General features: G+C 44.6%; 2 protein-coding genes and 1 non-coding gene across 3 annotated transcripts in view; all 3 read right to left on the bottom strand.

Annotated features, from left to right (window-relative positions):
* Positions 1–20,708: 20,708 nt before the first annotated feature.
* PPP1R8 (protein phosphatase 1 regulatory subunit 8) lies at positions 20,709–48,100 on the bottom strand. Its single transcript, XM_068265460.1, has 7 exons — positions 47,964–48,100; positions 41,157–41,217; positions 34,538–34,691; positions 33,035–33,252; positions 30,690–30,834; positions 21,585–21,649; positions 20,709–21,497 (listed from the first exon to the last, which is right to left on the bottom strand). The coding sequence occupies exons 1-7, from the start codon at positions 48,011–48,013 to the stop codon at positions 21,156–21,158; spliced, it is 1,035 nt and encodes a 344-aa protein (XP_068121561.1). The 5' UTR covers positions 48,014–48,100; the 3' UTR covers positions 20,709–21,155.
* On the bottom strand, positions 36,296–36,448 carry LOC137555126 (small Cajal body-specific RNA 1). The gene has a single exon (XR_011027825.1). It is a non-coding gene; the product is annotated as a small Cajal body-specific RNA 1 (non-coding RNA).
* Positions 48,101–67,552: 19,452 nt separating the features above from the next.
* The window catches only part of STX12 (syntaxin 12), a 48,793-nt gene continuing 44,256 nt past the window's right edge, over positions 67,553–72,089 (bottom strand). The window contains exon 9 of the mRNA XM_068269181.1: positions 67,553–68,436. Coding sequence (XP_068125282.1) covers positions 68,341–68,436 — 96 coding nt within the window. The 3' untranslated portion in view covers positions 67,553–68,340. The remainder of the gene's footprint in view (positions 68,437–72,089) is intronic.

Here is a 72,089-nt window from a genome sequence, read left to right as displayed (position 1 = left end):
CTGGTGTGGCTGAGCCTGTTAGTTCACACAGGTTTAAAGCTACGCACGCGCGCGCCAGAAGTCAGGACCTTTATGCCAGCAGGAGATGTGTCAGCTGATCAGGATGATCAGCTGATTCCTGCTGGACTCCTGATTGGCTGAGTGGTTCGAGCGGGGCGGCAGAGTCCTGCAACTATATATACAACTTGCTTGTCAGTTGCTGGTTGTCTGCCATTGCGATCACTACGTGGAAGCCTTCTGTCTTTGTACTTTATCTGTCAGTGTGTTACCGACCAGGCGTGCCCGACCTTGAGAGCTATCTCTCCCCTTAAAGAGACTCCTTAACAAAAATTGCATCCTGTTTTTTATCATCCTACAAGTTCAAAAAGCAATTCTAATGTGTTCTGGCTAACTGCAGCACTTTATACTATCACTGTCTCTGTAATAAATCAACTTATCTCTCTCTTGTCAGACTTGTCAGCCTGTGTCTGGAAGGCTGCCAAGTTCTTCAGTGTTGTGGTTCTGTGATGCATCTCCCCCCTCCAGGCCCCTCTCTGCACACTGCCTGTGTGTTATTTAGGATTAGAGCAGCTTCTCTCTTCTCTCTTATCTTTTACAAGCTGGATAAATCGTCCTCTGAGCTGGCTGGGCTTTCACATACTGAAGAATTACAGACAAGGGCAAAGCTGTTTGCAGGAAGAAACAAGCAGCCTGAAACTTCAGTGCATGAGAACAGAGTGAAAGAAACACACAAATGATCTCTTGCGATTCAAAAGGAAGGCTGTATACAGCCTGCTTGTGTATGGATGTATTTTTTATGTGTGGACATATTGTACATCAACCCACTTCCTGTTTTGGTGGCCATTTTGTTTGTTTATAAACAAACTTTTTAAAACAGTTTTTAACCACTTTTAATGCGGCGAGGAGCGGCGAAATTGTGTCAGAGGGTAATAGGAGATGTCCCCTAACGCAGAGGTCCCCAACCTGGGGGCCGCGGCCCCCTGGGGGTCCGTGGGCAGATTTCTGGGGGGCCGCGGCGGATCTGGCCTTTCTCCCTCTCCCCCCAGCGGCCGCCGTTCCTGATACCTTATGAGCGGGCGGCCGCTTTCTTCCTTATATTCCCCATAGCCCCTCTCCTCTTTGAAGCATCTCATATTACAGCAGCGCTTGCTGTGCGCATGCTGTAAGGAGGGAAGGAGGCGGGCAGCGTTCCCATGGTAACGGCGATTGCCGTTACAGGAAGCCGCTGCCCTATTTCCTACCCTTCCTTACGGCAGCCGCGCGGGAAGCGCTGCTGTAATAAGAGGTGCTGCAAGAGGAGAGGAGCTATGGGGAACTCAAGGAAGCGACCGCCCGCTCGTAAGGTAACAGGAGCGGCGGCCACGGGGGGGGGGGGGGGGGGGGGGGGGGTCTGTGGGGGGGAGAGGAGAGGCTACACTGGGCTAACTGTACTGGCAACACTGGGGCAGCGATACTGGGCTAACTATACTTGCTATTCTGGGATAACTATACTTGCCATACTGGGCTAACTATACTTGCTATTCTGGGCTAACTATACTTGCTATTCGGGGCTAACTATACTTGCTATACTGGGCTAACTATACTTGCTATTCTGGGCTAACTATACTTGCTATACTGGGATAACTATACTTGCTATACTGGGCTAACTATACTGGCTATACTGGGCTAACTATACTTGCTATTCTGGGCTAACTATACTTGCTATACTGTGGTAACTGTACTAGCTTTACTGGGGTAAATATACTTGCTATACTAGGCTAACTGTACTTGCTATACTGTGGTAACTGTACTAGCTATACTGGGGTAACTATACTTGTTATACTAGGCTAACTGTACTTGCTATACTGTGGTAACTGTACTTGCTATACTGGGGTAGCTATACTTGCTATACTAGTCTAACTGTACTTGCTATACTGGGGTAACTACTGGCTATACTGGGGTAGCTATACTTGCTATACTAGGCTAACTGTACTTGCTATACTGGGGTAACTATACTTGCTATACTAGGCTAACTGTACTTGCTATACTGGGGTAACTACTGGCTATACTGGGGTAGCTATACTTGCTATACTAGGCTAACTGTACTTGCTATAGTGTGGTAACTGTACTTGCTATAGTGTGGTAACTGTACTTGCTATACTGTGGTAACTATACTTGCTATACTGTGGTAACTGTACTTGCTATACTGGGGTAACTATACTTGCTATACTAGGCTAACTGTACTGGCTATACTGTGGTAACTGTACTTGCTATACTGGGGTAACTATACTTGCTATACTAGGCTAACTGTACTTGCTATAGTGTGGTAACTGTACTTGCTATACTGGGCTAACTGTACTTGCTATACTGGGCTAACTGTACTTGCTATACTGTGGAAATACTGTGGAAACTGTACTTGCTATACTGTGAAATCTGGGGAAAAAGGGGGGGGGGGGGCTGCTGCTGCCGACACTAGCCACGCCCCCTCACCCCCCCCCTCCCCCGCCCCCAGGGGGGCCCCGGAGAAAATTTTGGTCGGGATAGTGGGTCCCGGGCTCAAAAAGGTTGGGGACCCCTGCCCTAGCGCACTGGTATGTTTACTTTTGTGCGATTTTAACAATACAGATTCTCTTTAAGAGATAGTCTCCAGACCAGATAGTGACATCCACCTTCGGGTGTCACTCACTCCCTGGTCCTTCCTACCTCCAGCCTGACTCCTCCCCTTGGAGAGCCTCAGGCTGCTAAAAGGTTCCTGTGCCTTCCCGAGCAGTATTCCAACACTGCTGGTGCATTGCTCAAAGTATTACTGTTACACCAAACACTCCCATACCTATAGGTGTCCAGAGGTTAGCAATATATCTGTATTATCGGTGATGCTGCAGATCATCAATAATCAGGTATATATCTGCATTTTTGGTGATACTGCAGATCACCAATAATCAGATTCTCTCTGCGTGCTGACACCAATCGTTACACTAAGGAGTTGGAGTCAGAGGTTCTAGCTTATGTTTTTATTGGTGCTAGTGTACATATGCAGTACTTTTAACTAATTTATTAGTAGCGCTGTATATGTTCACTGGTGTTTTATATTTTTTTTTGTTCAGTGCTGGTGAAGGAGATTTATATAGAGTATTTTTCTCTTATGTTGTGGCTCTAGTGTGTGTCCTACATCCTTTTTGCCCATCGGAGTTTGTGCAGTTTACTGTAATAAAAGTGAGAAAACATTGCATACTGGAGTTATCAAGAAAACATTCACACCAGGCAAGGACAAAGTGTGCGCAGTTGTAATTAAGGGTAGCAACATCAAAGTATGCAGCCCTGAAAAATCAGCCATGACACTATGCTTTTAGTTAAGTAGTCTGGATTATCGATCTCTAAGAAGGGGTAATGCAGGGGAAATTTGTCTAGAAAATTCCAGCATACCCTAACAAATCTGTTTATGGATGTAGCATGATAACGTCCCATGCTTTGGGATACTGACTAGATTCCAGAAGATACATCTAACACCATTGATAACATATCTATGAGAAAGGCATAAATGAAGAAGGGTTGTGAATGACTAATGTGTCAATGCACTTAAACAACATTTTGTTTCCCCAAGCAAAATAGCTGAATTTCACTTTAAATTTAAATTTGTGAAAATTGCCTGTCCATCAATAAAAATGGTCTAAATCAAAACAAATTGTAGGTGAATCTTTTAACTGACTGACTTTCAGAAGCAAGCTTTCAAGAACGCCCAGCTGTCCTTGTCAAGTGGGATGTTATACACATTACTGAAAAATCCCAACCTTGAGTGCACATAAGTATACTGTAGTCCATAGGTTCTCAACATGCGGTACGCGTACCCCAGGGGGTACTTCTGATGGGTCCAGGGGGTACTCGGGCTTGATATACTTAACCAAGAATAACAAATTTAGAGATTTAGAAAATTATAATTCTTATTTAAACAACACCAAATTAGTATTTTAGCTAATTAAAAGCAATAATAAATGCTTGCACATTGTTTAGAACCAATTATCATGTACTACGATTAAATATATATTTGTCAAGGGGTACTTGTGATCATGTTTACTATGCTAGGGGGTACTCGATGAGTACAGGGTTTTAAAAGGGGTACACACTAATAAAATGTTGAGAAACACTGCTGTAGTCTACTGAGGAGAAACGTTAGTCAAAGATTAGGCTGACTACTGGATGGAAAGGCAGCAAAGCTAACTGGAAAAATGGTGACATCTAGAGGTAACATTTTGCCAAACACCTCCTCATGTGGTAAGGCTGCCTTATGAAGTTTTAAAAAAAGATTTTAAATGGCAATTCTGATCTTGCAACAAATGAAGCACATTTCTTACAGTGTACAGACTAAATAAAAAAAAAAGGATTTGCTTATTGGCAAGCCAAGCAAGTGCTCTACAACAGTGATTCTCTGTGCGCTGGGAATGTATCTAGTGGTGCCCAGTCAAGAGCTGTGACATACATCTGTGGACAAATCTTGTTTTCTTTATTCTGTAAGTAGTTAAACAACACTACAGACTCTAAAAAGTGTAATTTTCTTTGCATATAAAATATTATTTTACAGGGTAAAAATTGGACATAGCTGGTTCTCAGCATCTGTGGCTTGGTTTAAACAGTTCACTACCTACAGATAATTGAGGATTGACTCCTAGTAAGGACCAGACATACACTGGTATTCTCACATCTCTGGGGTTTAACCACAAGGGCTACTTAGTCTGCAAACCTTAAAGTGTACCCGAGGCAATATGTGACTTGATGAGATAAACATATGTATGTACAGTACAAAACATATTAATAACCAGGCTGTTTTACATAGTTACATAGTTACTTTGGTTGAAAAAAGACATACGTCCATCGAGTTCAACCAGTACAAAGTACAACTCCAGCCTGCTCCCTCACATATCCCTGTTGATCCAGAGGAAGGCGAAAAAACCCTTACAAGGTAAAAATTCCTTCCCGACTCCAGATGGCAATCAGATAAAATCCCTGGATCAACATCATTGGCATTACCTAGTAATTGTAGCCATGGATGTCATTCAACGCAAGGAAAGCATCTAAGCCCCCTTTAAATGCAGGTATAGAGTTTGCCATAACGACTTCCTGTGGCAATGCATTCCACATCTTAATCACTCTTACTGTAAAGAACCCTTTCCTAAATAAATGGCTAAAACGTTTTTCCTCCATGCGCAGATCATGTCCTCTAGTCCTTTGAGAAGGCCTAGGGACAAAAAGCTCATCCGCTAAGCTATTATATTGCCCTCTGATGTATTTATACATGTTAATTAGATCTCCTCTAAGGCGTCTTTTCTCTAGACTAAATAAACCCAGTTTATCTAACCTTTCTTGGTAAGTGAGACCTTCCATCCCACGTATCAATTTTGTTGCTCGTCTCTGCACCTGCTCTAAAACTGCAATATCTTTTTTGTAATGTGGTGCCCAGAACTGAATTCCATATTCCAGATGTGGCCTTACTAGAGAGTTAAACAGGGGCAATATTATGCTAGCATCTCGAGTTTTTATTTCCCTTTTAATGCATCCCAAAATTTTGTTAGCTTTAGCTGCAGCGGCTTGGCATTGAGTACGATTATTTAACTTGTTGTCGATGAGTACTCCTAAGTCCTTCTCCAAGTTTGATGTTCCCAACTGTATCCCATTTATTTTGTATGGTGTTAGACCATTGGTACGACCAAAATGCATGACTTTACATTTGTCAACATTGAATTTCATCTGCCATGTATGTGCCCATATAGCCATCCTATCCAGATCCTGTTGCAATATAACACTATCTTCCTTAGAGTTGATGATTCTGCACAATTTTGTATCATCTGCAAAAATAGCAACATTGCTCACTACTGTATCCACTAGGTCATTAATAAATAAATTGAAGAGCACTGGACCCAGTACAGACCCCTGTGGGACCCCACTGCTAACAGTCTCCCATTTTGAGTATGATCCATTGACCACAACTCTTTGTTTTCTGTCCATTAGCCAGTTCCCTATCCAAGCACACAGACTCTTCCCCAGTCCTTGCATCCTCATCTTTTGCACCAGACTTTTGTGGGGAACAGTGTCGAAGGCCTTAGCAAAGTCTAAGTATATCACATCTACAGCATTCCCAATATCCATATTAGCATTCACTACCTCATAAAAGCTGAGCATGTTAGTCAAACAGGACCTGTCTTTAGTAAACCCATGTTGATGCTGAGAAATAAGATTATTTTCTACTATGAAGTCATGTATAGTATCTCTTAGTAACCCCTCAAATAGTTTGCATACAACTGATGTTAAGCTTACAGGTCTATAATTTCCTGGATCTGATTTTTTGCCCTTCTTAAATAATGGGAAAACGTGGGCTGTACGCCAATCCACTGGGACTCTGCCAGTTGCAAGAGAGTCACAAAAGATAAGATAAAGGGGTTTATCTATAACTGAACTTAATTCCCTTAGGACCCGAGGATGCATGCCATCCGGGCCAGGTGCCTTGTCTATTTTTAATTTATTTAGTCTTGCCTTTACTTCTTCCTGCGTTAAGTATTTAATATTACAGTTAGAAGATTGAGACTCTTCCGCCTCTGTAATTTGCAACAGTGCTGTTTCCTTTGTAAAGACAGAAACAGAAAATGTTTTATTTTTCTGCCTGAAGGAGTTAATTTCTAGGCATGGAAGTGACCGCTTCTGTCTTGTCAGTAGCTTGTCAGGAATACATTAAACATCACTGATAAGCAAATTACAGGCATAAACGTTTTACTGGCAGAATACAACTTCTGAGAGCAGGGGGAGATAAAATACATGAACTATTGACCTTTTTCTAACTCTGGGGCACTTAATAGGATGCTACTGATTAGAGACCTTAAAACATTCAGGCAGGGGTCACACTTGTCTTTCAGTTTCTACACTTTTCAGAAAACTGAAAGACAAATGTGACCTCTACCTTACAACAGCTAATGTAATTTATAGAGAAAACTGACAAATTGCGCAAGATGTCAGTTTTTTTTCTGCATGCGAAATCTGCATTAAAGTGTGACCTAGCTCATTGATTAACATGAGTTCTCAGTTGAAGTCAGTTTTTCTGTGCAGAAAACGCGTACGAAAGCCGGTAAGTGTGACCCCTGCCTCAACCTACTTTGTAAATGTTTAAATATAAAAAAACACCATGGGATACTTAAAGAAACTCTGTAAATACAAAAAGGTTCCCCTGGGGGGTACTCACCTCGGGTGGGGGAAGCCTCCGCATCCTATCGAGGCTTCCCCTGTCCTCATGTGTCCCATGGCGGTCTCGCTGTGCCCCTCCGAACAGCGGGGATGTAAATATATACCTTCCCGCCTCCAGCGCAGGATCAGCTCTCCACTCGGAGATAGGCGGAAATAGCCGATCGCTGTCAGCCCGCTCTACTGCGCAGGCGCAAGTCTCCTGTGCCTGCGTAGTAGAGCGGACCCGACAGAGATCGGTTATTCCCGCCTATTTCTGAGCGAAGAGCCACAAAAGCGCCCCCGCTGGAGCCAGAAAAGGTAAATATTGCACAGCCTGACAAATTTGTCGGCTGTTCGTTCCGTGGGCTGCAGCAAGACCGCTGTAGAACACAGGAGGATGGGGAAGCCTCATTAGGATTCAGAGGCTTCCCCCTACCGAGGTGAGTTTTTTGTTACAGAGTCTCTTTAAAAAAAGCCATTTTTAGGAGGAGGAGGATAAATATAATTGTTTATCTCATCATTTTATTTTCACCTCGGGTTCACTTTAAGCCTTGTAAAGTGCTTTTCTTCCATTGAACCCAAAGGCGTGCATAGGCTTGCCTCAGATCAGTACATAGTTGCTGTTTGTGATGTGTTACATGATCATAAATTCCAGACTAAACAGGTGACTTTTCAATTTTGATTTAAACGCCTTCAGGGTTAGAGCAATGCTGCAAGGTGTACTACAACAGTACTCCCTCGCTTCCACAGGACCAGTCACTCCCTGCATCCATATAATAGGAAAAGTCCAGACTCCCCCATACCTAATACAAGGGGTGGAATTAAAACACAGACCCAACACCACTACTTACAGATTTTCCAGAGACAAGTCATGTAAACCTATAAGTAGGGTAAGTGCACTGTGCATCTGTCTGTGTTCTACCTGTTCAGCCTCAAAGAAATTTGAGTAAAGAAATTGGAATTAGCAAGGAGCAATCTACATTTTCATACACTACAAGGCCAATCATATGTCTACATAACCCCCTAGACCCATATCTGCTTTGTACTGTTTCCCCGCATGCAGTAACTGTCCATGTTAAAGTGGACAGAAGAAAAACAGAGAAATGAACCCTGTATGTATTTAGAGAGTTTAGATTCTCTAATTCCACCTTATCTGTGTCTAATAACAAACTGTAATTTGATCTCTCCCCGTATCACGACTGCCACGGCAGGGATGGCAGATAAGCTCATTTGAAAGCACAGGCTATTAACAATATGTCTGCTTCCAAGTAGAAACAGTGCAGATTTATTTTAAAGAGGAACTGTAACGACAAAACGGCCCCTGGGGGGTACTCACCTCGGGTGGGGGAAGCCTCCGGATCCTAATGAGGCTTCCCACGCCGTCCTCCATCCATCAGGGGTCTCGCTGCAGCCCTCCGTGCAGCGGTGACGTAATATTTACCTTCCTGGCTCCTGCGCAGGCGCTCTGACGGCTGTCGGCGCCGAACTAGGCGGAAATACCCGATCGCCGTCGGGTCTGCTCTACTGCGCAGGCGCAAGTTTCCGGCGCCTGCGCAGTAGAGCGGACCCGACGAAGATCGGGTATTTCCGTCTATTTCCGTGCCGAAAGTCGCCACAGCGCCCCCGCTGGAGCCAGCAAAGGTAAATATTGAACTGACAGTCGGCACAGTCGCCGGCTGTTCGGAGGGCTGCAGCGAGACCCCCGTGGGACAGAGGACGGCGTGGGAAGCCTCATTAGGATCCGGAGGCTTCCCCCACCCGAGGTGAGTACCCCCCAGGGGATCTTTTTAATGTTACAGAGTCTCTTTAAGATTTGTATCAGGTGTAACAAAGAAATGTTTTTTGTTTAAAGGTTATTATGCTGTTGTGTATCTTTTAAAGCAGTGTTTCTCAACATTGTATTGGTATGTACCCCTTCTACAGCCATGTACTCACCATGTACCCCCTAGTATAGTAAACATTATCACAAGTACCCCTTGGCAAATATATATATTTGATCATAGTACATGATAATTGGTTCTAAACTATTTCCAATCACTTACTATTGCTTTTAATTAGCTAAAACACTAATTCGGTGTTTAACCACTTGAGGACCCACCCTTTACCCCCCCTTAAAGGGAACCTTAACTGAGAGTGATATGGATGTTTCCTGTTAAACAATACCAGTTGCCTGTCAGTCCAGCTGTTCTCTGTGACTACAATAGTGGCTGAATCACACCCTGAAACAAGCATGCAGCTAATCCAGTCTGACTTCAGTCAGAGCACCTGATCTGCATGCTTGTTCAGGGGCTGTGGCTAAACGTATTAGAGACACAGGATCAGCAGGCGATTCAGGCAACTGGTATTATTTTAAAAGAAAAAATCCATATACTTCTCAGTTTAGGTTCCCTTTAAGGACCAGCGCTGTTTTAGCTGATCTGTGCTGGGTGGGCTGTGCAGCCCCCAGCACAGATCAGGGTGCAGGCAGAGCGACCAGATCGCCCCCCTTTTTCCCCATTAGGGGGATGATGTGCTGGGGGGGTCTGATCGCTCCTGCCTGCTGGGTGTTGCGGGGGGGGGGCACCTCAAAGCCCCCCTCCGCGGCGAGATTCCTCCCCTCCCTCTCCTACCTGTCCACCCCCGGTGATCCGCGCTGCACAGGACCCTATCCGTCCTGTGCAGCCAGTGACAGGCTGTCCCCTGTCACATGGCGGCGATCCCCGGCCGCTGATTGGCCGGGGATCGCCGATCTGCCTTACGGCGCTGCTGCGCAGCAGCGCCGTACAATGTAGCAGCGCGATCGGCGGCCCGCAGGCTATTCACGGAGCCCCCCGCCGTGAATTGACAGGAAGCAGCCGCTCGCGCGAGCGGCTGCTTCCTGAGTAATTAGCCTGCAGCCGGCGACGCAGAACTGCGTCGCTGGTCCTGCAGCTGCCACTTTGCCGACGCACGGTACAAGCGTGCGATCGGCAAGTGGTTAAATAAGATTTATCATTTTCTAAAACTCTAAATTAGTTAGTCTTGGGTAAATATATCAAGCCCGAGTACCCGCTAAAACCATCAGAAGTACCCCCTGGGGTACACGTGCCACACATTGAGAACCTAGGCTTTAGAGCATAGAGAACGTTCTGAGTTCAGGTACGCTTTTAATCAATGGGCTTGTTCATATCAAATGCAGTTCCCCATGCAAGGGGGAAAATAATGTTCTGCCTGAAAGCATGTTTGCCTCTCTAGATAACTATCCCAGCATCAAAGCCAAATGGCCATCTAAACTTGCTGTCTTCCCTGCTAATGCTCGATTGATGCAAAGCTAGTGCTAGACTGGTACAGCACATACACATCCATCCCAGTATTCCTGGGGGTTCTTGTGAAAATTGAGGAAGGGGAGCAGCTGGATAAAGGTGACATAACCTATGATGGGCTAGCAGCCATTGGTCAAATGACTGGAAAACAGCTATGAATGTTTCAATGTAGACAAAATAGAGATTCATAATTCAGGTTAATACATTGGGAAAGGAAACCTGCTAAAGTCAGCATTACAATTCAGCCCAAAGTTGTTCAATGGAGTTCAGGTCTGGGCTTTGTGCAAACCTCAAGCAACCAGATTGAATAAATCATCATCAATTATAAGTGTCCACCATCACTGCTATTCTACAGTCAAAAAGGGCATTCCTCAAACTATTGCCACAAAACAGGTACAAGTCTCCAAAAAGTCCTATTTTGCAGCATTTTGCTGCATTAAGATTTTGCTTCACTAGACTTATTTAAAGCACACCTGAACCGAGAGGCTGGAGGCTGACCTTTTATACAATACCAGTTGCCTGGCAGACCTGATGATCTCTTTGGCTGCAGTAGTGACTGAATCACACACCTGAAACAAACATGCAGGTAATTCAGTCTGAGCACCTGATCTGCATGCTTGTTCAGGGGCTGTGGCTGAAAGTATTAGAGACACAAGATAATCAGGAGAGTCAGGCAACTGGTATTATTTTAAAAGTAAAAAAAATCTAGTTCCTTCTCAGTGTAGGTTCCCTTTAAATAATGCAGATTGCCTAGCTGGCTTCTGTGCCTCTACCTCTAATACTTTTAGAAATAAACTCTGAACAAGCATGCAGATCTAGCTGGTTTCTAGTGTGATGATTCAGACACTACTGCGGCCAAAGAGATCAGCAGGGTGGCCAGGCAAATGGTATTATTTAAAAGGAAATCAATATGGCAGACTTCCTCTCTCAGTTCAAGTGTACTTCAAGGGAAATAGCTCAAACTATTATTCCTGCACCACTAAACTTTACAGCTAGCACTATGCATTCAAGGCTGTGGAGTCAGAGCCAACCTTCTTGCTCTTTCTACCCACTCTGTGTTACCTCTGCTTGTGCCCATGCATTATAACCTAGCCCAGTTATACTAAAAAAAAAAAGGGCCCTTCCTTCTACCAAAACTGCCATAGCTCCTTCACCCACTGCAAGTGTCCATAGCAATTTTGCGGCATTCAGGGTTTTGTGTCCGATTGTAAAAAAAAAACCCAAAGAATTAGGCAACCCTGATTAGCCATATACTGTACTTCTGGCAATGTAGTGTAGCTGAATCATTGGTTTAATTATCCTCAAGTCTTCCAAATTGCATCTGCACATTTAACGGCATTGGCACAAGTTCAGCTACCTATCCCATGTTAACATAGCAATCAGAGTAATTATAACAGAACCAGATAAACACTTTCAATTAAGTGGGATATATTTAGGTGCATTGGTAGGGCTTACTGCTCCTCTCTCCTACCAGAATGTACAAGCTTGCTGGAATCAAACAAGCAAGTCTGTACATAGACTTCTCATCAGAACAATGGTCTACATGTGCTAGTTATGTCTGGCTGCGCCTAGCTATATTTAGAAGCTGAAAGACAGATTTATCAAGATGAGGTCAGGCAATTGAGGAGACAGCAGCTGTCAGAACTCAGTTAGCTTCTGAGCTCCAGTGTTATCCTGAGATAAAATAAAACTAAACAAAGGAAACAAGGGAATATGCTGTGAATCATCACACTTCTTGTTCGACAATGAATAAGTTATTGCATAAAACCAGTCATTACAATGTCACGGATACATCAAAACTTGTTAGAAGGGGGGGACTTGGTTTGTACAGTAAAGCCCAATCTACACGATACGATTCTTTGTACGATTCTATTTACAATTCAATTAAATCCGACATGTCCGATCAGGATTCGATTCGATGCAATTCGATTTGCCATTGTTTTGCAATGGCAAATCGAACTGAATCGAATCCCGATCAGACATGTCGAATTGAATCGTAAATAGAATCGTATAAAGAATTGGATCGTGTAGATTGGGCTTAAGTAACCAAGAATCATGTTTCTTTGTGCATAGTTAAATAAGCAGATAGACTAAAAACAAGCAGATAGCAGAAGCGTGCTTTTTAAAATGGATTCAAAATAGTTCTGCAGGATGCATACACACATCCAATTTTACAACTGCCATGTAGTATGAGAGCTTACTTATGCAATCTGTTCATTGTAATCAAAATCTGTTGGCCCACATACTACATGAAGGTGGTAAAACTGGATGTGTGCATAGAGCCTAAAGCCTTGTACACGGCTGGAATTGGGACTCAATCCCTCAGTCGATATGTCAGGACCGAAGAAGTACAGATGTGTCACTAGTCTGCAAGCAAGCGACGTGCTCTGTTGCTATGCAGAGGAGGACTGACAAAGCAGTGTGGGAGTGGGCCAATGGAATGGGGAGCTGCACACGAAAGTCGGCCTGGGGCAGAAAAAAGTGTAAATCTAGCCATGCAAATAACCCCATTGAGATAATTCTGTGTCTGTCATGTAGACACTGCATCTATGTGCACAAAGTAGTGTAACATCGTTCAATCTATGGAACAGATCATGTTACTGTGCCTAAAATCCATGCTGGAGAATTCCCAGACTCAACAGAAGCACCTGCTATTTCTTTAGAGAAGGGGGAGTAATCTTCTTAGCTGTCTTAATACACTTGTTAACATTACTTATTTTTCAACTCTGTTATTGTATACGCCTGATAAAGAACAATGTTCACGAGTTTCCCCTTGAGCATTCTGCCAAGACAGGTATGAGCCTTAAAGCGGACCCAAACCAAACATTTTTTTTAATTCAAAATATTTAGTTGCACCACTCTGACACATACAAAGATAAATAAACACTCCTTCAAGCCTATGACCATTTCAGTGCCTGCTTTTCACCCTTCTCTTTGCATAACTAGGGTTATACAGGTGGCAGCCATTAGCAATTCCTCCTTTGCTGGACACCATTTACTCCACCAGACTGCCGGATTATTTGCCGGCAATATGAAAGGAAGGGAGGGGTTTCTCCAATAAATGTAAAATATTTTATATTTGTCATCATGCAGCTGAAAAAAGGCTGCTATTTATTAATATAATTTAGAAAATAGATTTTTTAGTTTGGGTCCACTTTAAATACCGGCTCTCTTGCTTTATTTCACATACTGCGTGTGATGACCATTGTCGTCAGTCAACTGCTGCCAGCCAAGTGTCAAAATGCAAAGGATCGCCTGTGAAAAACATATTGATACCATGCAAATCTAGCTTAGGAGACCCAGTAGATGATAAGCAATTAGTCAGCAGCAGTGTAACATAGCTACAAGTTAATTAATCATCAGTATGTTTTATTTGCTCGAGTTCTATTCATGTGTAGGCAGAGATCTGCATATTATGAGAATTATTGTTAAACCAATAAGTGGAAGTGTCTACCGCACCTGTTTTACTTATACAAAAGTTATCCTCTCTTTAACCATCCTGGCGTTCTATTTCCCCAGGATTTCTGTGCAAAAAGTGTTTCAATGAAATTCCAATAATTTTCAACCATTTTTTTCTTTTTTGCAATTAATTTTTTTAAATTGAATTCAATACAGGTTATTGTATTGAATTTAATTAAAAAAAAAAAAAAAAGTGTTTTCTGCAAGATGTTGATGACGCTGTTATCAACGCCGATGACTTTGGTGTCATCAACACCGATCAACGGGGAACATGTGATCGCCAAGGGAGAAGCAAAATCCGCCAAGGGACATGGAAGAAGGCACTGGGGAAGCTATCAGAGGTACGCAACGAGGGATCAGCACGCCAATGGTGAGTATAAGACCCAGATGTATACATAGCAAGATGTGCAGCCAGGTATAGTTAGCCAGATGTATAGGTAGCCAGATGTGCAGCCAGGTATATAGTGAGCCAGATGTCCCCCATCCCATCCTAGCACACTGTGGGTAGTGATCTGTGCTACCCACAGCGTGCAGAACAAGCATCCAGCCACCCTAGGGAATCCCTGGGCAGCCAGCGGGGCAAGGAATGTGCGGGGGTTCCCCCTTGTATGTGGAGGCTATGTGGGCGGGGGGATCCCCCTCTGTGCGGGTGGGGGGACCCCCCTTCAATGGTGGCTATTTGGGTGGCCTATCCCCCCCCCCCCCCCCCCCCCGGTCTCAGCCCGCTGAGTAAATAGGTGCACTCCCTCCTCCATCTCTGAAGTCTCGTTCTCCGTACAGTTACATTACGAGACTTGGTGACGTCACCAAGTCTCGTAATGTAATTGTACGGAGAACAAGACACTGGAGAGGGAGGAGGGGGATAGGCCACCCAAATAGCCACCATTGAAGGGGGATAGGACACCCAAATAGCCACCATTGAAGGGGGATCCCCCTGCCCACATAGCCACCATTGAAGGGGGATCCCCCAGCCCACATAGCCACCATTGAAGGGAATCCCCCCGCCCGCACAGAGAGGGATCCCCCCGCCCACATAGCCACCATTGAAGGGGATCCCCCTGCCCACACAGAGGAGGATCCCCCCGCCCACATAGCCTCCGCATACAAGGGGGAACCCCCGCACATTCCCTGCCCCGCTGGCTGCCCAGGGATTCCCTAGGGTGGCTGGATGCTTGTTCTGCACGCTGGGGTAGCACAGATCACTACCCACAGCGTGCAGTCAGGCATCCAGCCATCCTGGGGAATCCCTCTGATGAGAAAAAAATGCAGCCGGCGGGGCAGAGAAACAGTAAATCTCCCTGTTGGCATGGACGAGCTCAGCTCGTCATTACCGCTTTTTGCAAGTTTTTGCTGGACGAACTCAGCTCGTCCATACCACCAGGGAGGTTAATATTGTTCATACATCATATATATTCTCTCTATAAATACCGTAATATGATTTTCAGGTTTTTACATTATAAACCAGGCTCCAGATGTTTTTGTCCACCATCCCCTTTTCCCAGATGCTCCTTGATATTATGACCAGCTATGAGGGATATTCTTCATAGCTGGATTTCTGCACACCTAATCAGCTGATGACTACAGTCAACCAATCAAGCACTGACAAATAGAGATGGTCATGTTTAATGCCGCTTACACACTCACTACTTGTCACCGTCAGAGATCAGGGCTTGATCCCCTTCAGCAACATCGCTGGGCTGCACCCACACGTGTCAGCTGTATAGCTGATGTTGTATAGTGTTGCTATGGTGGGGGACAACGAAGGGACAACAAGCGACGCATGCGTGACATCAAACGGCGGGCAGGTGAGCTGTGCAAACATTGGGAATGGAGGGGGGGGGGGGAAATGGGCATCACAGGGGTTCAGTAGATCCGATGGGAGGAATACTCGCGGGTCACCATAAATGCCTGGTTGTTGGCTGAGGCAGTCATTATCGGGTCATTAGGCATGTATACGAGACTTAAAGGGGAACTTCAGCCTAAACAAACATACTGTCATCACGTTGCATTAGTTATGTTAATTAGAATAGATAGGTAATATAATCTATTACCCACCCTGTTTTAAAAGAACATGCAAATGTTTGTGATTCATGGGAGCTGCCATCTTTGTCATGGGGGCAGCCATCTTTTTGGTTGAAAGGAGGTGACAAGGAGCAAGAGACACCGTTCCAACTGTCCTGTGTCCTGATTACCCCTCCCAATTCCCCACACTAGGCTTCAAATGTTAACTTCAAAATGTAAAAAAAAAAAAAAAAAATTGCACCAAAACAGCAGAACGAGAACAAAATCAGAAATCCCATCATGCTTTGCACAGCATCAGGGGAAAAAAGCCCGGGCAGTTTTCTTCTGTGCAGCTAAAAATGAGGCTTGTATAAGAGAAACAAAGTTCTGATGCTGTGAAACTGTTAAAGAAACACCAAGCCTTTTCAGTACTGCTGAGTCGATTTTTAGTCCGGAGGTTCACTTTAAGAGAACTCTAGGAGAAGCATGTGATCAGTTTGGTCAGGTGGTAGATCTGCAAGTCTCTTATTTGCTGAGTCATGATCATATGCTATAAAGCAGGATGTGATCACAGCAAATCAGAGCTTTGTAAATCTATCAGCTGATCAAACAAATCACATGCCTCTCCATGAGTTCTCCTTGACATGTCCATCACTATTCACAAAGCATAAGAATTTCTGGGGTAGATTCTTGCAGGATATAACCCTGATTTACATTAAAGAACCACTGTTTTAGTAAGAAAACTGGCTACGCAGAGTATCTCTTTAAGAGACATTTTCTTGCAGTTTCATACTGAAGGCATACTGAACGTTAGGAACAGTTGTTTAAATTTCGCAAAGGACATAGAAAAATTTATCAGCTCTATGTACCAGCATCCAGACGGGAACAACAGGTAAACAACAGCCAGGGTACAGAAAACAACCGATTCCCCGTATTAAGGAAGGAAAAGCCATATTTGACTCTTCCTATCTGAGAAAGCGTGAGGCACGTCTCACATCACATGCTCTTATCAGCCAATAGCAGGCCCAGGAGGCAATGTGTGACTGGTCCACCCCTTCTGGGTGATGTCAAAGTTAACTCTTTAGAGCAGGGGTCCCCAAACTTTTTCGGTCAAGGGACGGGTCAACATACGTCAGACTGCTGGGGGCCCAGAGTGTACATAAAATGTAGAAAACATTACATTGAGCCTAGGTAGTATAAACTATTACCTGTTAACATGTGCAGCCCTTATGTCTCCCATTTAACCAAATCTGATAATATGCCCCCCAACACAGCATGTGCAGATAGTATGTCTTGCAACACAGAGCAGAATTCCTCCGGAGGAGAAGCAGCCATTCATGTGACGCCCAAAGAACATTTTGGCTACAGACAGTGCAGCATACCCAGATGACAACCTACAGTCCAATTGGACCCATGTGGATGGATGGTGCCAGCACTGCTATTCTATATGTGGGTCGCAGATATTTAGACATGCAGTAGACCGCATCTACAAGTAATAGATTTTGAGAGTGGGGGGCCGGAGAAAAATCCTCAGGGGGCCGCATTCAGCCCGCGGGCCTTAGTTTGAGGACCACTGCTTTAGAGGCTAGTATATAACAGCCAAACATGGTCTCTAGAGCCTACTTCTAGTCATTTCTATCTTCCTGCTACTGCCTCTTCCTGCTTCACTACAATTTTATAGATGCAATGGTCTAATGCTACGTACACACATGCGACAACGATCGTTCGTTAAGAACGACGAACGAACTTTTAATTGATGAAAGAACGACCTAAGTAAAGGTAGTTTTAAAAGGTGTGTAACGATCTGATCGTTAGAACGAACGTTACATCACAGAAAGCAACTATTGCGCCTGCGCATAAAAATGAGAAGTTCCATGGAGAAATAGTGAAATGCGCATGTCAAGCCTAGTACGAACGATCGTTTCCAACGATGTACTACTTTTGCAAACGATCGTCGTTGGTTAAAATCCGCCGAGACAGAACTTTCTTTTGTAGCGATTTGGCTCGTTCGTCGTTTGCCTTAATAGTCGGTGGTTCGTTTTTTGTAACGATCGTCGTTGGTAAAGATCGGGGAACGATCGTTACAAACGACTATAGTCGCATGTGTGTACGCACCTTTAGGGTGAGGTAAGAAAGATGAACCTAAAGCCGGTACTAGACTTGCTTTAACCACCCTGGCGGTATGGACGAGCTCAGTTCGTCCAGGAAAAACTTGCTAAAAGCGGTATTGACGAGCTCAGCTCGTCAATACCGCCAGGGAGATTTCTTGTTTCTCTGCCCCGCCAGCTGCACTTTTCCCTCATCAGACGGATTCCCCAGGATGGCTGGATGCCCATCAGCACGCTGTGGGTAGCGATCTGTGCTACCCACAGCATACTGAACTAGCATCCAGCCACCCTGGGAATCCCTGTGCAGCCAGCGAGGCAGAGAATGTGTGGGGCTGTGCAGGGATTCCCCTTCTGTGCTGGCAGGTGGCTGGTGCGGGGATCCTCTCTGTGCAGGGGGGGATCCCCTTTTATGCGAGCTGTGGGTGGCCTCTCCGTCCTCTTCCCCCATCCCTCCCTCTCTGTCCCCCGTGCCCCCCCCCCACGATCCCGTGTCTCCCCCCTGTCAGAAGCCCTGCTTTACTCACCTGAGGGCTTTCTCCTGCGCCGGCCGCGATGGACACCCTCCTCCTCCATCGCCGAAGTCCCGGTCTGTGTAATTACAGTACGCGGCTTGGTGACGTCACCAAGCCGCGTACTGTAATTACAGAGAACACGAGACTTTGCGATGGAGGAGGAGATGCGCCGCTTCCGCAGCAGGGGAAAGCCCTCAGGTGAGTAGATCAGGGCTTCTGACAGGGGGGAGACACGGGATTGGGGTGGGGGGGGGGGGGGGCACGGGGATCGGGAGGGATGGGGGGGGAAGAGGAGGGAGAGGCCACCCACAGCCCGCATACATGGGGACACCCACCTCCCCCCCACCACAGAAGGGGGTGTCCCCGACCGACCACGGCTAGCCCCCATAGAAGGGGATACCTCCCCCCCCACACACACGTCCCCCGTCGATCGGTGGCGATGGCACCAGTGTCACACCAAGCATCATCAAAATCTCGCAGCAAACACTTTTTTTTATTGAATTCAATACAATAACCTGTATTGAATTCAATATAAAAAAAACAAATGTTTGCAAAAAAAAAAAAATTGGTTGAAAATTATTGAACCACCTTTTGCACGGAAATCCTGGGGAAATAGAACGCCAGGGTGGCTACGATGTCATGAAACGCTTAAAGAGGAACTCCAGTGAAAATAATGTAATAAAATAAGTGCATTTTTACGTAAAAATAATTTAGTCAGTGTTTGCCCATTGTAAAATATTTTAAATCCCCGATTTATATTCTGACATTTATGACATGGTGACATTTTTACTGCTGGCAGGTGATGTAGCTGCTGCTTGCTGTTTTGGCAGTTGGAAACAGCTGTAAACAGCTATTTCCCACAATGCAACAGGGTTCACAGACAGGAAACTGCCAAGAGTACGTACTCAGAATTTCTTTGTGGGAGGGGTTTCACCACAATATCAGCCATACAGCGCCCCCTGATGGTCTGTTTGTGAAAAGGAATAGATTTCTCATGTAAAAGGGGGTATCAGCTACTGATTGGGATAACGTTCAATTCTTGGTCGGAGTTTCTCTTTAAGATCAACTCCAAATTCCTGCTTTGCAGAGTCACCCTTTAGAGACATATGACTGACTGCATTTCTGCTGTATATCTATCTTGTCAAACTCCTTACAGTTTGAAGACGTCCGATTTCCCTCCGTGCCTGCTGGGACGAATGTCAAGTTATCTCAGTTCCTGTGATATGGTGCTGAACGAAGGTGGTTACTAAAGTGGTAACCCATAGCAACCACAAATTACAGTTTTTCTCTATTTAGGAAAGAGATTAGTGACTATATTACCAGACACTGGTGGTGAGACCACTGCACTAACAAAACATCCACAGCCTTGTATTTATTGTGGAAACCTGGATATCTGGTTCAGGAAGGAGAGAAACATATCATCATGAAACAAAGGTTATTGAAAGAAATGAGTAGTCTCTTAAAGCAATCGTCAAGCAAATTCTTTCTAAAAAGCACATTCCGACTAACAGCACCTTCACCTAACCATTCTTCTGGTTCCATTCATCATCACCATTACATGGATTTCCTTCTGTGCTAAATCAACAAGAGTTTTGATCAATACTTATGGACTGGGAGAGCTTCAATATTTTTTTTGGGAGGGAAAAAAAAAACCTCCAAAAGTTTCTTAACCTCCCTGGCGGTACAATAAATCCGCCAGGGAGCAGCGCAGCACTTTAAAAAATGTTTTTTGTTTTTTTTAAAGCATGTAGCTAGCCTAGCGCTAGCTACATGCTTCCCCCCTCCCTTCGCTATCCCTCCCACCCCTCCGATCACCGCCGGCACTTTTACCCTGCAGGGAATCCCGTTCTGAACGGGATTCCCTGTATGGGCTTCCCCGTCGCCATGGCGACAATCTCGATGACGTCACCGACGTTGTGCCGCCAGCGGGTGTTCCGATCCACCCCTCAGCGCTGCCTGCCACTGATTGGCCAGCGGCGGCGATCGTTATGCACACGCAGCTAGCAAAGTGCTAGCTGCGTGTAGCAAAAAAAAAAAAAAAAATTATGTAAATCGGTCCAGCAGGGCCGAGCGGCACCCTCCGGCAGCTTACCCCGTGTCACACACGGGGTTACCGCCAAGGAGGTTAATTAATATTTACAAATTAGCAAAGAAGAGAATCAGACTATTAGTAAATTTTCTTTTACATATATGTAAAATCACTTAACATATACAAAAATCCATATAGATATACACACGCATGTAGGTCTCCATTTGCCAGGGAGAAAAACAAATATATACAGGTTCCTTCTTTGGTGGGGATGTTCCGAGTATCTGATCTTTCACTGCTGTGACTTTTCCGGCTCCCAATCCGAGTTACCATCAGCAATATACAGCTGTGCTCGTCAGAGTAATTGTTCTACAGTGCAACATCATCAGAAGGATAAACTAAGTGTCCATATAAAGCTGAATAAGTCTGTTATGAAGGTGAAGCTGCAGTATCTACAAAAGTTGTTATATTGTATGACCTATTCTACTTCCTGTCGGCAAAAGCACTGCAAGATGGTTCCAATTTTTGCGAGTCTGTTTAAAATAAACATGATCACCTTTAGTGACAGTCTAGCATAGGTCTTTTAAATAAGAGGCGTGGGCTTTTTCCCAGGCCAGGCTTCCTTCGCGTACTTCTTCTTTTTAGGTTCATTGACAGTCTCAGGAACATAACTTGATGGAGTAGGAGCAGCAGTGATAGGTACAGCAGTGGGTGTGCTTGGAGTAAGATCAACCTCTGGTGCCAGGTTAGGGAAAGGCATCCCACCCATCAGAGCTGTGCCATGGCCTCCAGGTGTTGGTGGTCCTCCGTCAGTATGGGCAGGAGGAAGGCCAACATATAAGCCTCCAGAAAATGGAAAGTTTTGTACACGTCGACCAACAGAATCTTCCAGGCTAAGAGATACAGAAGAATCCATTTTCTTTTTCTGTCGAATGAAAGCACATATTAAGCAACAGCACTAAACAGGAGCATAGGCAAAGGTAAATATTAGCTGGATAAGAATGTAGTTTACCTTGACAGGCACTACAGCTGTCTGTACCATATTTCTGAACCGTCCAACTGAAGGGTCCACGTCCTCTGTTGAAAAGAACAAAATACATGGAATAATTAGAAGTACACTGATAACTGTTTAAATACAAATACAGAAACAAAAATTGAACAATGAGGCTCTGTTCACAGTGCTTAGTTGCATTGCAGAATAATTCTGCATGTCAACTCACTGCTCATACAATTCTATGGGCCTGTTCACAGTAGTGCGTTGCAACTAATCACGTTATTGTAACTCGCTGCATGCAGCCTTTGTATTAAAGTGACTCTGTAACAAAAATTACAACGTTTTTTCTACCATCCTACAAGTTCCTAAACCTATTCTAATCTGTTCTGGCTCACTGCAGCACTTTGTACTATCACGGTCTCTGTAATAAATCAATGTATCTTTCCCCTGTCAGACTTGTCGGCCTGTGTCTGGAAGGCTGCCAACTCTTCTGTGCTGGTCTGTTCCTCTATGCACACTCCAGTGTGTGTTTTATTTACATAAGCCAGCAGCTTCTCTGCTATCTTATCAGTGATAGAAGAGAGCTGGATAAAAATCCTCCTCTGTTAGGCTGTGAAAGTAGCTGGCTGACACATACTGAGGAATTACAAACACAGGCACAGGCACAGGCAGAGCTGTCTGCAGGGAGCCTGTAATGTTCAGTGCATGAGAGAAGAAGGGGACAGAAGGTAAACACACAAATGATCTTTTGAGATTCAAAAGGAAAGCTGTATACAGCCTGCTTGTGTATGGATGTATTTTCTATGTGTGGACATATTGCACATCAATCTACTTCCTGTTTTGGTTGCCATTTTGTTTGTTTATAAACAAACTTTTTAAAACTGTTTTTGACTACTTTTAATGCGGCGGGGAGCGGCAAAATTGTGACAGATGGTAATAGGAGATGTCCCCTAACACACTGGTATGTTTACTTTTGTGCGATTTTAACAATACAGATTCTCTTTAAAGTGAAAGGGAATCGATAAAAAAAAAAAGCCAGATACTTACCTAAGAAGAGGGAAGACTGGGCCCTATAGAGCCTTCCCACTCCTCTACTGGTCCCCGTTCCACTGCTAGCTCCCCTAGTAGCAGTATTCACGCAATTTGGTGAAATACTGCTCTCTCTCTCAGCCATGAAGGAAGCTTCGGAAATTTTCAGGAGCACGGGCCACTCTGTACTGAGCACATGCAAGTGCCCTCTCTGGCGGACTCGCACTTGCGCATTATGTAGCCACCTGTCTTCAGGAGGGCTTGGCTCTCAAAGACTTCCGAAGTCCCCCGTGGTGGGGGGATTCAAACGGAAGAGCTGCCACTGCAACAAGGGGACCGGGAGAGGAGAGGGAAAGCTCTATAGGACCCAGAGCCTTCCCTCTACTTAGGTCAGTATCTGGTTTATTTTTTTTTTACAATTCCCATTAGCTCTAAAGAGAACCAGAGACGAAGCACCCTCATGTATTTTATTATCAGTGGGAACAGGACAGTACACACCTACCCTGCTTTTAGTTTTAAGGTAGCCATACACTGGTCGATTTGCCATCAGATTCGACCAACAGATAGATCCCTCTCTGATCGAATCTGATCAGAGAGGGATCGTATGGCTACCTTTACAGCAAACAGATTGTGAACCGATTTCAGCCTGAAACCGTTCACAATCTGTGGTGGTGGTGGTGCTGCCGCCGCTCCCCACCCCCCCCCCCCCCCCGCATACATTACCTGCTCCGCCGGCACGACTGCCCCCGGTCACCGTCTCCGCTCTGGTCTCCGGCCCCGGCATGCTTCACTTCTTCCTGCCCGGCAGGAAGTTTAAACAGTACAGCGCCCTCTACTGTTTAAACTTCCTGCTGGGCAGAAAGAAGTGAAGACCCGGAGACCAGCGCGGAGACGGAGCAGCGGTGACCGTGGTGAGTCGCGCCGGCGGAGCAGGTAATGTATTTCCGCTCCATTGCGTCGGTCGTCGGGCACTCGAACGCCGCTAGCGACGCGCTCCCTACCCGCGGGCGATCGGCGGTAATTTTCCGCACTGAGTGATCGACGGGATCGGACGGGATAGATCGAAATTCGGCGTGTAGCATGAACGATGTGACAGCAGATTCGATCCCAGTGATCGAATCTGCTGGCGATCTGGCGAGAATCAGCCTAGTGTATGGCAAGCTTTATTCTTCTCAGTCTAATCTGTTATTAACTGTGATAAGAATCCACTGACTGACTCAGTCTAGGTTTGACCTGGAATCATTATAGCTGAGTCACTCTTCTGTGGAGTCTTTTCAAGCCCAAGCCTGCCACCTCCTGGCTCAGATTTCCTTACTCAGGGCTGTTGACATGCGAGGGGCTGCTGCTGCCGAGAAAGAAGCTCTGAAACAGCCAAGTGTATCTGTGTGCAGCCAGTCATTATCTACTGTATGCAGATTCATTTCTATGAGAGACACTTCCTACAGGCAGCCACACAGCATACCAGAATAATAGTTGAAAGCAAACAGATGAAAGGCTGCAGCAGCCCTGCTTGTCTATAGTCTCATAGAGGCTAGACAGCACATCCAGAACAACTCGTAACCCGGAAGCAGAACAGGTATGAGCCGGCGGCCATATTGGATATTTCCTGGAGCAATAATGGATAAAAAACACACAAAAAGACACACCAGAGTGGCAAAATTATCAGGTAGAGCATTTATCCTTTACAAGCTATCAACTGATATGTTTATTTTGTGTGAATCGTTCATCTCTGGTTCCCTTTAAAGTCTATATTCAGTCTCCATTGCAGTTCACAGTCATTATGACACATGCGTTATGCAACTGACCACTGTGAACCTAACCTTTAAGGACTCCAGAGGTAAAAATAAACGAATGAAATAAACGATTGTATCTATCCTCCTCCTCCTAAAAATGACTTTTTAAAGAGACTCTGTAACAAAATTTTCAGCCTTATTTCTTCTATCCTATAAGTTCCTATACCTGTTCTAATGCTGTGTGTTTTACTGCAGACTTTCTTAGTTGCACAGTGGCTGTATTATCTATGTTATATAATCTAATCTTTCCTCTGACGGCTTTGTAGGGCTCAGGCACTCAGGCTGGAATGAGCAGCTCTGCTTGTGATAGGATAGAAGCTATACACACCCTCTCCATGCCCCCCTGCAAGCTCTGTGCGAGTAACAGACTGAGGCTCCTCTGAGCCTATCACATACTGGTTAGCAGCCATGTCTTTTGTTTGTAAAAACTGCCTAAAACTGGCAATTGCAAGCCAGGATTGCAGCAGGGAGTGGCAGAAACAGCACAGAGGGGCCCAGGAGCACGGATGGTATGCTTTTTATTGTAAGAATTTTAGAGTACAGATTCTCTTTAAGATATTCCACAATTTTATATGTTAATCTATTTTAAGTTTTTACTGTTTTATTGTTTTGCCCAATGACATTCATTGAAGTATGCAGAGCTAAAATCTATGAACTATTGACCTCTTATCTCTTTCCTGCTCTCAGAAGCCATTTTCTGCTAGGGAACGGTTTTACAGTTGTAATTTCTTATCAGTAAGGGTCACACTGTAGTATGACCCAGACAGGAACTGCCACTTACATACCTGATATTTAACTCTTTCAGGCAGAGAAAGAAAACAAAGGAACACAGCATAGTTATTTGTGTGCTAGGCACTGTACTGTACATACACATGTCTATCTCATCATGTCACCTTGGGTATCCTTTAACCTCTTAAAGCGGATCCGAGATGAAAAACTAACCACAACAAGTAACTTGTCTATATATCTTATCTAAAGTTTAGATTAGTTTACATATCTAGCTGCAAACAGCTTCAAAAGTTTATGATTATTTATTCCTGTGATACAATGAGGGCAGCCATGTTTTGTTTGTCACAATGTCACAGGCTGAGGGCTGGAGATGCTATCAGCTTGCCTGCGTGTAAATGCAGTCCCCTCTCCTCCTCCCCTCTGCCTCTGAAATCAATGGCTAGTAACCTCTTCCTCCTGCCCAGACTGAGCTCCTATAAGCCCTTGCAACAGTGCCAAGGCACTGTAAAAAGATGTGGGCGAGGGTTGTTTAGTTTATAGGGAATTAGAGTATTAAAACAAAAAAGTATTTGGCTTGAGGAATGCCCTATAAACTATAAGAAAGGAACACAATTATGCAATGAGTAAAAGTTTATCTCGGATCTACTTTAAGTACTGCGGTGTTAAACCCCCTAGTGACCACGCCATTTTTTTTTTACAAAATGGGCCACTGCAGCTCCAAGGCCTCGCTACAGGGCCGTACAACTCAGCACACAAGTGGTTCCCCTTTTTCTGCCCACCAACAGAGCTTTATGTTGGTAGGCAATGATCTCTCTCAGAATGTTTATTTTTTTTAATAAATATTTATTGTATTTTTTTAATAAACTTTTTTTTAATTATTTCTGTAATCCCCCTCCCTCCCCCCGCCAGGCAATCAGCATGATCGGCTGTCATAGGCTTCAGCCTATGACAGCGGATCGCTGTAGTGCCTCCCAGGGGGACAGCCGTGTCAAATGGCTGTCCCCTGTACAGCGCTGCCGTAGACTGCAGAGCTGTACATAGTAAATAGACTGATAGCCGCTAGGAGACTGTTATACGGCAAAGTTATCTTCACTGGGAGACTGATGGCGGAGCGGAGCTCTGTCATTCATGCGGAGATGCGCGCGCGGTCTCCTGTAATCCCTGCCTCTAGCACTTCACGCCAATTGGCATGGAGTGGTCCTGGGGCTGCCACACTGCTCACGCCAATTGGCATTGAGCAGTCGTTAGCAGGTTAAAGAAGATCAGCAAATATTTAAAGCCCTAGCTCAACCTCCTCTTTCATAACTGCAGTCATTAAAAGTGCATAAAAAATTACACCACAAAAATGGCTTTTCGAATATATAAATTTCAAGGCAGAGGGCCAGGTCCAAACTAAGGCCCGGTTCACACTAGCGTTTCAGGTCCGGTTTCCCCGGACCGGAAGGCACAGTATACTGTACAAACGGACCCGGATGTGAATGGATACATTGTTAATCAATGTATCCATTCACACCCGTCCGTCTGTCAGGATCCGGATCCGGGCTGCGGTCCGGGCTGCGTTCAGGATTTTCCCAACATGCAGCATTTTTCCGGAACGCAGTTCCGGCCGCCGCACCTGACCCTGACCATTTTCCCCGCACCATAGGAAGTGATGAGAAACTGAAGTTTCTCATCACACTGGCAATAGGAACGGGTGCTTACGGCACCCGTCCTTTGCCACATGGGGGGTCCAGGCATGGACAGATAGGGGCCCCCACTCTCCCCATGCCTGTCTCTGCTGCTGCGCCTGTTTAAAGTACAGTATCGGCAATCCGGAAGTGTTACTTTCCGGATGCCGAACTGATACTTTTTTGTTTGCAACCTGACCGGATCCTGAGGGATGCGTACGGCCTCCCGGACCCCCCCGGACCCGGACGTACGGCCCGGTTTCACACAAAACGCTAGTGTGAACCGGGCCTTAGGCTGTAGCTTCCTCTCCTTCATTCCCATTATTCCCATAGAAAAAAAAACAAAAAAATCAGCCTTTGGCAGTGACACGGGCCATGTAATTGGGGGAAGAAGAATCACTACTGCTGCTAAGCCCCCATAGTGGATGATGCAGTGGTCTCCCCAGAAATGTTTTCCAGCCAGGTGGCATGAAAAAGTAGCCAGGTGGGGCAAGGTGAGAGAATGCTGGGCCGGTGCTTCTCTACACAATTCTGCTTACAGCATAGGAGGTGAGCCGATGACAGCCGGGTGCTTACCAAAAAGAGCCGGGTGGAGCACCTGGCTAAAAGGGCCTGGGGAGAACGCTGTGATAGACTATACACTGACGTACTCACTAAGTAGACATTGTTATGGTGTTGATCTTACTTGGTGTACTTTCTCCTCCTGACAAGGGCCAAGTCACTGACCAAGTGCTAAAGCGGTGGCGCAACTTGGATGCTAGCAGTCCAGACCTGGCCACCACTGAAAGCTTGCAAATGCAACTATGGTTTTTGAATTTTATTATTTTAAATACACAATTTTTAGACTGAAATTTCTATTGGTTGAGCATTAACTGGGAGAAAGCAAGTGGTGCACAGCAGTACAATGACGATATCCCAAAGATGTATTTCAGTCAGGGAGAAATAAATGGTTGCCAGGTTGAGCTAGCAATAATAACATAAGCCTACCTTAGGTTATGGACCGCGCTGCTCTGGCCACTTAAGGACAACTGAAGTGAGAGGAATATGTAGGTTGCCATATTTATTTCCCTTTAACCTCTTGAGGACCGCAGTGTTAAACCCCATAAAGACAAGGCCAATTGTCTCTAAATTGGCCACTGCAGCTTTAAGGCCAAGCTGCAGGGCCGCACAACACAGCACACGAGTGACTCCCCCCTTATAAATATTTAGGTTATGGTTTTTGTAATAAGATATACTATTTACTTTTTTCCCCCCTACTTCCTGAAAACTCTCCGTTTCCCCATCCAGCCAATGACGGGATCGGCTGACATAGGCTTCAGCCTATGAGAGCCGATCGCTCTCCTAAGTGCCAGGGGGACAGCCGTGTGACATGGCTGTCCCCAGTACAGCGCTGCTGCTGATCGCAGCGATGTACTAACTAAAAGACGGCCATCGCCGCTCGGAGACTGAAGGCCCCCCCCAAGCAGGAGATGCGTGCGCAGCCTGCGCGCAATCTCCTGCAAACTGCACCTCCAGGACTTGACGCCAATTGGCGTTAGGTGGTACTGGGGCTGCCGCCACGCCCATTGGCGTTGGGCGGTCTCCAAGTAGTTAAGCAATGCTTCTGCCTCTAATACATTTAGCCATAGACCCTGAATAAGCATGCAGCAAATTGTCAGATCTGACAAACTTAGTTGCATGTTTGTTTCTGGTGTTATTCAGACACTACTACAACCAAATAGACCAGCAGGGCTGCCAGACAACTGGTATTGCTTAAAAAGGAAATCAATATGGCAGCCTCCATATCCCTCTCACCTCGGTTGTCCTTTAAAGGGCTGAAGTCAGAAGACTAATGGAGGCTGCCATGTTTAATTTTTAAACAATACCAGTTGCCTGGCAGCCCTGCTGATCTATTTGGCTGCAGAGGTGTCTAAATACCACCAGAAACAAGCATGCAGCTAATCTGTCAGATCTGACGATGTCAGAAACACCTGATCTGCTGCATGCTTGTTCAGGGTCTGTGGCTGAAAGCATTAGAGACAGAGTGTCAGCAGGGCTTCCATGCAAATGGTACTGCTTAAAAGGAAATAAACATGGCAGCCTCCATATACCTCTCTCTTCAGTTGTCCTTTAAGGGCCAGAGCCTTGGTTTAAAATGCAAAATCAGGAAGCATGGAAGTACATAAAAACCCTGCAACAGGGTACATTTCACATATCCCTAACTCTTACAGAGGTTTAGAAGTAAATTCAGTAGAAATGTATTTACATGCACATTTGTGACATCCCCAGTGTCATAAAAACACACATTTCTATACCCATGTACTCTACTTGCTAATTATGAACGTTTCATTTTGACACTTAAAGGGATACTGTAGGGGGGGTCGGGGGAAAATGAGTTGAACTTACCCAGGGCTTCTAATGGTCCCCCGCAGACATCCTGTGACCGCCCAGCCACTCACCGATGCTCCGGCCCCACCTCCGGAATTTCAGACTTTAAAGTCTGAAAACCCCTGTGCCTGCGTTGCCGTGTCCTCCCTCCCACTGACGTCACCAGGAGCGTACTGTGCAGTCATAGACCATACTAGACCTGTGCAATATGCTCCTGGTGACATCAGTGGGAGCGAGGACACGGCAACGTCTGAAATTCCAGAAGTGATCCGGAGGTGGGGCCGGAGCATCGGTGAGTGGCTGCGCGGACACAGGATGTCTGCGGGGGACCGTTAGAAGCCCCGGGTAAGTTCAACTCATTTTCCCCCAACCCCCTACAGTATTCCTTTAAGCTGGGAGATAAGTCTTTGGAAAACAAAAGAGCAAAAACCATCTGCAGGTAAAAAAAAAAAGTTTATAAAAAAAACCCTCCGAAGATGAAAGATATTTGTCTTTTAAATTCATCCCGATGGATCTGATCTGCAGACAATTGTTCGCTAAACAAGGTGTATATGAGATCTGCAGATATTTCTTATTTTTTGTGTGCACAGCGCAGTGTTCTCCCCAGGCTCCTTTAGCCAGGTGTTCTACCCGGCTAGATTTGAAGAGCACCCGGCTGTCACTGGCTCACCTCCTCCTCTACTGTAAGTAGAGTTGTGCAGAGAGGCGCCGGCTCTGCATTGTCTCATCTTGCCCCACCCGCCTACTTTTTCATGCCACCTGGCTGGAAAAAATTCTCGGGAGAACACTGCGAATGCATGAAAAGAAGGAAGTAAATAGACTACAAAAGCATTTCCCGGGTCTTCTGCATGAACTAATCTTTTGCATGTGTACAACATGTTTAGAATATTTAGTCTTTCACATCTTCAATACAAACCTCTGCAGCAGATTGATTCCTGGTCTTCCAAAGACTTATCATGTGTGTAACCAACTTTAAGGCTCCATTCCCCTGCATGTGATTCGATGCAATGTTCGGATCACATGAGATTTGCAGATACCAAGGGCACTTGTCTTTTTCATGTAAATAACTGTGCTCCCTTTCAATTACTTGCAATGTAAGGAGAGTCTTGTAGAATCACAACACACTGCCTGCAACATTTTTGGTGCGACTGAAATTCAGTGCGATAAATTGGGACGATCTTCTGTGTGATATTTTGTTGCTCTTATCTATGGAAGTTTGTAATTTGCACTGCTCACACATTGGAATCAAATTACTAAAAGAACTTATGAGAGAGGGATATGGAGGCTGCCATATTTATTTCCTTTTAAGCAATACCAGTTGCCTGGCTGTTCTGCTGATCCTCAGCCTCTAATACTTGTAGCCAAAGACCCTGAACAAGCATGCAGCAGATCAGGCTTTTCTGACATTATCAGGTTTGACAAGATTAGCTGCATGCTTAGTTCTGGTGTGATTCAGACGCTACTGCTGCCATATAGAGCAATAGGGCTGACCAAATAGACCATATAAGTGTAACAACATTGTGAATCATGTGACGTACCTGGATTTATAACTTCATCATCCTCACTGAATGAGACACGATAACTCCTCTTCTTCCTCCGTGATCGTTGGATGTCTATGTTGCCTTCTTCAATAGTGAGAGTTGATATTCTCTTATTGTGTGCAGTGTTGAATTCTGTTAGATTCTAGAAAAGTGCAGGAAATTATTTAACGAAGAAGATCTTAAAAGGATAAAAGGTGAAATTAAGAAACCGTCCAAATACATTTCTCCCCCCAAAAATTACTATTCCACACCTAAAACAAAGGTCAGCCTGCAAATTCAAGATGAGTAATGAATCAGTCTTCATAACCCCCGCCCCCCCCCCCCCTCAAAAAAAAAAAAATCACTTACAGGGAGTGCAGAATTACTAGGCAAATTAGTATTTTGACCACATTCTCCTCTTTATGCATGTTGTCTTACTCCAAGCTGTATAGGCTCGAAAGCCTACTACAAATTAAGCATATTACGTGATGTGCATCTCTGTAATAAGAAGGGGTGTGGTCTAATGACATCAACACCCTATATCAGGTGTGCATAATTAGGCAACTTCCTTTCCTTTGGCAAAATGGGTCAAAAGGAGGACTTGACAGGCTCAGAAAAGTCAAAAATAGTGAGATATCTTGCAGAGGGATGCAGCACTCTTAAAATTGCAAAGTTTCTGAAGCGTGATCATCGAACAATCAAGCGTTTCATTCAAAATAGTCAACAGGGTCGCAAGAAGCGTGTGGAAAAACCAAGGCGCAAAATAACTGCCCATGAACTGAGAAAAGTCAAGCGTGCAGCTGCCAAGATGCCACTTGCCACCAGTTTTGCCATATTTCAAAGCTGCAACATCACTGGAGTGTCTAAAAGCACAAGGTGTGCAATACTGAGAGACATGGCCAAGGTAAAAAAGGCTGAAAGACGACCACCACTGAACAAGACACACAAGCTGAAACGTCAAGACTGGGCCAAGAAATATCTCAAGACTGATTTTTCTAAGGTTTTATGGACTGCTGAAATGAGAGTGAGTCTTGATGGGCCAGATGGATGGGCCCGTGGCTGGATTGGTAAAGGGCAGAGAGCTCCAGTCCGACTCAGACGCCAGCAAGGTGGAGTACTGGTTTGGGCTGGTATTATCAAAGATGAGCTTGTGGGGCCTTTTCGGGTTGAGGATGGAGTCAAGCTCAACTCCCAGTCCTACTGCCAGTTTCTGGAAGACACCTTCTTCAAGCAGTGGTACAGAAAGAAATCTGCATCCTTCAAGAAAAACATGATTTTCATGCAGGACAATGTTTCATCACACGCGTCCAAGTACTCCACAGCATGGCTGGCAAGAAAGGGTATAAAAGAAGAAACACTAATGACATGGCCTCCTTGTTCACCTGATCTGAACCCCATTGAGAACCTGTGATCCATCATAAAATGTGAGCTTTACAAGGAGGGAAAACAGTACACCTCTCTGAACAGTGTCTGGGAGGCTGTGGTTGCTGCTGCACGCAATGTTGATGGTGAACAGATCAAAACACTGACAGAATCCATGGATGGCAGGCTTTTGAGTGTGCTTGCAAAGAAAGGTGGCTATATTGGTCACTGATTTGTTTTTGAATGTCAGAAATGTATATTTGTGAATGTTGAGATGTTATATTGGTTTCACTGGAAAAAATAAACAATTGAAATGGGTATTTGTTTTTTGTCAAGTTGCCTAATAATTATGCACAGTAATAGTCACCTGCACACACAGATATCTCCCTAAAATAGCTAAAACTAAAAACAAACTAAAAACTACTTTCAAAAATATTCAGCTTGGATATTAATGAGTTTTTTTGAGTTCATTGAGAACATGGTTGTTGTTTAATAATACAATTATTCCTCAAAAATACAACTTGCCTAATAATTCTGCACACCCCTGTATTTACTTAATTACAGGCTAAAAAACAGGCGACTCGGGAGTCATCTGGTTCATGGAGGGGTGGACAGCGGAGAAACGGCAGAGTGTGGGATCATAGGGAGGGAGCAGGAGGACTTCAGAGGTCTAGGAGGTAAGTAAATGGGCAATTAGTTTTTCACAAATAAATCATTTGCCTCCCAATAGCTGCTAGTCATAGTTGGAATAAATTCTCTTTAGATTTGTTTGATTTATAACTAGTAATGCATACTTTTGTAGAACATCTCACACCTACGGTGTTCATAAGGTGGTAAGAAACCACACAGCAGCGCTTAACTCTTCATTGCATGGTTACTAAATGAGAAGACTTTTATAGAAAGAACTGTTGCATGATTGAAACTCAATAACATATTAAGGGTACAGTTGAGATACACATCCTGCTTCCTAAAGTTCCCGTGAAATAAGTTAATTTACTTACATCGAGTTCTGTTTCCTCTTCTGGAAGACCCAAAAGGCCCTTCAGATCATCATCATCTCCAACTTTATCATCCCCTTTTAAGGCAGATGGAAGAGTCTGAGGTTTTTCACGAAGGGTGTACATTCTTGTTGAGGCTCCAAAGGAAACAGTGGAGTCAATGGGGATCTGTTGAGGCTTATGGGGTTCCAAACGGATTTGTCCAAGGAAGGTTCCATGTGCTATACAAAAAAGGACAACTGGTCAATAGCAATTCTTTCAATATAATAACACAACAAAAACAAAAAGCGGACACCACATTGTTCACTTGTGTATGGCCAATAAGCAGCTTTGGCTGAAACGTATGCAGCTGAAAAGCAGTGTTTTAACCCCATACACATAATTGGCTGGTACACAGTAAGATTACCAAGTAGCAAAGAACCACATCATGTCACATCTAAGTGCAGTTTTGGCGAAACGTGACTCATTGCAACACACACCTCTCCAATGCCAGTTCTGAGAGCTAGCAAGCACCTGGCAGCATGGAATCACAGCCTTCAGCCTCCCAAGTGAAAGAGTCCTTACAATGCCACAAGTTATAGAAGCCACATTTGCAGAAATGCATAATACCGGAGTACTTTCTGCAGACCACAAAAAGTTGAAATGTGGCATTTGTGCCAGTTCCCAAACCCCTTGATATCAACTGCATGGGAGAATCCTCTTGTAGGCTTAGCGATTGCGATTTTGCAATGCGATTTGCAGTGTGTTTTTGCACATTCCTTTAAGATGAATCACTCTGAAAAATGGTATGCATGCTAGCGATCGGCAAGCACACCTTAATCGCCTCCAGTGTGAACCAGCACTTACTTCCATATTTGGGCATTCCAGGTCACATGAAGGGATGTAAAGCCAGTTCTGCCTCAATCCTTGATTCAAGGTAAGACTAGAGAATGGTGGGGTGGGATAGATTCTCTGACTCACAAGTTATGGAAGCTCTACCAAATGTATTTCATTTTAGCCATATTTAAAGCTTTAGGGCTCTTTCACACCAAGTCTGCTGCTTTGCAAAAGTTAATATCAAGCGCAGTGAGGTGCAGTGCGGCGGGTTCCGATGTAGTAACACACAACATGCTGTGTGCTTACAAAGGAAGTGAGGCACACTTTCATTGTACCTTATACTTCACCATATGGTTGCACCGCTACCGGGCATATTCTAGCATTTGTTTTGGATGCAATGGGCGCAGTTTGCCTATAAGAGGCTCTGCACACATATGCTGATAGTCATACACATATGGCCTGATGTAAAATGCGCTGCCATTTCTTTCTGTGGTGCTACTTTTTGGCCCCGTTGCAATGAGAGCTGATCTCAACACATCTTACACAGTGTGAAAAGGCCCTTACAGTCTGATTAGAGACTGAAATTACTGCATATGTTCTGCAAGATATTTCAGAAAGGTAAGAAGTACAAACAAACACTGGCAGATGAAGTGCATCAATTACAAAAAAGACTGTAATAAGCGGACTTACTGCTGTTGAGATCTATGAGGAAGACTCGCTTCAGATGTTTATGGTAGACTAGGGCCGAATGAACTCTGGAGCAAGACTGGTGATCAATTGTAAAGTCACACAAATCAGGGTTCCTCCCAAACAAGTAGTATTTCTTCTCATCGATGATCAATTTCTGCAGACATTTTAACACAATTTACTGTTACACTCCAAAAGCAAAAGGCTCAGTATAAAAACTTTAAATGCACTGCATGGCACATATGTACAGTAGTGTGTAAATATTAGTACAAGAGCAAGCTGCCCCACCTTCATAACAGTATTTATATTCACTTCCAGTAATAGCTTATGGATCAATCACAAAATTACAATATGTTAAGGTGGCCATACACTTAACGATTTTTCAGGTTGATATCCTAAAGATTTGATCACTCTTATAGAATCTGCTAAAATTGGATGCCGCAAACGATGCATGATTGAACCTGCCCGCTACTTTGCATCTTCTCTCCATAGCTGCCAGGTACTCCTCCCTGTCTCTTCTCTGCTTGGGTGCCTGTGTCCTGTGACATACACTAGTAGCCTCTAGTGGTCACATGGGGTGCATGTCACGGGACATAGGTGCCCTGGGAGAATCTGAGTGGCAATAGAGAGAAGACATGCGTCAGAGGTCAGGTAAGTACTCTACATGGCCAGTGTACAGCATGTGGAAGGATTTGATCTGAAAGGGATTGATCTGATGGTTGAGAGTCCTCTATAAGCGTACAGCCACTTATCGCTGAAGAGATTTGAGGAAGCCTGGCTACCTGTTTTGCAAAGTATTTGTTTTCACAACAGTCTGTCTAGATTGCAACTTTACATCAACCACAGCGGTGCACACACGCTAGACAAAACTAGTGTGAGTACAGCAGCCCCTGATCCCTCTGGCAGCTTATCCAGTGATCAGTACGGCAGAACGATTTGAGCAATCATTGGCTGAGGGCATTGTTTTCCCCTCTCATGCATCCTGCAGTTTGACGTTTATCGTGCGCCCCGCCTCCACCCTGTATAGCAACAGCACGCATTGCTAGCAAGGAGGCTAGCGACATGTCTGTACAGTGTCCACTCTACACTCTATGTATGAGGTTAAATTCGTATGGATGTGTAAAGCCTTAGGCCCAGTGCACACCAAAACCGCTAGCAGATCCGCAATATGCTAGCGGTTTTGGGAGCTGATTTCAGAGCGATTCTAGGTATGTTTAGAGAGGTTTTCTAAACATACTTAGCGGTTTTGGGTGCGTTTTTGTGTAGCAGATTACACATATTGTTACAGTAAAAGCTGTTCATGAACAGCTTCTGTAACAAAAACGCGGTTTGCGTTTTTCCTATACTTTACATTGAGGACGAAACGCTTCAGAAAACCGCAAACGTGCAGCTGGAGGCACGTTTGTGGCTGGGCAAAAACCTCAAACCGCCGGTGTGCACTATCCCATTGCAATACATTAGCCAAGCGTTTTTACAGGCGGATGCGGCCAGCAGATCGCTCCAAAAACCGCTCAGTGTGCACTAGGCCTAAGTCATGGATTTGAAGAAAAGGCCTAATCACTGCTTCAATGCACCAAATTTTGATCTTGAGATTATACTGTAATATAGGGACTCTGTGTTCTTCTATGGATAAAATGAGCAAGGTAATAGTAAACATATTTAAAATGCAAAACAGAAACAGCAGAATTCTGAGAACATTTCTGTCCATAACAAATCTAGGTATGTAATTCAGAAACACAATCATATCATGCATAAGTTATAATATGTACAATAAGTTATAACCCAGAGTGTAACTTCACACACTGAGCTTAAGAGCTTACAGACATTATTGTAGCACTTTTGGAACCCAGATATCATGTGAGATGCACTAGAGAACGCCTAGAGCATAGATATCTTGGCTAGTATCAAGTGCAGAACATTCCCTGAACAGGTACAGGTCTGTGAGTTTACTTTAACCACTGATAACAGGTGCCGCATAACTGTTCCCCTTCAAATGATTCAAACAGTCCAAGTGAAATGTGTCCAGCTGTTACTATATAGAGGTGGTCTATCACATGCAAGTAATTCAAGCTTGCCTAATGTATTCAGCTTGGAATTGGGCCAAACATATCAAAAAATGTATAAAGTGCAACTGACTGGTCCTATTCCAAACTACATACAATGTGGACTAAACCTGAAGACTAGCTTGAATTATTTGTTTCTCACTGACATATCTGCAATTAGATGAAGCGAGATTCTGGCCTTGGATGCATATTGTACCCACTCATTCCTCCATCACTAAGCATCTTCTCTTGGCCAGCTGTCATAGTCTCCGGCCAACCAATATTGGCGAAAGGTTTAGCAGGCTCCAGTCTACTGATAGCTTGTAAATGGGAGCTGTATAGTGAAGGAGAAAGGGGGTACGCACAATGTATGGCTCAGGTCTGACTCTCAAACAACTGGGCACAGGTTCACTTTAAGGGGTTTAAAGGGAACCTAAACTTAGAAGGATATGGATTTTTCCTTTTAAAATACCAGTTGCCTGACTTCTGCTGATCCTGTGTCTCTAATACTTTTTGCCACAGCCCCTGAACAAGCGTGCAGATCAGGTGCTCTGACTGAAGTCAGACTGGATTAGCTGCATGCTTGTTTCAGGTGCGTGATTCAGCCACTACTACAACCAAAGAGATCAGCAGGAAGCCAGGCAACTGGTATTGTTTAAAAGGAAACATCCATATCCCTCTCAGTTTAGGTTCCCTTTAAAGCAAAGTGAGTAAATGTGCTTCATGGCAAGTGTCACCTATGTAGAGAAACAGCTCTGGATCTGATATAGCTTTCCCCTTCCTTTGTCAACAGTACACGTTCCACTGCTGTCTGCTATTCAAATTATGCACCTTCAGGACTCTTCAGAAGCACTCACATCTACTGCGCACGTGCAAGCCTGGATTCGCACATGTACAGTACGGATCCTCATCACTGGAAGTACTCATGGATGCAAGTACCTCAACAGGCTGCCCAAGGAGGGCCAATGGATTTATTAGACATGCGGGGTGAATAATTTTAATGTGGGGACAGCGGTGGAAGGAGGGCACAGAGAGAGGCTCGGGAAGGCACTATGGGATGTAGAGTATTCCTTCTATATTAGGTGAGTATCTAACTATGCTTTCCCAGCCCACTTCAGGTTTACTTTAAAACACCACTGTGCAGCAAACAAAACATTCTCCAATATTATCAATCAAACCAATATACATTGTTCGGTCTTAAGGCTTCATTCCACTAAGCGCACTTTTTTTATATAGTTGTACAGAAATAGCAGGTATGCCTGTGTTAAAAATAAATTGCGGTACAAAATGTTCACTAGTACAAAATAATTCTCTGTAAGGCGTGAAGTGCAACCTGTGATTCAGCCCCATTCAATGGACTAATGCAAATGAAACCACAAAGTAGCAAAAAACAAAGAACAATATATGCATTTTTTTGTTTTGTGTGGTTTGTGATAGCTAGTGAAAGCAAGCCCTCAAAGAAAACCTGAAGCAAAAAGTATAAAACTAAAATTATGCTACTCATTGCCTCCAGGGTCCATCTCATCCATGCATCTTTTTTTCACAACGTTCCAGAAATTCACTGCAGACATGAACAAGCACATTTGGAGTGGGCATGCGCAAGTTCACAAACCATTTATGCCTAGTTAAAGGATGCTCTCCCGCGTCTTCTCTTCGTGTTTATGTGATTCCTTTCATAAATAACGCATACGCAGTAAAAGCATGCTTGTTCACTGGACACGTGGTTAAGTGCACATGCCCAGTGTGTATGTGCTTGTACACAGCCATAGCAACCTATGAATAATAGGATTTGATTGTCTTACAATAAATCCTGCTAGAACAGGGACCGTCAGGGAGCCTGCAGGCAACTGACAGTGGTATTCATGTTCAAATACAGCACAGCCGATCCAGAACACCTGATGACTTCCGACTGCCACTGTTCAGCAACAAACAAGCGGACAGGGTCAGGAGTAGTTCACTGCCTTGCAAGTCAAGTAGTGTTTCATTTGACTGCAGATACTAGATCTTCTTGAGGGCAGCATAACAGGCATTAACTCAAATGGCCTCCCTGCATCACTCTAGGGACATCATATGCCTCTGATGATTCGGCTGCAAGCCATGAAACAGGTGGGGGGCTGCCCCCTTGGATGGATCACTACTGCATCTCTTGTGATTAAAAAGCCGACCTAATCACATCCTGTGCCATTTCTGTGTTTTTTGCAGCTATTTTGTGTCTATGTATACAGCTGCATGGATGTTTTTTGGATAAGCTATCCTGCCAATTCTTTATGCCACATGAACCCTGAGTGCCAGGTGCTTTGATCTACTGCAGGGGTCCCCAACCTTTTTGAGCCCGGGGCCCACTATCCCGACCAAAATTTTCTCCGGGGCCCCCCTGGGGGCGGGTGGGAGGGGTGAGTGGGCGTGGCTAGTGTTAGCGGCAGCAGCCCCCCCCTTTTTCTTAGATTCCACAGTATAGCAAGTACAGTTTCCACAGTATAGCAAGTACAGTTAGCCTAGTATAGCAAGTATAGTTACCCCAGTATAGCAAGTACAGTTACCACAGTATAGCCAGTACAGTTAGCCTAGTATAGCAAGTATAGTTACCCCAGTATAGCAAGTACAGTTACCACAGTATAGCAAGTACAGTTACCACAGTATAGCAAGTACAGTTAGCCCAGTATAGCAAGTACAGTTACCACAGTATAGCAAGTACAGTTAGCCCAGTATAGCAAGTACAGTTACCACACTATAACAAGTGCAGTTAGCCTAGTATAGCAAGTATAGCTACCCCAGTATAGCCAGTAGTTACCCCAGTATAGCAAGTACAGTTAGCCTAGTATAGCAAGTATAGCTACCCCAGTATAGCCAGTAGTTACCCCAGTATAGCAAGTACAGTTAGCCTAGTATAGCATGTATAGCTACCCCAGTATAGCAAGTACAGTTAGCCTAGTATAGCAAGTATAGCTACCCCAGTATAGCAAGTATAGTTACCCCAGTATAGCAAGTACGGTTACCCCAGTATAGCAAGTACAGTTAGCCTAGTATAGCAAGTATAGTTACCCCAGTATAGCTAGTACAGTTACCACAGTATAGCAAGTATAGTTACCCCAGTATAGCAAGTACAGTTAGCCTAGTATAGCAAGTATAGCTACCCCAGTATAGCCAGTAGTTACCCCAGTATAGCAAGTACAGTTAGCCTAGTATAGCAAGTATAGCTACCCCAGTATAGCAAGTACAGTTAGCCTAGTATAGCAAGTATAGCTACCCCAGTATAGCAAGTACAGTTAGCCTAGTATAGCAAGTATAGTTACCCCAGTATAGCAAGTACAGTTAGCCTAGTATAGCAAGTATAGCTACCCCAGTATAGCAAGTACAGTTAGCCTAGTATAGCAAGTATAGCTACCCCAGTATAGCAAGTACAGTTACCACACTATAGCAAGTACAGTTACCACACTATAGCAAGTATAGTTAGCCCAGTATAGCAAGTATAGTTAACCCAGAATAGCAAGTATAGTTAGCCCAGTATAGCAAGTATAGTTAGCCGAGTATAGCAAGTATAGTTAGCCCAGTATAGCAAGTATAGTTAGCCCGCAAACAAGCCAGCAAGAGGTGGATCAAAAACTGCACATAACTATGATCACTGCATACTTGTTAAATTGCATGTGTAACAATCCCAGGCCTAAGGCCTGACCTATGCAGCACAGAAGTATCGGAACAGGTAGTGAGGCTAGATTCAAAGGTGGAAAAACGCTGGTATATAGACAGCCGCCTTACCGAGAAGAGAATGTATTTTGAATACGGTCCGCCACGGCAACGCTATCACGGCACGCTATCCCCCTGTCTCGCTGCCTCACACTGCCCGGGAAAAGCGCAGCTGCATAGGCTACACACGCTGACGCCGAGAAAGATGGGCTGGGCGTGACTTCCGGCTTCCGCGGCTGCGCTCTAATGCGTGCAGGCGGAGATGTAGCCGCGTGCACTCGCGGCTAATGAAGGAGGGGGCGGGACGGTAGTCACCAGCAAAAAAATCATTGTGAGGCAGGTGATTTGCCGCGGCCCGGTGCGAAACGCCCCGCGGCCCGGTATTGGGTCGCGGACCGGGGGTTGGGGACCCCTGATCTACTGTGTTCATTAGCTCAACTGCTATGGGCTAACTAGTTCTACTCACTAGAATCTGCAACCTAAGTAGTGAAAGCGTGATTTGAAAACAAAATTTTTCATCACAAATATGAACCAATATATGTAATCCCTTTCATCTGTGTTTAGTGACGGAATCATTCATGTGTCTGCAGATTTTAGAGAAAGTTTCTGAAGTAAAATTGGGCAAAATAAACTGAACATAGGATAATAAACTAAACTGACTAAAACATTTAGTGGCTGGTCAGGGTGAATCACCTCTGAGCACTTACAATATGTGATGTGCATTAAGCGAGCATCTGCAGCTGTATTGTGAGTGCTTGGAGGTGTTTAGATATGGAATTGCCCCTATAGGTAGCCTCAGTTTATGTACTTTATAATTATATGCTGCTAATATTGCTTAGGTGAAGGTTGTCATGGTCACTTTAATCATGCCATTGGTCGGTCAGAGATATGCTCACCTCTATGAGTTTGTCTCCTTTTACAACATCAAGGTGCAGACCTGGAGGTGGCTTCCCTGCCCTAAACGGAAAGAAAAGAATATTAACAGAGACAAAGTACCGTAAGTTACCCAAATTGTCATGAAACAGAAAAAGTGGCTTACTAAGCTTATGAAGTGTGGTAAATTATCTTTCATATAATACAAATATGCCAAAAACTAAAATCAAATACTTTGACCCAATGACAGACAAGCCATGTTCCAGCAAGCACACAACTACAAGTTTTGCACTCATCGAAATTGCCACAGATAAATGGAGTAAGTGAAAATGTGGTGAACAGACAAATGTTTCTCATCCCCGTTTTGTTTTTTTTGTTTTTATTTTGTTTACAGCTCCTGAATCCCTGATATATAAACCCAGAAATAGGTCTTGTTTCTTTAAGTTAAAGCTTTCAAAAGTATCAAGCTCCTGTACCATAAGTTCCAGACTTGTGAACGCCTGCCAATACAAACCTCCAGCCCGCTGCAATGTCGGGGACTCCCTGTACTGTGCCCAAGCAGAGGAGTGCAGAGGAGGACAAACCGAGGACACAAAGGGGCATAGAGGAGGAAACAAGGAGGACAGAGGCAGACACAAAAAGAGATAAGGGGGACAGAGGAAGACACAGAGAAACAAGAGGTACAAGGAAGCATGATGTACAAAGGTTGCATAATCTACAAGATGCCTCTTTACCATGGCTGCATCAAGTTTAGTATACAGTATATTTTTTCCTCCTGGTATTTGTCTTCGAAACCTAGGTGCGTCTTATGGTCAGGAGAGCCTTATAGTCTGAAAAATACGGTAGGTACAGTAAAGCATACAATCAATGAAAAGTATGCTTTCCTGTACCTGGTAACGTGCGCATTTCCTGTACCTGGTAACGGGCGCATTTAGGAGGTAACATTGCAGTGCATTACCACAAAGCAACACGTTACCATGCAATGCTAACATTGCACTGTGAACTTGCATAGACTTTTTATTGCAGTGCAGTAAGCTGCGTTATAACATTTTATAACGCAGCTCCGCAACGTCCAACTGTGAGCCAAGTCTAAACATCAAAACAAACTTGTGTTCTGCAGACATGCTTAAAGCGGAATATAACCCTGCATTTCAACTTTGCTCTAAAACATTATTTATAGCATATTATATGCAACCAGCATTTTTTTTTTTTTACTAGACCAGCATTGGAAGGGTTACACACAGAGCTTTAAAGTTCCTGGAGAGCACTGCAGACGCATCCGAAGCTTAGATAGATAAATTTAAGCAAAACAAAATGTAACAAGTGAGGAATGTTACACACTCTTTGGCTGTCCTCCAACTCCTTCTCAGTCAGAGAGAGTGAGTCACATTCCACAGTTGTTACATTTTGTTTTGCTTAAATGTATCTAAACTTCGGCTGCGGGAGCAGTTCTCTCCAGGAACTTTTAAGCTGTGTGTAACCCTTCCAATGCTGGTCTAGTGTAAAAAAAAAAAAAAAAAAAATGCTGGTTGCATATAATATGCTTTAACCTTCCTGGCGAAGCCGCGCAGGAGGTTCTCTCCGGTCCTGCTTGGCCGACTTTCTTACTTTTTTTTTTTGCTGCCGCTCCGCGCCCGATCGCCGCTATCCGTTGCGGCGCGCGGCCCCCCCTCCCCCCCCAAACCCCCTGCGTTGCCTGGCCAATCAGTGCCAGGCAGCGCCGAGGGGTGGATCGGGACTCCCAATGACGTCACGACGTCGCTGACGTCATCCCGCCCCGTCGCCATGGCGACGGGGGAAGCCCTCCAGGAAATCCCGTTCTTTGAACGGGATTTCCTGATCGGAGATCGCCGAAGGTGATCGAAGAGGGCGGGGGGATGCCGCTGAGCAGCGGCTATCATGTAGCGAGCCCTGGGCTCGCTACATGATTTAAAAAAAAACAAAAAAAACTGCCGCGCTGCCTCCTAGCGGAATTTTTCATACCGCCAGGAGGGTTAAATAATGTTTTAGGCAGGGGCCACACTTGTCTTTCAGTTTCTACACTTTGCAGAAAACTGAAAGACAAGTGTGACCCCTGCCTTACAGCAGCTAATGTAATTTATAGAGAAAACTGACAAATTGCACAAGATGTCAGTTTTTTTTCTGCATACGAAATCTGCATTAAAGTGTGACCTTGCTTATTGATTAACATGAGTTCTCAGTTGAAGTCAGTTTTTCTGTGCAGAAAACGCGTACGAAAGCCGGTAAGTGTGACCCCTGCCTTAGAGCAAAGTTGAAATGCAGGGTTATATTCCGCTTTAATGCATGAAATCTTGTTACAAATTATAATTACGTGCTTCTTGGCAAAACATACCCTACATTAAAATTTTGGAAAAAAAGTAACAACCACAAAAAAAATTTAATGATCCACTGCACAGAATCACTAATGACTAACTATTACTATTATTCTACTGAATAAATGAACATAAGAGCAGAACAGGCTCCTGAGCAGCCAGCTGAGAAATGGGACTGTACAGTCAGGGGACTGTAGTTAGTGTTTGAGCTATATACACATACAGTACAGACCAAAGGTTTGGACATACCTTCTCATTCAAAGAGTTTTTTTTATTTTCATGACTATGAACATTGTAGATTCACACTGAAGGCATCCAAACTATGAATTCCCACATGTGGAAGTATAGTACATAACCAAAACGTGTGAAACAACTGAATATATGTCATATTCTAGGTTCTTCAAAGTAGCCACCTTTTGCTTTGATTACTGCTTTGCACACTCTTGGCGTTCTCTTGATGAGCTTCAAGAGGTAGTCACCTGAGGGCCCGTTCAGATCACAAATGCGGATGGCCATGCGTGCGGAACGCGTGCGGACCACAACGCGTACGAACGCATGGCCATCCGCGTTTGTGTGCGTTGCGTGGCTGATCCCATCACTGAAAAGTGAATGGGACAGCCACGCGTTTTAGCAAAATCTGCGTGCAGCATGCGTTCCCGGACCGCACAGGTCCGGAACGCATGCAGTGTGAACATCAGACATTGCACTCTATGCAATGTCTGATGTCGTGCGTTTTGGCCACCTGCACGCGTTTCCAAAACGCGGCTGGAAACGCGTGTAGTGTGAACGCTCCCGAATGGTTTTCACTTCACAGGTGTGCCCTGTCAGGTTTAATAAGTGGGATTTCTTGCCTTATAAATGGGGTTGGGACCATCAGTTGTGTTGTGAAGTTAGGTGGACTGGATACACAGCTAATAGTCTTACTGAATAGACTGTCAGAATTTGTATTATGGCAAGAAAAATAAGGAGCCAAGTAAAGAAAAATGAGTGGCCATCATTACTTTAAGAAATGAAAGTCAGTCAGTCCGAAAAATTGGGAAAACTTTAAAAGTGTCCCCAAGTGCAGTCTCAAAAACCATCAAACCCTACAAAGAAACTGGCTCACATGCAGACCGCCCTAGGAAAGGAAGACCAAGAGTCACCTCTGCTGCGGAGGATAAGTTCATCCGAGTCACCAGCCTCAGAAATCGCAGGTTAAAGCCAATGGGTACCGGATTCAAAAAGAAAAAGTCAGATACTCACCTAAGGAGAGGGAAGGCTCGGTCCTAATGAGCCTTCCCTCTCCTCTCCCGGTGCCCTCGGTGCTGCGCTGGCTCTCCCGTTCGCGTCCGCCGCCGCAGGGACTTCGGAGGTCTTCGGGAGCACTCGGGTTTCCGAAGACGGGCAGCTCCATACTACGTACGCGCGAGTGCGTCATAGAGGGCGCTTGCGCATGCGTAGTATGGAGTGGCCGCGTCATCGGGAGCCCGAGTGCTCCCGAAGGCATGCGGAAGTGGCAGTATTTGACCGAACTGGTCAAATACTGCCACGGGGGATCCTGCGCGGGACTGGGCACCGGGAGAGGAGGGGGAAGGCTCATTAGGACCGAGCCTTCCCTCTCCTTAGGTGAGTATCTGACTTTTTCTTTTTGAATCTGGTAAACATTCACTTTAACAGCAGCTCAGATTAGAGACCAGGTCAATGCCACACAGAGTTCTAGAATCAGACATCTCTAGAACAACTGTTAACCTTCTTGCCAGTTATCCCGAGCTCAGCTCGGGGTAACCTGCGCAGATGGATTTCTCTGGCCCTGCTGGGCCGATTTTCAAATTTATTTTTTTTTTACTGCACGCAGCTAGCACTTTGCTAGCTGCGTGCATTTTCCGATCGCCGCCACCCGCCGCGTCACCCCCCCCCCCCTCCAGACCCCTTGCGCAGCCTGGCCAATCAGTGCAAGGCAGCGCTGAGGGGTGGATCGGGATTCCCTCTGACGTCCCGACGTCCATGACGTGGGTGACGTCATCCCGCCCGGTTGCAATGGCGATCGGGGAAGCCCAGCAGGAAATCCCGTTCTGAACGGAATTTCCTGCTTGCTTTGACCGCCGAAGGCGATCGGAGTGGGTAGGGGGATGCCGCTTGTCAGCGGCTATCGTGTAGCGAGCCCTGGGCTCGCTACATGATTTAAAAAAAAAAAAAAAATTTAAAAAGTGCTGCGCTGCCCCCTTGCCGCCAGAATTGGAACAGCAAGGGGGTTAAGAGGAGACTGTGTGAATCAGGCCTTCATAGTAGAATATCTGCTAGGAAACCACTGCTAAAGACAGACAACAAGCAGAAGATACTTGTGTGGGCTAAAGAAAACAAGGAATGGACATTAGACCAGTGGAAATCTGTGCTTTGGTCTGATGAGTCCAAATGTGAGATTTTTGGTTCCAACCACTGTGTCTTTGTGCGACGTAGAAAAGGTGAACGGATGGTCTCTACATGCCTGGTTCCCACCGTGAAGCATGGAGGAGGTGTGATGTTGTGGGGATGCTTTGCTGGTGACACTGTTGGGGATTTATTTAAAACTGAAGGCATACTGAACCAACATGGCTACTACCACAGCATCTTGCAGCGGCATGCTATTCCATTCGGTTTGCGTTTAGTTTGACTATGATTTATTTTTTAACAGGACAATGACCCCAAACACACCTCCAGGCTGTGTAAGGGCTATTTGACCAGGAAGGAGAGTGATGGGGTGCTGCGCCAGATGACCTGGCCTCCACAGTCACCAGACCTGAACCCAATCGAGATGGTTTGAGGTGAGCTGGACCACACAGTGAAGGCAAAAGGGCCAACAAGTGCTAAGCATCTCTGGGAACTCCTTCAAGACTCTTGGAAGACCATTTCAGGTGATTACCTCTTGAAGCTCATCAAGAGAATGTCAAGAGTGTGCAAAGCAGTAATCAAAGCAAAAGGTGGCTACTTTGAAGAACCTAGAATGACATTTTCAGTTGTTTCACACTTTTTGGTTATGTACTATACTTACACATGTGTTAATTCATAGTTTGGATGCCTTCAGTGCGAATCTACAATGTTCATAGTCATGAAAATAAAGAAAACTCTTTAAATGAGAAGGTGTCCAAACTTTTGGTCTGTACTGTCTGTTAAATTACGGTCACCGAAAATCTTTTGTGATTATTTTGGGGACAATTCTAGAGTAAAATGACTCTTTGTGGCCAGCAATTTAGCTTAACCTCCCTGCCGTTATAAAAAAGTGCTGCGCACGGCAGGGAGGGTGTTTTTGGCATTTTTTTTTTTTTTTTTTTTTAAGCATGTAGCTAGCCTAGCGCTAGCTACATGCTTCCCCCCTCCCTGCGGCGTCCCCCCGAATGCGCCGATCGCCGCCGGCGCATATACCCATCCGGAAATCCCGTTCTGAACGGGATTTCCAGGAGGGCTTCCCCCGTCGCCATGGCGACGGGCGCGATGACGTCACCGACCACCCCTCAACGCTGCCTGGCACTGATTGGCCAGGCAGCGCACGGGTCTCGGGGGGGGGGGGCAACCCTCTGATGCGGCGGGTTGCGGCGAATCGGCGCGGAGCGGCGGCGATCGTAAGTTACACGCAGCTAGCAAAGTGCTAGCTGCGTGTAACAAAAAAAAAATTATGCAAATCGGCCCAGCAGGGCCTGAGGAATCCTCCGCGGCAGTTTACCCCGAGCTGAGCTCGGAATAACCGGCAGGGAGGTTAAAGTGTAATAACATTATTCTGCTGAACACAGAGTTTGAACCCATTTCCACTTGAGTGGAATACGCAGCGTTTCCCTGCTTTCGAGTCGCACAGGGAAACGCTGCATATTCCTGCAAAACCAAGTAGTCCAAATCATATACCGGTACAATTCTGGAATGCATGCTGTTTTTTCCTTTCACGCCTCACAATCCCTATAGATTCAGATGCGTACTCACATCTCTGCAAGTGCTGGTGTGCTTCCTGCAAGATGCACGCCAGCTCAGTGGCAAATGGCCCTAAATCTCAAAATAGTGCATGGTTGAAGCACTATTGAAGCACTGTCAGCTCCATTTCTGCTACCTCTGGGTCATATGACAGACTTTTCCAAATGAAAATTCTGCGACTGAATACTATTCTTAACCAACTTATACTTACTAGCATTTAAAAATCCAGGCAGGTGTAGTGTGTGTGCATATATAGTGCTCTGAATAAGCTTGTAGTGCTACAGGGAAAAAATGACTACACACTGGTACAGACAGTACAAAGCACACGTTCAGTAAAGCTTTTACTATATTACTAAATGCTCCATTACAGTGGCGTCTCTCTGTGCACCCAAACAGATGGTGCACACTGTGTGTGTAATCCATCCATCTCACAGGAAGCTGCCTCTGGATCCTCAGCCACACCTCCCCCTTCACTCCCCCATAGCAACTGCAGGCTTCCCTCTGTAGTCCTCCGTGCAACCTTCTCCAAGCTTCCCTAGCAGGGCCTGCAGCGCCATCCCGCCCTCCTCACACACTCCTTACCAGGTCGGACAATCAAAGATCGGTTTGATAGAGTTCGGATTCGCCGCCATCTTTGCTCGCGCTCCACCTCCCAAAGCATTTCGGGTACAGTAGCCCTGTTTCCGCCGACAGGGTTCGGCGCATGCGCGTCAATCCCACACTAAACCAACACCATACGTCCGTAAACTTCCGGTGTCGTCAGCGAGTATCTTGCAATTGCGAATTAAGGAGTTGGGAACGCGACGCTACTCTGGAGTAGAGATGGGAAGTTCGGATCTTTTCAATGATCCGGATGATTCGAATCGGTTCATTGAAGAGATCCGGATCTTTGATCCGAATCTCGGATCATTTTACTACCGGAAGCATTTGGGGGGTGAAATGAACAGCAGGACAGGTCTGTGGACAGGAGGAGAGGGGGGTGGACACACAGAGAAGGGGAGAAGATGGACAGAGGGCAGGGAGTGGACAGAGAAGGGAGGAGGGACGAGCAGAGAGCAGAATGTTTGCACATAATACCCACATGCTGAAGTCATATGCTTTACATATATTTCACCTATATGTTCATCTGTACACTTTGAAAGAAAAGGTCGCACAGTGAAAGAAAGCATTCCCAGAAGATAAGTGCAGCTGTTTAGTGCCGAGTGCAGGAGGATTATATTGCCTTTCAATCACACTGTCTGCAAAGTTACTGAGCTGTGCTGAGCCAAAAGCTTCCCATGTGTTCACTGTGCAGCACTACGGAACAGGCAGCCTATAATGAGCAGCACGTTATAGCCAGTATGTGTGCTCTACACATATCTGGCAGTGGCACCCATGTCCCCTCTCTCTCATCTACCCGTCTCCCTGCAAGGCTGGCTCCCATCCAACAGAGCGATCCCTGCTTCCAGGACCCCGCTGCCCGCTAAGAGGGGGCGTGTCGCTCCTGGCCCCGCCCCTTTTGCGATCCGAATCGTTCATTTTGATGATTCGGATGATCGACTCATAAAATAGATTCGGATCAAAGATCCGAATCGTTCATGATCCGGACAACACTACTCTGGAGTCGGTTTCCTTGTCTCTGTGGAGCATTTTATTTCTGTAATTTCAATATTACTGTATGGAATGGATACACTCTAGCAGGAGTCACACATGGAGAGGTCTAAAAATGCGAGCACAGTAATGGCAGTCACTAGGAAGTGGCCACAGTAATGGAGGGCTTATTTCCATGAATCCGTGTGCACAGCAAGCAGTTGTGAGAGTTTGAGAGGCTTTTCACTACCTATGGAAATGAGGCCTTGGACAACTTTTTTAAGCTGCATAAATTTTCATAATTTTGCATCAACTTAAATTTATTTGCGTCTCATTGACCATAACTACTGAAGCACTGGAAAGTCCTGCCACAACCATATGTGCAATGGAACGCTGAGGCCTCCGTTCACACAGGGGTGTTTTACTAATGATTTCAGCAGGGCTTCAAATTGCTGCAATTTTAAAGTGTATGGCAGTGTTCTCACTGTAGAGGTCTGCAGAGATTAGCTGAAATTGCAAATGCAGTGCATGCAGTATTTTTTTAATAACGATTTTGGAGCAATTGCATTTCAATGTTAAAGGATACCCAAAGTGACTAGCACGCAAATAACTATGCTGTGTTCCTTTTTTTTCTTTCTCTGCCTGAAAGAGTTAAATATCAGGTATGTAAGTGGCTGACTCAGACAGGAAGTGACTACAGTGTGACCCTCGCTGATAAGAAATGCCACTTTTTATCCCTTTCTTGCTCTCAGAAGCCATTTTCTGCTAGGAAAGTGTTTTATAGTTGGATTTCTTATCAGTGAGGGTCACACTGTAGTCACTTCCTGTCTGAGTCAGGACGGAGTCAGCCACTTACATACCTGATATTTAGCTCTTTCAGGCAGAGAAAGAAAAAAAAGGAACACAGCATAGTTTTTTGCACTACTTTAGGGGACCCAGCAGAAAACCCTCATAGTGAACAGTTCTCCAATCACAACATCCTCTACAGCACAAAGTGTTGTGATTGGCTGAGTAGTGTGGGCATAGTTAACTACAACCTATCTAAAACCTAGTAGTTAGGGTCCATTCACACTAGAAGCGCTTTTAAAGCAGTAGGATCAGCCATACTATTCCAGGGAAAAAGACACATATATAAGTAGATAAATACTTGATCTACTTACATAACACATGTATTGTACTGTCCACGTTTTGATTTCAGTTAATGTTATATAGTAAATGACGAGAATTCTGTTCCTGGTGGGGGCCATGTCTTTTGCCCACAGTAAAGGCTAACTCGTGATGTCATTTCTGCCCTTTACTTTTTTTCTTGTCTCCTCCAATCACTGAGTCACCTCAGCCTTGCTTGTAAACACAAGTGAGTAGGGGATCAGGTTTCAGATAAGCAGCAGACAGGGAAATAAAGGGAAGAGGAGGAATATATTATAGATAAAAAGAACCCCCAGCATGCAATTCTTTGGCAATGGCTACTAAAGAGCCAGTGCTCCTAAGGTATATGATAACTCCAAATCATAACAGCAGAAAACGTTTTGAATGCATGATTAGCATCTTTATCACTTAATACACTCAGACCAGTTGCTGTTGAAATTTGATTTTTATGGTGACGATACCCCTTCAAGCGGTTTGCGATTTGATTAGTGTTTTTTAAAATCACTCCCATTCACTTTCATAAAAATTGTGGAAAAAAACACGATTTTTCTATCTCGTACGTGAAAATCACAGCAATTTTTCTGCGATTTTAATGAAAGTGAATGGGAGTAGTTTTAAAAAACGCTAAGAAAACCGCTTCTAGTGTGAATGGGCCCTCAGAGGGTGCTGTCCACCCAATCACGCTAGCAGAATTTCCCTATGACGTTACCTGCTGGGTACCCTAAACAAGACTAGCACCCAGTTTTCGACGATTGAATTTTGCAATTACAATCGGGGAACAAGAATCGCATTGCGAACACTACAAAAATGCTGCATGCAGTGCATGTGCAATTTAATACAGATTGCAACACGGCAGTGAAAATGTATGCCAGTGTGTTCCAAGGTCGTACTGCAGTTTAAGAATGAGCTAGCACAGTTTCACGAGAAGAAAAAGAGTACAGAGCTAAGGGAGCCTAGCCGCTCCTCAATTGAACTTTGCCTGACACCCCTTCCCCCCCCCCCCCCCCCCCGCATCATCCAGTCCCATGCACGCCTCCAGGACTTCTCAAGAGCTGCTCCAACACTTTGGAACTCCCTACCTCCCCCATTAGGGTTGCCTCCTCCTTCAACATCTTCAAGAGGGCCCTCAAAATGCACCTTTTTCACTCAGGCCTATCCCCCTCAGTGGAGCTCTAAACCCGCAGCTGAAATCTGGTCCCCTACCCATCATGTCCCTACCTCTCCCTCTAGATTGTAAGCCTTCAGCAGGGTCCTCCTCCTTGCGTCTCCTACCTGTTCACACACCTCCTTTACTGTACACCCATGCTATGGATTTTAGGGAACTCGACTTGCCTAACCTCCATGCTCCCATCCAATGATATAAGGTGGGTACACACATCAGATAAAAGTCTTTGGAAAATGAAAGATCACAGACCAATTTTACCCCCTTCCATGTAATATGAGAGCCATACTCTACACGGTCTATTGAGCTGAACTCCCCATCAGATAAAAATATTTGCAAGATGCTGCACACAAAGCTGCTGTACACATTAAACAGATCAGTATCTGCAAAAGATCAATTTCTGAAAAATGCATTTAGTCTATGATATCTGCAGATCTCCTACACACCCTGTTTAACAGACATCCATCTGCAGATCAGACAATTATCTGCAGATCTGAAGATCCATCCTGGTGGATCTGATCTGCAGATGATTGTCCGTTAAACAAGGTGTGTATGAGATCTGCAGATATCATAGACTATGAATGCATTTTGCAAGAACTGATCTTTTGCAGGAACTGATCTTTTGCAGATACTGATCTGTTGAATGTGTACAGCATCCTGGTTTTTAGCATCTTGCAAAGATTTCTATCTGATGGGGAGTTCAGCTCAATAGAATAGACTGTGTAGAGCAAGGGTCCCCAAACTTTTTCAGTCAAGGGCCGGGTCAACATACTTCAGACTGCTGGGGGGTCGGAACATACATAAAATAAATCTAAGTATTGATTCCCCCTCAATCATGCCTGGTGGAATTTTCCCAGCAGCAGCCATTCAATCATGCGGCGCCCGAAGATCATCTTTGTGCACCAGACAGTGAAGAATTCAGGTGACAACCTGCCATCCAGTTAGATAGTAGGGTCACCTGATGCAGAATTGGATTTGAAGCCAGCAATTGACTACTCGCTGGGTTTTACAGTAGGTGGATGGGTGGTGCCAGCACTGCTATTCTATATGTGGGGCACCAACATTTAAAGGTGCAGTGGGCAGCATCTATAAGTTATACATTTTGTGTTTGGGGGGCCAGTGAAAAAACCTCGGGGGGGGGCGCATTCGGCCCGCGGGCCTTAGTTTGAGGACCACTGGTGTAGAGTATGCTCTCATACTACATGGAAGGGGGTAAAATTGGTCTGTGATCTTTCATTTTCCAAAGACTTTTATCTGATGTGTGTACCCACCTTAAGCATTACCTTGTATTCATACTGTGCTATGTGATCTGGTTTGCATGTGGTATGCATGTCGTTCACTGATTGTGATTATATTTTAGCTCATGCTTGCTATGGCTCTGGTGTTTCTGTACTACAAGTTTTCTCCTCACTTTTCTCTTGATTTGGGGTTTTCTACGGAGCAGTGCTTTTCAGCGCTGCTAGATTTGGGCGCAGCCGGCGCCTTCATAGACTATAATAGGAATCACTCCTATTGCAGCGCTCAGTGAGTAACGTCAGCGCTGTCAGGAGACTGAGCCGAGGTTGCTTAAAAACACAATAATGGAAGCCGAATTATTTCATTCCCCCACTATTCATGGCGGCCTGGAGGGGGAATAGTAATTAAAACAGCCCGGACTTGTGCAGAAGCAGGATCAGCCATATACCGGCTGTATTCTGCGCCCAAGTCTACCGGCGCCGATTTCAAATGTACTCGTTTTCTACCCACAACATTGCTAGCACTGGCAATTCATGTTGAGCACTATGTAACTTTATATTAAAAAATGACAGTAATTTTTTGTGCACATGCTAATGCACTTTATTCTCTCATTGGAGACGAGGGGTATATATCCTCCATTGTTTTTATCATTGTTTAATCCAAATACTTATAATTTGCTGCCCTGTCATATTGCATTTTCGTTGATTATTGCCATGGTTTTTCATGCAGCATGTCCAGTGCATAGTTCTTGTTTTTAATCCTTTTAATGTGAATTTGACTGATATTACCTTGGTGCGGTGCTATGGTCAGGCTTTTTCTATTGATATGCATCGTTTCTGGCCTTTTCTGCACATTCTATGTTTATTAGGGTGATGCTGTATTTATTTGAGATGATGCTAGTTCAAAATGTATGTTTACAGTGACAGCAAAGCTTCTTATCTCAGTCAGCCCTGTGATCGCTGTGAGCCAATCACAGTAATCACTGCTTGTTTTCTGCAAAAAAAAAAAAGTCTCTGGTCCTTAAAGTGGACCTGAACTCTTACACAGGACACAAGGAAAACATAACAGAAATGCACCCTGTATGTATTTAAAGAGTTTACCCTGTGTAATTCCCCCTCATTTGTGTGTAATCACTAGTTGTAATTTGATCTCCCCATGTCACATGACTGGGGAAGATAAGCCCATTTGAAAGCACAGGCTGTAAACAATATGTCTGCGTCCATGAATCAGGAAGTAGAAACTGTGCAGATTTATTTTAGAATTTCTATGAGTTGTAACAAAGAAATTATTGGTTAAAGGTTATTATGCTGTTGTGTATCTTTTAGAGCAGAGAGGAGTTCTGAGTTCAGGTCTACTTTAAGGGGCCTGAGACTGCACATCCTAAAATGGTTAAAGAGACACAGAAGTAGAGAAAAAATGATGATTTCATGATTTGTATGTGTAGTATAGCTAAGAAATAAAACATTAGGAGCAGATACACAAGTCTACTATTGTTTCCAGTACAGGAGGAGTTAAACTCCAGTTGTTATCTATACAAAAGAGCCATTGAACTCCACGACTTTCAAAGTCGTAGAGAGCTCTGTCTTCTGAAACTTATCTCCTGAAGCGAAGGGGGAAGCAGCCAGAACCACTATCACCCCTGTCCTGGCTGCTTTCCCCTACAGCATGGCAACCCCCCCCCCCCACCTGCTGTGACACAGAAACTGATCCGTTTCTGTGTCCAAATCTGCCTGTGTAGGGGGAGATCCATTTTTCTATTGCCTGCCACTACCTCTGCGTGTATCAGGATCCATATGCGTTGCATGAAAATGCAGCAGATCCAGACCTTCCGTTCAGGCTTTGAAAACGGGTTCCTGCAAACACAGACGGATCAGTTTTTTGTTTGGGTTTTAACATTGCTATCCGTGGCTCTGGTTTTCATCAGGTTTTAAAAACAGAGCCACGAATACGTTCCCAAACCTAGTGTGAACCTACTCTAAGGCCTGGTGCACACCAGAGGAGTTTTTTCTGAGCGTTTTGAGTTTTTAAATCTGCTGCTAATGTTATCCTATGTGTCTGTGCACACTGGAGCAATGAGGTTTTGTAAAAAAAACCCATAGCATTACATTGTGAAGAACTTTTAGAGGTTTCAAAAGCTCTTCCCAATGTAATGCTATGGTTTTTTTTTTTACAAAACCTCATTGCTCCAGTGTGCAGACATATAGGATAACATTAGCAGCAGATTTAAAAAAAACTCAAAACGCTCAGAAAAACTCATCTGGTGTGCACCAGGCCTAAATCATTGTATTTTTGCTCTTGTAGAGAACAGGTCAAAAGATCACTTGCCTGCTGTGTAAAATCATTTAGAATGCTGAGCAGTGTGTAAACTGCAAATATTAGAGAATGATACAATGTTATAAAAAAAAAAAAACTAACTAAAACTAAAAATATTTTCTTTGCTACTAATGTTCTAGTAATTATCTGTACTACACAACCAATTCATTATATATTTTTTTCAGTTCAGTGTCTCTTTAACCACTTCAGGACCACAGTCTTTTCGCCCCTTAGGCTGCATTTCCACTTGTGTGGTGCGAATCGCCGCGGTAAAAATTTGCATGCGGTTGCGAATTTCGCATGCGGGTGTATGCGAATTTTCATGCGAATTCGCATGGAAGACGATGTGTGCGAATTTAACCATGGCAGTGCTGGTGTGCTTTTCCCATTGTTTCTATGCGAATTCGCATGAGAATTCGCATGAAAATTCGCATACCCAAACCGCATGCGAATTTTCTATTAAATGCATTGTATGCGATTCGCATAGCGGTATGCGGTATGCGAATTCTGATGGCTCTGCCATCCGAATTTTTTCTGCACAGAAAAACGCACAGGAATCCTGACAAGTGGAAACAGTCCCATTCACTTGTATTGCTATGCGAATTTGCATGTGAAAAACGCATGCGAATTCGCGATAGTGGAAATGAGCCCTTAAGGACCAGAGCCTTTTTCTCCATTCAGACCACTGCAGCTTTCACGGTTTATTGCTCGGTCATACAACCTACCACCTAAATGAATTTTACCTCCTTTTCTTGTCACTAATACAGCTTTCTTTTGCTGCTATTTGATTGCTGCTGCGAGTTTTAGTTTTTATTATATTCATCAAAAAAGACATGAATTTTGGCAAAAAAATGACTTTTATAACTTGCTGTGCTGACATTTTTCAAATAAAGTAAAATTTCCTATACATTTGAGCGCGAAAGTTATTCTGCTACATGTCTTTGATAAAAAAAAACTATTCAGTGTATATTTATTGGATTGGGTAAAAGTTATAGCGTTTACAAACTATGGTGCCAAAAGTGAATTTTCCCATTTTCAAGCATCTCTGACTTTTCTGCGCACCTGTCAGGTTTCATGAGGGGCTAAAATTCCAGGATAGTACAAATACCCCCCAAATGACCCCATTTTGGAAAGAAGACATCCCAAAGTATTCAGTGAGAGGCATGGTGAGTTCATAGAAGATTTTATTTTTTGTCACAAGTTAGCGGAAAATGACACTTTCTGACAAAAAAAAGAAAAAAAAAAAAGTTTCCATTTCTTCTAACTTGCGACAAAAAAAAATGAAATCTGCCACAGACTCACTATGCTCCTCTCTGAATACCTTGAAGTGTCTACTTTCCAAAATGGGGTCATTTGTGGGGTGTGTTCACTGTCCTGGCATTTTGGGGGGTGCCTAATTGTAAGCACCCCTGTAAAGCCTAAAGATGCTCATTGGACTTTTGGCCCCTTAGCGCAGTTAGGCTGCAAAAAAGTGCCACACATGTGGTATTGCTGTACTCAGGAGAAGTAGTATAATGTGTTTTGGGGTGTATTTTTACACATACCCATGCTGGGTGGGAGAAATATCTCCGTAAATGACAATTGTTTAATTCTTTTTACACACAATTGTCTATTTATAGAGATATTTCTCCCACTCAGCATGGGTATGTGTAAAAATACACCCCAAAACACATTATACTACTTCTCCTGAGTACGGCGATACCACATGTGTGGCACTTTTTTGCACCCTAACTGCGCTAAGGGGCCCAAAGTTCAATGAGTACCTTTAGGATTTCACAGGTCATTTTGAGAAATTTCGTTTCAAGACTACTCCTCACGGTTTAGGGCCCCTAAAATGCCAGGACAGTATAGGAACCCCACAAATTACCCCATTTTAGAAAGAAGACACCCCAAGGTATTCCGTTAGGAGGATGGTGAGTTCATAGAAGATTTTTTTTTTTTGTCACAAGTTAGCGGAAATTGATTTTAATTGTTTTTTTTCACAAAGTGTCATTTTCCGCTAACTTGTGACAAAAAATAAAATCTTCTATGAACTCACCATACTCCTAACGGAATACCTTGGGGTGTCTTCTTTCTAAAATGGGGTCATTTGTGGGGTTCCTATACTGCCCTGGCATTTTAGGGGCCCTAAACCGTGAGGAGTAGTCTTGAAACCAAATGTCGCAAAATGACCTGTGAAATCCTAAAGGTACTCATTGGACTTTGGGCCTCTTAGCGCACTTAGGGTGCAAAAAAGTGCCACACATGTGGTACCGCCGTACTCAGGAGAAGTAGTATAATGTGTTTTGGGGTGTATTTTTACACATACCCATGCTGGGTGGGAGAAATCTCTCTGTAAATGGACAATTGTGTGTAAAAAAAAAATCAGAGAGATTTCTCCCACCCAGCATGGGTATGTGTAAAAATACACCCCCAAAACACAATATACTACTTCTTCTGAGTACGGCGATACCACATGTGTGACACTTTTTTGCAACCTAGGTGCGCTAAGGGGCCTAACGTCCTATTCACAGGTCATTTTGAGGCATTTGGATTCTAGACTACTGCTCACGGTTTAGGGCCCCTAAAATGCCAGGGCAGTATAGGAACCCCACAAGTGACCCCATTTTAGAAAGAAGACACCCCAAGGTATTCTGTTAGGAGTATGGTGAGTTCATAGAAGATTTTTTTTTTTGTCACAAGTTAGCGGAAAATGACACTTTGTGAAAAAAAAAAAACAATACATATCAATTTCCGCTAACTTGTGACAAAAAATAAAATCTTCTATGAACTCATCATACACCTAACAGAATACCTTGGGTGTCTTCTTTCTAAAATGGGGTCACTTGTGGGGTTCCTATACTGCCCTGGCATTTTAGGGGCCCTAAACCGTGAGGAGTAGTCTTGAACCCAAATGTCTCAAAATGACCTGTGAAATCCTAAAGGTACTCATTGGACTTTGGGCCCCTTAGCACAGTTAGGCTGCAAAAAAGTGTCACACATGTGGTATCGCCGTATTTAGAAGAAGTAGTATAATGTGTTTTGTGGTGTATTTTTACATATAACCATGCTGGGTGGGAGAAATATCTCTGTAAATGACACATTTTTGATTTTTTTTACACACAATTGTCCATTTACAGAGAGATTTCTCCCACCCAGCATGGGTATGTGTAAAAATACACCACAAAACACATTATACTACTTCTCCTGAGTATGGCGATACCACATGTGTGACACTTTTTTGCAGCCTAGGTGCGCTAAGGGGCCCAACGTCCTATTCACAGGTCATTTTGAGGCATTTGTTTTCTAGACTACTCCTCACGGTTTAGGGCCCCTAAAATGCCAGGGCAGTATAGGAACCCCACAAGTGACCCCATTTTAGAAAGAAGACACCCCAAGGTATTCCGTTAGGGGTATGGTGAGTTCATAGAAGATTTTATTTTTTGTCACAAGTTAGTGAAAAATGACACTTTGTGAAAAAAACAATAAAAATCCAATTTCCGCTAACTTTTGACAAAAAATAAAATCTTCTATGAACTCATCATACACCTAACAGAATACCTTGGGGTGTCTTCTTTCTAAAATGGGGTCACTTGTGGGGTTCCTATACTGCCCTGGCATTTTACGGGCCCAAAACTGTGAGTAGTCTGGAAACCAAATTTCTCAAAATGACTGTTCAGGGGTATAAGCATCTGCAAATTTTGATGACAGGTGGTCTATGAGAGGGCAAATTTTGTGGAACCTTTCATAAGCAGGGTGGCCTCTTAGATGACAGGATGTTTTGGGCCTGATCTGATGGATAGGAGTGCTAGGGGGGTGACAGGAGGTGATTGATGGGTGTCTCAGGGGGCGGTTAGAGGGGAAAATAGATGCAATCAATGCACTGGGGAGGTGATCGGAAGGGGGTCTGAGGGGGATCTGAGGGTTTGGCCGAGTGATCAGGAGCCCACACAGGGCAAATTAGGGCCTGATCTGATGGGTAGGTGTGCTAGGGGGTGACAGGAGGTGATTGATGGGTGTCTCAAGGTGTGATTAGAGGGGGGAAATAGATGCAAGCAATGCACTAGCGAGGTGATCAGGGCTGGGGTCTGAGGACGTTCTGAGGTGTGGGCGGGTGATTGGGTGCCCGCAAGGGGCAGATTAGGGTCTAATCTGATGGGTAACAGTGACAGGTGGTGATAGGGGGTGATTGATGGGTAATTAGTGGGTGTTTAGAGGAGAGAAGAGAGGTAAACACTGCACTTGGGAGGTGATCTGATGTCGGATCTGCGGGCGATCTATTGGTGTGGGTGGGTGATCAGATTGCCCGCAAGGGGCAGGTTAGGGGCTGATTGATGGGTGGCAGTGACAGGGGGTGATTGATGGGTGGCAGTGACAGGGGGTGTTTGATAGGTGATTGACAGGTGATCAGTGGGTTATTACAGGGAATAACAGATGTAAATATTGCACTGGCGAATTGATAAGGGGGGGGGTCTGAGGGCAATCTGAGCGTGTGGGCGGGTGATTGGGTGCCCGCAAGGGGCAGATTAGGGTCTAATCTGATGGGTAACAGTGACAGGTGGTGATAGGGGGTGATTGATGGGTAATTAGTGGGTGTTTAGAGGAGAGAATAGATGTAAACAATGGATTTGGGAGGTGATCTGATGTCGGATCTGCGGGCGATCTATTGGTGTGGGGGGGTGATCAGATTGCCCGCAAGGGGCAGGTTAGGGGCTGATTGATGGGTGGCAGTGACAGGGGGTGATTGACGGGTGATTGACAGGTGATCAGGGGGGATAGATGCATATAGTACACGGGGGGGGGGGTCTGGGGGAGGGGTCTGGGGAGAATCTGAGGGGTGGGGGGTGATCAGGAGGGGGCAGTGGGCAGGGGGGGGGATAAAAAAAAAATAGCGTTGACAGATAGTGACAGGGAGTGATTGATGGGTGATTAGGGGGGTGACTGGGTGCAAACAGTGGTCTGGGGGGTGGGCAGGGGGGGGTCTGAGGGGTGCTGTGGGCGATCAGGGGGCAGGGGGGGGGGGGGAAAATCAGTGTGCTTGGGTGCAGACTAGGGTGGCTGCAGCCTGCCCTGGTGGTCCCTCGGACACTGGGACCACCAGGGCAGGAGGCAGCCAGTATAATAGGCTTTGTATACATTACAAAGCCTATTATACATATGTGCAGCGGCGATCCGGGTGCTAGTAACCCGCCGGCGCTTCCGAACGGCCGGCGGGTTACTACGAGCGGTGGGCGGAGCCAGTCCCCGGCGGCTGATCGCGTCACGAATGACGCGATCGCCGCATAGCCACTCCCGCAGCCGCCCCCGCCGATGGGCGTATTGCGGTCGTTTGGGCCCGGACATTGCCGCCGCCCATCGGCTGGGGGCGGTCCTCAAGTGGTTAAAAGGAGAGAGAGCATAACATTTTTATAGCGCTTTTCTCCCTGGGGACTCGAAGCACTGTGATCCTGCATTATGCAGTCTCAAAGGGAAAAGAGGTGAGTTTTTAGCCCTTTTTTAAAGCTGTCCAGAGAAGGAGCCTCTCGTACTGATTGTGGAAGTGAGTTCCATAGAGTAGGGGCTGCATAGGAAAAGGCCTTGGCACCAAATGTTAAGTGTATCCTAGGAATAACCAGCTTTTTCTTGTTGGCAGAGCGGAGGGTGCGTGGAGGGGCATAAAGTTCCAATAGATCCGCTATGTATTTGGGTCCCATGTGGTTTAGAGCCTTGAATGTCAGCAGGCAGATCTTAAAACGGATTCTCCATTTTATTGGCAACCAGTGAAGAGTTTGCAGTATTGGGGTGGTGTGTGAGCTGCGGAGGGCATTGGCTAGGAGTCTGGCTGCAGCATTCTGTACTAGCTGTAAGGGGCGCAGAACCTTATCTGTAGATCCGATGAACAGGGCGTTGCAGTAGTCTAGCCCTTGCATCAATAGAAAAGAGTTAACGTGGGCACCAGTTCAAAAAGCTTCATTTATTCCAGGAGTAACATAGATATTTCAGATGTTAAAATGTTAATACATCAACGCTCCAAAGTAGCTGGCAGATTACAGAGAAGATGGTAGTCAACAATTGTTTCGCGCTTGCCAGCGCTTTATCACAGACAAAACTCCATGGCGGGAAGAAGTTGTAACATCTGAAATATCTGTTACTCCTGGAATAAATGAAGCTTTTTGAACTGGTGCCCACGTTAACACGTTTCTATTGATGCAATGTTTGGATGTTCTTTCAGCATGGAGGCACAGTGTTAGAAGCATCCAGTTGAGTATAGATTAGGCTGGTTTCACAGTTTGACGTTACAGGCACACGTTAGTGCAGCCTGTAACGCACCCCACCGCACAGCAATGAAAAATCAATGGGCCGTTCACAGTGCCCATGTTGCGTTACACAGTAACGCTGCGCCATTACACAACGTACTGCATGCAGTACTTTGTAAGCGGCAGAGCCGCGTTAGACTGCTTGGACATGCGCAGTAATGTTGGGGAGGAGCGGAGAGCGGCCAAGCACATGGCTAATTAATATTCACTGCACTAAGTGACGTGCAGTGTTTACTTCCTGGAGTGGCCGCTCTGTGCGGCAAATTTGGCCGGGCGGGACCACGTGATGCCGCATGCGTCCAAGAGTGCGCATCACGGACGCCAGAGTGAGCTGCACAACGCGGCTCACTCTGACGTCCACCTTAGAGAGCACCAGGCGTTGCGTTAGGGGCACGTTATGCGACCATAACGTCCCCTAAAACGCAACGTCCTGGTGTGAAACCAGCCTAAAGGGGCATACAGACATGCGACTAAAGTCGTTGGTAACGAACGACTAACGATCGTTTATAACGACGATCGTTACAAAATAACCGCTAACGATCGTTAAGGGTAACGATCAGCGACTGAAGTCGTTGCAAACTGGAAATCCGTCCTGGCGGATTTTTTGTAACGACGATCGTTAGCAAAAGTACGTGTGTATGCAGATCGTTACAAAAACGATCGTTCGTTAAGTACCGTACATGCGCAGACAGAGAGAGAGAGACAGAGAGATGTATATAGATATATGTATATATATGTATATATAGATGTAGATAGATGTATATAGATAGAGATATATCTATCTATATCTCTCTCTCTCTCTGTGTATATATATATATATATATATATATATATATATATATATATATCTGTACGCAACTTCCTCTTTCCTACTGGCCATTAACAATGACGTTCGTTCCGGGTTCATTGATCTGAATAACGTTTAGCATAATAGATGCGCTGCATCATACGTTCGTCACTTCCGCATCGTTCGTTCGGAAACGATCTGATCGTTTGCCACTTTCAACATCTCTTTACTAACGACCTTTTCATTTCTCTCCTTAATTGATCGTTCGTCGTTGCTTACGAACGATCGTTATCGCATGTCTGTACGTAGCGTTAGTCTTCCCAGCAGAGTCACATTGTGTGCGAGGCATTTTTGTTGATCGTTGCAGTAGTCTAGGCAGGAGGATATAAATGCATGAACCAGGGCAGGTAGGTCTTCAGCTGGGATAAGGGGTTTGATTTTTGCTATATTTCTTAGATGGAAGACTTGACGACAGCTGATACCTGCTGTCTGAGTTTTAGATTTCCATCCAGAATCACCCCAAGGTTTCGCACAGAGTCTTTATAATGTACAGTATCTCCCCCAATTGCTAGTTTGAGGTTGTGAGTGGTTTGAACGTTATCAATCATGTGTGGACCAACAACACCTGTTTTGTCAGAGTTCAGCCAGCTGGTATTCATCCAATTTTGTAAATCCACACGCATTTATGGATACTGATGGGTCTTGGGTTCCAGGCTTGAAGGACAGATACAGTTGTGTATCCAGGGCCGGGCCGAGGCATAGGCTGGAGAGGCTACAGCCTCAGGGCGCAGTGTAGGAGGGGGCGCACAATTCATTCAGCTGTCATTCCTAATTGTGTTTGAAGCAGAAAGAAATAAGAAAAGGGGATACATAGCAGTGACTGCAAGCCAGATAACTAGATATTAAGGTGTTGGGGAGGTTGTGGGCCCTGTGGCCCTCTTAGTCTAATAGCAATCAGTGTGTGACGGCTGGGGTGGGAGGGATGGGGGAGGGGCCTCTTAGTGTAATAGCAATCAGTGTGTGACGGCTGGGGTGGGAGGGATGGAGGGGCGCACTTTGGTGTCTCAGCCTTGGGTGCTGGAGGACCTTGTCCCACCTCTGTTTGTATCATCTGGATAACAATGGTATCCTAGGCCATAGTTTTGGATTATTTTGCCCAGTGGGAGCATGAGAAATAAACCTGCAGGATTTTTTTTTTTCTTCCAAATTGCTGCCCAACCCCTCCTGAGCTCTGTGTCCACTGGCTTTTAGTGCATATCCACATTCCCGTGCAGAAAGGCTCCTCATCACTTTCTTTACTCGAGCAGCACGGGAGGGTGGGGCATGTGGGGTGGGTTACAAAATAAAATGTTCTTAACTGCGTCAATCTACCAGGCTGATCGATGGCTGCTGTACACTCACTAAATCCTCAGAGACAGCAGTTAATTGCCACCACTGCAGAGTTCCATTTAGCATGTGTACAAGTCCTAATATGCACTCTAGTTGATACTCAGTACAAAGTGTCATCTAGGGATATGGAGTGCAGGAACCACCACTGTGGCTTGGCTGCCAACTGTTGTCTTTTTGTACTATTTTTAAATAAATACTGTGAGAGGCCCAGTCCACACCACAAACCTCTAGCAGATTTGCAAAACGCTAGAGGTTTTTGAAACAGATTTTCAGAGCAATTCTATACATGTTTAGAGACGTTTTCTAAACATGCGTAGCGTTTTTTGGAGCGTTTGTGTAGCAGAGTTCAAATATTGTTACAGTAAAGCTGTTAGGCTACTTACACACCAGGACGTTGCGTTTAGGGGACGTTATAGGGCGCGCACACGAAAAAAAAAGCCGCTCTGGTGTGCACCATCTCATTCACTTTCATTAGCCAAGCGGTTTCCCTCCTGCAAGCGTTTTAAAAACCGCTTCCGAACCGCTCAGGTGTGCACCAGCCCAGAATGTGCATTTGTTGCTTCCTAGTATGATGTGTGTGCTCCTTTTATTAAGGCTCTGTTCACATCTAAACTCAAAATTGCTAACGCAAGCGGTTTGCGATTTTGTGCACAATTTTTTTAGCACCTCCCAATGCTCAGCTGCATGCTCAGTTTTTTTCTAAAGCGCTTTTGCAGGGCGATTTGTTCATTCACTCCCTGACGCAAGTCAGGAAGTGAACTCTTTGCCCCGGAAATGAATAAATGCAATTTATTCATGAAAGCGCGAGCGCAAATTGCAGCATAAATCGATTTTATGAGCATTTAGCATTCCTATACCTTCCATTAGAGCAAAATCACCCCAAATATGGTACAGGCACATTTTTGAAAAGTGGACGAAACGCGCTGATATGAACCTTCTCAGAGAATCATTGCACAAGCGATTTCACTTGAAAAAAAAAAAAAAAAAAGTCTGAAAACACCCTTAGTGTGAACAAGCCCTCAAAGTCATAGAAGAGCAACCCAATGTACCCCCAACTGAGGTCCAGATTTGCTTCTGGATCTACTGGTGTGCAGTAGTATTGTATAGCAAGCAGCTTGTTGAAGCTGCTGAGGCCAAGTTAGAGCCAGCAAGTCCTGAAACTACACTCACAAAGTAATTTCAGCAGAGGGTGAAGCCAACCACACTTAAGCAATGATGCACAGACCAAAGAAAGCAAATTTATCAAAACAAATGCATGTACATTGGAGCAAAACTGGTGGAAGATAGGTGTAAATGCCCAGATCAAAGATTATGGCTGGTCACTCCAAGCAACAGCACTATAGCTGCACCTGTTTTATACAAGTTTTGCTTTAATCAGTTTTGATAAATCTGCCCCAGAATCTCAAGGGCAACCCCACTACATATTCGATAACAGGTGTTCTAAATAATAGGATGCAGATAGACTTCGTATATGAAAAAGAACATTATATAAGTCAAAAATAGTGCCCAACCACTAGGCATAGTCAAAGGGATGCAAAATTATGCAGCTGTTAAACAGTTCATTTGCAAGCTGCCTACATTTGCATAATCCCGCATCAACTCAGAATTATTTGTATCTCATTGACCATCGCCAGCCACAATATTTTCCTCATCAGGTTATGCAGTTGAGCCTCTGTTCCTGGAAAGGGGGGGGGGGGGGGGGGGGGTGTGTGTGTGTGTGTGTGTGTGTGTGTGTGTGTGTGTGTGTGTGTGTGTGTGTGTGTGTGTGTGTGTGTGTGTGTGTGTGTGTGTGTGTGTGTGTGTGTGTGTGTGTGTGTGTGTGTGTGTGTGTGTGTGTGTGTGTGTGTGTGTGTGTGTGTGTGTGTGTGTGTGTGTGTGTGTGTGTGTGTGTCATCCGGCAGGTGGCGCTAATTACTATTCCCCCTCCAGGCCAACATAGATAGTAGGGAAAGATGTAACTCTGGTGGAGTTTTGTCGCCACCTGCCGGATGCGCCTGGCTAACGGATAAGTACCAAGGCCTCTTTTCCACGGACTGTTGATAGGCAGTGAAATGCCTCTCAAACTCTCACAACTGCTGTCTGGTAACTGCTTGCTGAGCAAACAGTTTGTGGAAAGGAGGCTTAAAGGTGGGTACACACATCAGATAAAAGTCATTGGAAAATGAAAGATCAGACCAATTTTACCCCCTTCCATGTAGTATGAGAGCCATACTCTACACAGTCTATTCTATGGAGCTGAACTCCCCATCAGATAAAAATCTTTGCAAGATGCTGCACACATGCAACAGATCAGTATCTGCAAAAGATCACTCATAACATTGCATTAGCAAGAGCTTTGCAAATTACTAGTGCTTACAAAAAAAGCTCTTGCAGTGTGAACCAGGCCTCTGGTGGATAGTTCATTTCTACCTTATAGTTCCTCTTAAAATTCCCAACTATAAAAGCAACAAAAACAACACCAAAGAGGAATGATGAATAATTTTCTGAGGCAGCGTATACAAGAGCATACAGTAGCTAGTTTCACATCATTTACACCAGAATGTGCTGCTATCCTATTTCTAAAGATGGATATACTTATGTAAGATATCACAGAGAAAAAGTGTGACGTGGCACTAGCTCTACCCTTGGTGGAAGTCTATTATGTTTGAAGGAACTGCAGTGCAGCTCAAGCTTGGCAGCAAGCACAAGCCTCTTACCATTTAGAGAGTTGGCCATTGGAGAACTCCCAGCCCAACTTGTTTTAATCAGCTTGGTAACAGGTTTCCAAAATTATTAAGCACCTTTCAGTTAGAGGCCAACATTTTTGGCAACACCTTAGCAGCATTGCACAACAGTGCTTTGCAAGGGCTTTATCACTTTATACACATGGCCATAAAACTAACTAAACATTTACACTAACCCTTCTTTACCCTAAGGCTACTTACACACCAAGACGTTGCGTGTTAGGGGACGTTATGGTCGCATAACGTGCCCCTAAAGCAACGCATGGTGGTGTTGAAGTTGGACGTCAGATTGAGCTGCGTTATGCAGCTCTCAAAGCAGCCGCTCCAGGTTAGTGATAGGAAGTCCAGATCTTTTTAAGGATTCGGATTATTTGAATCGGATCATTGAAAAGATCCGGATCTTTGAACCGAATCATTTGAATCATTTTACTAGGGAAGCAGACTGGGTGAAATGACTAGCAGGACAGGACTTTCCCTGCACTGTACATTCTGTATGTTCCGGTTTCTTCCAGACAGACATCCACTGTGAACAGAATCTTTCATTGTGATCCGAATGATTCGACTCACAAAAAAGATCTGGATAAAATGAACGATTCGTTCATGATCCGGACAACACTACAGTCCTACCAGGAGTCTCTGCAGTGCAGTGAATATTAATTAGCCATGTGGCTGGCCTCCGAGGTGGAGGGGAGACCTCCTCCTCCAACATTACTGAGCATGTGCAAGCAGTCTAATGCTGCTTAGCCCAGTATAACGTACAGCATGCAGCACTTTGTTTAAACGTGCGGCGTTACTATGTAACGCAAGGTGGGCACTGTGAACAGCACAATTGATTTTACAGTGCTGTGAGTTAGGCTGCGTTACTGGCTGCTGTAACGTGGGACTTTAACGTCCCACTGTGAAACCAGCCTAAACCTTAAATCGGGAGTGCACATACAGGGTTTATATGTACTGCATCCAGATAATATGGGTCAGACATCAACAGATTTAGAGCAGTCCATTTACTGTGAGTCCATAAATATAACTAAATAAAAAGAACACCACCTGAAGAGTAATCTGTCATTTAATTCACTTTTCAAATTTTGTTTTCTATACACATCAGTCTTCTTCATGTGAGCATTCTAAGAAGAGTTGATCTCAAAAGTATAAAGAAGAACAAGAGAAAATATATACAAGATTATCACACAATATTATGTATACACTTAGCACAGGGCATAAGAAGAATTCATTACTCTTTTTCAATAAGTATAAAAGAACGTTATTTCTAAATGCTAATATTCAGTAATATTGTAAACACACAAATGCACTTGAAGATGAAGGAATGTCTTTTATATACACAGTCAAACTTAAATCAAAGTTTCTGAAAGAGGAACAATTCTTGTTACCCACAGAAACCAGATTCCCTCAATTATCTTTCCAGTGTACCATGGTAAAATAAATGGAGGACTGGTTGTTATTGGCATCAAAAACAAAAAAAATTCCGCCTTCAGACACTGATAAATAGGGTCTGCTAAGCACAGATGGGAAAGGAGTGTTGTGCAGGTTAATCTTAGTAAACAAGCAAGACAATATCTGCAAGTAAGCTTTATTTAAGAACAAAGTGCAAACAACCACTGTATCCAGTAAACAAACAAAAATAAGTTTATTAGGATAAGTAAAATGTTTATTTCTACTTATCTGCAATAGAGCATTGATCAGTGCTGCCATTTGCACAGTGTTATTAGAAAAGCCAAAATGTGTTAGAGCTACAATACACAGTACAATAACACAGTAGCTCAATTGCACTGGCCAGTGTAGTGTCAGACAGAAAGATCCAAATCATAAGATGGTATGGCAAGTCCAGGTTTGAAGGGAAGGGTTTATATGTCAGTGGGCAATAAGCTCTGAGTTTGAAGCTCCTTAGATCAATCTCCTTTGACAGCTATCAGTTAATGCAGGATAAACCCAATTCAGCTCTACAGTGATAACAGGTTCCTGGATATACAGCATGACTATGAGCTGAATGACTTCAGCAGACACAGGAATGCAATTGCTATCCATGCAGATGGTTGGAGGACATAAAGCACCATGAACCCTACTGGTACAACAATGTGGCTGAAGGTATTCTTGGGCCAACTGCATAGTAAAATGTTAGTTTTACTTTCCAAGCTAGCGGTTTTGATCACAGACTGTTCAGCTACTGTAGTTTCTATTAATGCAGACACTTGCTTGCATCCCCTTTCTGTGTACTTTCAGAATACTGTCTGTCTTTCACATTTATGGTTGTTTGTTTTTTGCACAGCAGAATCTCAGTATATACAGAAAGGTGGGAGACATTTAGGAGTTGTGGCGCCCTCCAGTGCAGGTTGAAGTGCATGGATCAGGATTTCACAGACAGCCATATAATGATGCCCAAAATTACAACTACAATGGCAAGAACAAGGATCAAGATACAGATCTTCTTCCGGGACTTTTTCTGAGGGAAAAGAGAAAGGGGAAAAAAAAAAAAAAAAGAGAAGAAGAGGGTACAATTAAATTATGTAGATTTATTTTTTTCCCACAGAGAACATTAAATGTACTGTAAGCAAAAAAAAAAAAAAAATAATCTCAGGACAGCCATGACATTCTATCTCAACAGAATGGGCAGACAAACATTGAATACACTTCTACATCTGCAGCACACTGGCAATTACACTTCTAGGCCTTTATGACATATATAAAATGTGGGTTGGCATTATAGTGAAGTCATGCATGTAGCTTTGCCCGTTTTAAATGTCACAGTGACTCGCATTTGTTGTTTAAAATGACCACCATCACAAGTGTAATAAAAATTTGATAACAGCACGGTTACAATAGGCAGTCTTTAAATATGCATGTAGTTTTTATATTAGAAATATATGGGGAGCCAAGGAGTTAAATATTACACTTTATTGGATTTACAAAATTGGTTTTATGGGATGGGTATAGGGCTAATATATGGTACAAAGTGCTGTGTACCCATATTTAGATCCGCCCTTACTGACTAATAGGAGTGCACTCCGTTAAGTCCTATTCCATTAGGATTAGTATTTTCTTCAGGGCCCTCTTTAAAGGTGATCCATATTGTAATTCGGGACTGCCGTCTTAGAAGTAGGAGACAGTGGTGAAGTGCATGCGTGGGTACCGGGAGCATGTCGCACTATGGCTGAGATTTGTGGAAGATATTTTGGTCCTTTGGAGAGGGACCGAGAGTGAACTGCATTCCTTCGTCGGCGACCTAAATGGGAATAATCGTAATATCTTTTTATCGTATACTTATGATAAAAACAAAATTTCATTCCTGGATCTAAAGATCTTCAGGGATGGAAAGAAATTAGCCACTAAGACTTACCGCAAAGAAACTGCTGGTAACACCCTGCTGTCAGCCACAAGTTCACACCTCCTATCTCAAAAGTGGGCAGTTCCCACGGGTCAATTCAAGCGCTTGCGCAGAAATTGTAGCAGAATGGATGATTTTTTTAAAGGAAGGCGAATGAACTAAAAAAAATCGTCTGGCAGCAAGAGGTTACCCAAAAAGGAAAATTGATGATGCATATAAGAAAGCCCTTCAAAGAAATAGAGAGGATTTACTGCAAATTAATACCTCAAAAAAAGGAAAAAGACAGGGATTCAAGGAACAAAAAGGACTGTAAGGATGGTAACTACATACGGGTCCCACTATAATGAGATCAGGGAAACTCTGAAAAGACACTGGCATTTGCTGTGCAGAGATCCAATCATGAAGAATATAGTTGGGGATTATCCGCATATGGCAGCAAGAAGGAATGTAAATTTAAATCATCTTCTGGTATCAAGTGAGTTTGGTTTTAAACACAAACAGAGGAAAACGTAAATTGACAAAAGGAATGTATCGCTGTGGTAATTGATATCTGCACCTTCGTGGAAAAAGGAGATCAATTCTGTAATTTTGATGGGTCTGAAAGATTCTTTATAAAGGACTATATAGGCCTCAATTCACTAAACTTAACTCCTGTCTTTAATAACTCTTCTGAGCTGTTTTACAGTTATTACAATTATATCACCATGGTGATAACTGTAAAACAGCTCAGAAGAGTTATTAAAGACCGGAGTTAAGCTTAGTGAATTGAGACCTATATATCCTGTACCACTGAGAAAGTAATCTATCAATTGAGATGTAGCTGCAACAAGATCTATATTGGTAAAACATACAGAGCACTGAAAAAACGAATACAAGAACACGTTAATAATTTACTGGAAAAAAAATGAGAAGAGTCCGGTTGCTATGCATTTTGAAAAATATCACTCAGACCCAAAATACTTAAAAGTTAAGGGTATATATACATTAAACATTAGCCCTAGAAGAGGAGACTATGACAATGAACTTTTAAAAAAAAGAATCATACTGGATTTACAAATGTAGGTCCATGTCTCCATATGGATTGAACAGTAGGTTAAATCTAAAAGTCTTATTATAAATGACCACTAGATGTCGCACATGTGCATCTCTAATCTAGCCTGCTTGTTTTTAATGGAACTTAGTCTCTGGAATCCTCGCGATAAGAGGACGGAAAGTCCGTTGACGTCATGTCTGATGAAACCCGGAAAGGGTGAAACGCGTCACGTGTTGTGCTGGCGCCGCCGGAGAAGCTCCAACAAGTATAGACGGCCTCCGCCATCTCCCCCGACCTGGCATCTACCATCAAGCTCTATCACCAAGCTCCCCTACACACGGAAAATCGGCACGCAGGGAAACCAGCAAGGTGGCTGGGAGTACCCGCCGAAGGATCGCAATAGCGCCTGATATAATCTGGGGACACGTGAGTACCGGCAACTGCCGGCCGGGTATGAACTGTCTGGAACACTACTGGGGTGTGCAATTATATTGCACATAATGAGAAGGCGTAATTAGAGGCCTGTCATGCAACTATACACGAATGTGACTGTTTATGGGAGCATATACTACTACTTCTAAGGCGGCAGTCCCGAATTACAATATGGATCACCTTTAAAGAGAACCCGAGGTGTGTTTAAAGAATGTTATCTGCATACAGAGGCTGGATCTGCCTATACAGCCCAGCCTCTGTTGCTATCCCAAACCCCACTAAGGTCCCTCTGCACTCTGCAATCCCTCATAAATCACAGCCGTGCTGTGAGGCTGTGTTTACATCTGTAGTATCAGTCTCAGCTGCTCCCCCGACTCCTGCATAGCTCCAGTCCCTGCCCCCGTCCCTTCCCTCCAATCAGCAGGGAGAGAAGAGATGCAGGCGGGGACTGGAGTTCTGCAGAAGGCGGGGAGAGCAGCAGACTGACACTATAGAGATAAACACAGCCAGCTCTGACAAGCTGTTTGTCAGCAGCGTGGCTGTGATTTATGAGGGATTGCAGAGTGCAGGGGGACCTTAGGGGGGTTTGGGATAGCAACAGAGGCTGGGCTGTATAGGCAGATCCATCCTCTGTATGCAGATAATATTCTTCAAACCCACCTCGGGTTCTCTTTAACCCTCCTGGCGGTATAAAAAAAAAAATCCGCCAGGAGGGAGCGCAGCAGTTTTTTTTAGATTTTTTCCCCCCTATATCATGTAGAGACCCCCCCCCCCCCCCGCCCTCTTCGATCAGGAAATCCCGTTCAAAGAACGGGATTTCCTGGAGGGCTTCTCCCGTCGCCATGGCGACTGGGCGGGATGACGTCACGACGTCATTGGGAGGCAGCGCACGGGGTCTGGGGGGGGGGGGCCGTGCGGCGCGACGGATAGCGGCGATCGTGCGCGGGGCGGCGGCGATCAGTGTGCTGGCGCAGCTAGCAAAGTGCTAGCTGCGTCCAGCTAAAAAAAAAAAATTAAACAAATCGGCCCAGCAGGGCCTGAGCGGCACCCTCCGGCGGCTTACCCCGAACTACGTTCGGGGTTACCGCCAGGGAGGTTAAAGAGGGCCCTGAAGAAAATACTAATCCTAATGAGATAGGACTTAACGGAGCGCACTCCTATTAGTCAGTAAGGGCGGATCTAAATATGGGTACACAGCACTTTGGTTTTATGGGATGGGTATAGGGCTAATATATGGTACAATTTTGTAAATCCAATAAAGTGTAATATTTAACTCCTTGGCTCCCCATATATTTCTAATATGTCT

The sequence above is a fragment of the Hyperolius riggenbachi genome, chromosome 2 (assembly GCF_040937935.1).
Source record: "Hyperolius riggenbachi isolate aHypRig1 chromosome 2, aHypRig1.pri, whole genome shotgun sequence".
NCBI classification, from domain to species: domain Eukaryota; kingdom Metazoa; phylum Chordata; class Amphibia; order Anura; family Hyperoliidae; genus Hyperolius; species Hyperolius riggenbachi.
This window is presented reverse-complemented; position numbering and strand designations above follow the sequence as displayed.

Excerpts from the sequence above, each read along its gene's own strand:
- PPP1R8 (XM_068265460.1), bottom strand. The coding sequence starts at position 48,013 with ATGGCGGCGAATCCGAACTCTATCAAACCGATCTTTGATTGTCCGACC. Across the intron at positions 30,835-33,034 it reads AAGAGGAAACAGAACTCGAT|AATCTAACAGAATTCAACAC; the intron begins GTAAGTAAATTA and ends GCACTTTTCTAG. Across the intron at positions 21,498-21,584 it reads CAGCTGTAGTGCCTGTCAAG|AAAAAGAAAATGGATTCTTC; the intron begins GTAAACTACATT and ends TTCATTCGACAG.